Below are 62,904 nucleotides of genomic sequence, written 5' to 3' on the forward strand. Positions count from 1 at the left end.
TGTGTAAAGTATGACTATAACCTTGAAAACTTGTCTGAAAATCTAATCGGCAAGTTGAAAAAAAGAAACCCCTCTGTGGGCCAAAGCCTTTAACACCAAAGTCAGTACAACACAAAAAGATCATTCAAAGCTGTCACCTTTCTCTCTCCCCCATAGCACACCCCACCCCCCAGCCACCCACCTACACAATACTCAAATGGTCTGCTCTGCACAAAACACCCTGGCTTTTCTAGACTTTGTTTTCATTTCCTAAAGTGGAGAGACTTGTGATGTGGATTTCTGTTATGGGCAGTATTGAATAACACTCCTGTGTGTTACTGTGCTGTCACTAGAGGGACCTCACAAGGAGAACAATGTCAACATGTTAACTTTGTATACTACGCCCATCTGTGTAGCTTTCTACCTCTCTTTTTCCTCTCGCCCCTATTCAGCCACAACACCATTGGATGCATTGAATTTGACACACTTTCACTGGTCCTTTTTAAGCATTCTTTAATTGACAGCCCCTCTAATACAGTGGCTTGTGAAAGTATTCACCCCCCTTGGCATTTTTCCTATTTTGTTGCCTTACAACCTGGAATTGAAATTAATTTTGGGGGGGGGTTTGTATAATTTGATTTACACAACATGCCTACCACTCTGAAGATGCTAAATATTTTTTCTTGTGAAACAAGCAAGAAATAAGACAAAAAAACAGAAAACTTGAGCGTGCATAACTATTCACCCCCCCAAAGTCAATACTTTGTAGAGCCACTTTTTGCAGCAATTACAGCTGCAAGTCTCTTGGGGTATGTCTCTTTAAGCTTGGCACATCTAGCCACTGGGATTTTTGCCCATTCTTCAAGGCAAAACTGCTCCAGCTCCTTCAAGTTGGATGGGTTCCGCTGGTGTACAGCAATCTTTAAGTCATACCACAGATTCTCAATTGGAATGAGGTCTGGGCTTTGACTAGGCCATTCAAATCAAATCAAATCAAATCAAATCAAATCGTATTGGCCACATGTGCCGAATACAACAGGTGCAGACATTACAGTGAAATGCTTACTTACAGCCCTTAACCAACAGTGCATTTATTTTTTGATTCCAAGACATTTAAATGTTTCCTCTTAAACCACTCGAGTGTTGCTTTAGCAGTATGCTTAGGGTCATTGTCCTGCTGGAAGGGGAACCTCCGTCCCAGTCTCAAATCTCTGGAAGACTGAAACAGGTTTCCCTCAAGAATTTCCCTGTATTTAGCGCCATCCATCATTCCTTCAATTCTGACCAGTTTCCCAGTCCCTGCTGATGAAAAACATCCCCACAGTATGATTCTGCCACTGTGGGGATGGTGTTCTCGGGGTGATGAGAGTTGTTGGGTTTGCACCAGACATAGCGTTTTCCTTGATGGCCAAAAAGCTCAATTTGAGTCTCATTTGACCAGAGTACCTTCTTCCATATGTTTGGGGAGTCTCCCACATGGCTTTTGGCGAACACCAAACGTGTTTGCTTATTGTTTTCTTTAAGCAATGGCTTTTTTTCTGGCCACTCTTCCATAAAGCCCAGCTCTGTGGAGTGTACAGTTTAAAGTGGTCCTATGGACAGATACTCCAATCTCCGCTGTGAAGCTTTGCAGCTCCTTCAGGGTTATCTTTGGTCTCTTTGTTGCCTCTCTGATGAATGCCCTCCTTGCCTGGTCCGTGTTTTGGTGGGCGGCCCTCTCTTGGCAGGTTTTTGTGGTGCCATATTCTTTTCATTTTTTAATAATGGATTTAATGCTGCTCCGTGGGATGTTCAAAGTTTCAGATGTTTTTATAACCCAACCCTGATCTGTACTTCTCCACAACTTTGTCCCTGACCTGTTTGGAGAGCTCCTTTGTCTTCATGGTGCCGCTTGCTTGGTGGTGCCCTTTGCTTAGTGGTGTTGCAGACTCTGAGGCCTTTCAGAACAGGTGTAGATATACTTTGATCATGTGACAGATCATGTGACACTTAGATTGCACACAGGTGGTCTTTATTTAACTAATTATGTGACTTCTGAAGGTAATTGGTTGCACCAGATCTTATTTAGTGGCTTCATAGCAAAGAGCACTTCACCAATTTGGACTATTTTGTGTATGTCCATTACATGAAATCCAAATAAATATCAATTTACATTACAGGTTGTAATGCAACAAAATAGGAAAAACGCCAAGGGGGATGAATACTTTTGCAAGGCACTTTCTCCGTTTTGTACTTTTCTGACTCCCTCAAAGCTGGAAGGCTCCAGAAACTTTATGAGTTGGCCGGCTACCCCTCATAAATGTACAATTAGCACTGTTTTGATTGTCAGTATCAAGTAAGTGGTCAGGATATAATCACAATTAGGATTTCCTTTTCCACTCGAATAATAACTCCACATTTGTGATTTCTCACTCACATTCTCTGACGGGTGGCTTTTTCCATGTCGGCGGCATCCGAAGGTGATGAATTTGAAGTCCTCTCAAAAATAATAGTGTCTACCTTTAATCGTGGCATGCCACTTAACACATTAGCACAGTCACTTTAATTGGGGAAATAGCTGTGTGAGAAGCACATCAAAGACACAAGCAGAAACTTGAACACATGCAATCATGGACCGGTGGCAGGACAGCTGGACTGTGTGTCAGAGCTATGGATCTTTCACAATCTCTCATAATAGAGGGAGAAGGTTTCAGAGCTGCCAGGCTGCAACACCATGTCCATTCCTCTGGCATGTTTTTTTCTCTGTTATTCTGGAGGAGCAGCAAGGTTGGCATACTCTATGTCATGACTGCTGCTATTTATATACCTGCTGCGGATATACAGTATTAAAGTAACTGTCCAGTGTTTCCAGATTTCTATGAAATGTTACCTATAATTAATTACAATATGAGTGAAATAGTTTTCCTTCCAAAAAATGATAATTAAGTTTGTTAAAAAGCAGCTTTTCTGTGTTGGAATGGTGTCAACAGAATGGTGTGGGCGTATACCGGTCATAAAAAAATGATTGGCCAGCTCACATCATACTCTATGAGGAAATAGCAAGCATTTTTCAAATGGTCTGTTTGAGCTACAAGTTTGAGGTAGGGTTTTTTAAGCGTTTTTATTTCTCTCCACAAATACAAGTATAGGATGAGTCAACAACATTACTTGGGTATGAGTTAACAGAATATTAACTTTAAAAGTGAGATTTTCACTGCACAGTTACTTTAAAAAGTCAGGTCTGCAGCTTTAGCCTGGATATAACTCCCGAGCCACCACGGGAAACAGACCGAGTCAGAGATTTGGAATTCCATGATCTTGGTGGGAGTCACGTTCAGAACCCTGTCCCAAATGACTTTACCTTCAATTCACCAAACCCCCTTGGAATCCTATTGCTTTTCTATGACCATGCAGAACTCATTATTAAATGGCCTTTCACTGGCAGTGGCTGTGGATAATGTGACCTGAAAGGAGGACAGTGTGGAGCATTAGTCTAACCACAGAGAACACCCAAAAACTCACTGATTGCCTTCTCCTCTGCTCTGGCTCAATGTGAGTTAGAAGAAGGAGGAGAACATCAGTGTCCCAGGTTACCTGTACTTGAGAGAGAATGAGAAACAGAGCGTGAAAGAGAGGGAGAAAAAGAGAAGGAGAGAGAGAGAGAGAAAGAGGGGGATGTGAGAGAAACGAGTGTCCACTCCACTGACAGTCAGACATCACGGAGAACCAGTGACCTGATCGAGGAGGTAAAACGACTACACCGTGACAGTTATATTGTTCACGAGAGAGAACAGCGGGCACTCTGTCGAGTGGGGCTGCGTGCAGCCATTGGACCGCTGTAATTAGAAACATTTGGGATCATTTGCAAGGGAACACGAGCCCAAATGGGAACCAGATGGATCAACCAATGGCGGGTTTCACCCGAGATACAGGAACCCTTATTTACGAGGGGAGGTGAAGGGTTCCTGGTCGGGGGGAGAGGAGTTCATCTCCATCCCCCCTATCCAGACTCCCAAAAGAGGATGGCCCTCTGGCTTGTATCGGCTCGGCTCTAGGGGGGGTACACGCCGTTCAGTCTACTCTGGAGGTCAAAGCCAGTCTGAAGGCTGACTGGTGGTGAAGAACATCATACATCATCTTGGAGGCACTGTATTTCTAAACACACCATGTAGATGTTAAACACATTAATGTACCTCCCGGTGGGTTAACTTGGGGGTTCTCCAGTTATGAAAACACACACTCACAACGGCAAGACCACTGATGATGTTCAGAAGAGTTTAATACTGTAGAATTCAGAAACAAGAACAGAATCTAATGTCACTATTTCTTGCCCCATTGACAGGTGGGTTTGTTCTGCTTGTACCTCCACATGGTTGAGTTGCCACTAATTTAGGGTGATGCCATTCAGTAGTCTACACATCATGTAGTGTGGCTCTAAGGCCCCATGTCAGAATCAGTGTGATCCTACAGTAGGTTTATGACTAAACAGAGGTAGGAGTTCATTAGAAGATGAATGTATGAGTGTATCATCAGTCAGATGTAAAGTTCATTTCAGATGCTTTCATGTGCTTTCAGGGGCAGTCATCACTTTGCACTAGATTACATTCTGTAGCTCTGTCTGTGAAGAAAGAGGAAAAGATCAATCACAAACCAAAACTCTGTATTTGATATCAAGTATCACCTAACCATCATGTATAGGCAAAACTACTTCTTAGTGAGAAATATTTGAAATATTTTCTCCAACCAACCTGGGTTTGAGGCAAAGGAGGGATGATTTAGGGACAGCAACTGTGGATAGGGGATTGTTTTCAGCCCTATGCTGCCTCCCAGTGGACAATACCTTTATGGATCAAATAATAAGTTAATTACTTACCTTTTCTTTGATTATGCACTGCATTTGTGGTGCCTTCTGTATGCGATCATCCTACAGGCTATATTATATACGGTTAATATGAATGTTAAATTGTTCAGCAGGATAAGACGGCAACAGTATAGGTCCTGTAGCCCTGTGCAATGTTAAAATCTCGGATCCATTTAACTAGTACGTTTTAACTGCACGTGTGAATTGGTAGTTCCACTACCAGGCAAAGAAAGACTGAGATCACTTTGTAAGAGCTCTGTTCTGTTTGACCTTAAATGGATGTGATGTATTGCCCTAAGTACTTCACCTGATCTCCACTCACAAACACTATCAGGGGGATATACTGAACTGTACAGGACAGAACATTGAGGTGTATTTAAAGCAGGACAGTGGTTAAGTACTGTTTCTTTATCAAGCCTCCCTATGTGACCATAGTGCTTCAACCGTGTATCCTCTCTACCTTTGTATGCGTTACATCCTGTCTGTCTTTCTGTGCCACTGACACAGAACTGAAACCACATCCGCATCAGGCAAAACCATACAGTTCACAAAACCATGGTTAATAAATTCCCCTCACCTTCAATTCAATTGAGCGTGTGTAATAGTGCTCTCCTTATTGTCAGTGGTTCACACTGTAGAACTCCACTGCCCTAGTCCAACCACATTAATTTAATGTGAACACATGAAGTTTTCCAAAAACACATTTCCATGTGATCGCATATGGTCTTATGTGAAGTTAATGTGATAACGTGTGACAACAAGTAAAGCAACATGTGATAACATGAAACTACATAATCTAGGAAAAGAGAAAAGGCCATTGACTTGATCTGAATATACATATTTCATACAGTAGTGCCACTAGACCTTCAACTAACTAACTCCTACTTACCTGAATAACAAGATATTTCCATTATTTAGCATTTTCATCACTTCACATGAGTTGCCCTAAGCAGTGCCTCCTGCTTGACACAGTTAGTTCTTGTCTGCGGGGGGACTCATGCAACACCTCTGACTCATAGAATGCAGTGATGCTGAAAATGCACATTCACAATTATTCAGGTCACATTCTTGACATTATGAGGTATCTTCTTGTGATATGTCTTGCAGTGCTGGTACTGACCATCAACCCACCATCTAGGTGGGTACTGTAGTCCCTCAGGCCAAGGCTCTGCTGCAGTGTAGGGAGGGCCAGGCGTCTCCCCCGTCCTGCTCTTTCTTCTGGACAGATCTCCACTTGTCCTGCTCCTCGAAGATCTCCTGTCTGTCTCTCAGGAAGTATATTCCGGAACTCCCATTGGTGCTCACATACTGTGGTGTTACATCACTCAGGTGCTAAGAATTGTTTCAATGGGAGGCAGAATTCCTTGGAAGAGATAAAAATGGAAGGAAAAGGAAGAAAAAACACAAATACATGGAGTTTGATATTATAGCCTATGAATAAAAAGGCAACTTCTTTAAAGAGGCAATGCAGTCAAAAACGTGATTTTCCTGTGTTTTACAGTATCCAGTGCCTTCGGAAAGTATTCAGACCCCTTGACTTTTTCCACATTTTCTTACGTTACAGCCTTATTCTAAATTTGATTAAATGTTTTTTCCCCCCTCATTAATACACCCAATACCCAATAATGACAAAGCAAAAACAGGTTTTTAGAATTTCTTGACATTTGAAATATACATAATTATTCAGACCCTTTACTCAGTACTTTGTTGAAGCACCTTTGGCAGCGATTACATCATCGAGTCTTCTTGGGTAAGACACTACAAGCTTGGCACACCTGGATTTGGGGAGTTTCTTCCCATTCTTCTCTGCAGATCCTCTCAAGCTCTGTCAGGTTGGATGGGGAGCGTTGCTGCACAGCTATTTCCAGGTCTCTCCAGAGATGTTCGACCGGGTTTAAGTCCGGGCTCCGGCTGGGCCACTCAAGGACATTCAGAGACTTGTCCCGAAGCCACTCCTGCGTTGTCTTGGCTGTGTACTTAGGGTCGTTGTCCTGTTGGAAGGTGAACCTTCACCCCAGTCTGAAGTCCTGAGAGCTCTGGAGCAGGTTTTCATCAAGGATCTCTCTGTACTTTGCTCCGTTCAGCTTTGCCTCGATCCTGACTAGCCTCCCAGTCCCTGCCGGTGAAAAATATCCCCACAGCATGATGCTGCCACCACCATGCTCACCGTAGGGATTGTGCCAGGTTTCCTCCAGAGGTGACGCTTGGCATTCAGGCCAAAGAGTTCAATTTTGGTTTCATCAGACCAGAGAATCTTGTTTGTCATGGTCTGAGAGTCTTTAGGTGCCTTATGGCAAACTCCAAGCAGGCTGTCATGTGCCTTTTACTGGGGAGTGGCTTCCGTCTGGCCACTCTACCATAAAGGCCTGATTGGTGGAGTGCTGCAGAGATAGTTGTCCTTCTGGAAGGTTCTCCCATCTCCACAGAGGAACTCTACAGCTCTGTCAGAGTGACCATCGGGTTCTTTGTCACCTCCCTGACCAAGGCCTTTCTCCCCCGATTGGTCAGCTCTAGGAAGAGTCTGGGTGGTTCCAAACTACTTCCATTGAAGAATGATGGAGGCCACTGTGTTCTTGGGGATCTTCAATGCTGCAGATATTTTTTGGTACCCTTCCCAAGATCTGTGCCTCGACACAATCTTGTCTCGGAGCTCTACGGACAATTCCTTCGACCTCATGGCTTCCAAATCATGTCCAATCAATTGAATTACCACAGGTGGACTCCAATGAAGTTGTAGAAACATCTCAAGGATAATCAATGGAAACAGGATGCACCTGAGCTGAATTTCGAGTCTCATAGCAAAGGGTCTTAATACTTATGTAAATAAGGTATTTCTAAAAACCTGTTTTCGCTTTGTCATTATGGGGTATTGTGGGTAGATTGTTGAGGATTTTTATTTATTTAATCAATTTTAGAATAAGGCTGTAACGTAACAAGATGTGGAAAAAGTCAAGGGGTCTGAATACTTTCTGAAGGTACTGTGTACAGGTAACTGCCAACATAATGGAAACACAAGTAAATTAGGGATACAAAGTATATTGAAAGCAGGTGCTTCCACACAGGTGTGGTTCCTGAGGTAATTAAGCAATTAACATCCCATCATGCTTAGGGTCATGTATACTGAACAGAAATATAAACACAATAGGTCAAGTGTTAGTCCCATTTTTCATGAGCTGAAATAAAAGATCCCAGAAATGTTCCATACACACAAAAAGCTTATTTCTCTCAAATTGTGCGTTCAAATGTGTTTACATCCCTGTTAGTGAGTATTTCTCTTTTGCCAAGATCATCCATCCAACTGACAGGTGTGGCATATCAATAAGCTTATTAAACAGCATGATCATTACACAGGTGCACCTTGTGCTGGGGACAATAAAAGGTAACTCTAAAATGTGCCGTTTTGTCACACAATGCCACAGATGTCTCAAGTTTTGAGGGAGCATTCAATTGGCATGCTGACTACAGGAATGTCCAACAGAGCTGTTGCCAGAGAATTGAATGTTAATTTCTCTACCATAAGCCGCCTCCAACGTCGTTTTTACGAGAATTTGGCAGTACATCCAACCGACCTCACAACCGCAGACCACGTGTAACCACGCCAGCCCAGGAATCCACATCCGGCTTTTCCACCTGCAGGATCGTCTGAGGAGGGGGAGGGCGAGGGTGCTGCGGAGTATTTCTGTCTTTAATAAAGCCCTTTTGTGGGAAAAAACGTATTCTGATTGGCTGGGTCTGAATCCCCAGTGGGTGGACCTGGCTCCCAAGTGGGTGGGCCTATGGCCCTCCAAGGCCCACCCATGGCTGTGCCCCTGCCCAGTCATGTGAAATCCATAGATTAGGGCCTAATTTATTTATTTATATTGACTGATTTCCTTCTATGAACTGTAACTCAGTAAAATCTTTGAAATTGTTGCATGTTTCGTTTATGTTTTTGTTCAGTATTTAAAAATGCTGGGCAGGGCATTATTTTGGCCATTATTTTGGCTACCATGGCACTTTTAGATTCTATGCCAAGGTACATTGAAGCTGTTCTGGCTCGTGGTGGCCCAACGCCCTATTAAGAAACTTTATGTTGGTGTTTCCTTTATTTTGGCAGTTACCTGTATATTTCCACACTATGAGGTTGGACTAATACTGTGAAATTGTGAAAATGATGACAATGCCCATTTAAGGTAAGAGCTGTTTGCAAAGACCGCCTGAAATTTCACCTTGTTTTGCATGGGTGGGGAATTGGAGTTAGATCAATAACAAAGGATTCCTGCTTGAGAAGCAGCTTTTTGTTAAAAATCTGTTTTTGTTTCTTTTTGACCATTTTATTAAAAACAGTCACAGTAAGGTACTAAATTGTTACCCAGAAATGATATGATATTGAGATAAAAACGACTGCATTGGATCTTTAAGTGTGAAAGATGAAAATGTTCTTATAAATGTAAAAATTGTACCATCACATAGTAATGTTATCAATTAAAGCTATTCTGACATTACTTTGTGAAAGGAAAAACTGTTGTGTAAACATTTTAATTGGATTATGTTGTCTGCCCTGTCCAGATGTGTATTTACCTGGAGCAGGACGGCACAAAGACAACCGGACTTCAGGAGGAGAGCCTCTCAGCAGCATGACCACCCTCTACAGGCCATAGAGAGAACAGTCACTCAATGTCATCCACAGCCAGGCAATTACGTAATTATGGGTAAGAAAGACCAGAGATGGACTAAGGAGCTGACCACTGAGAAGGGATCTGTACACTGCGTGCATGTTCTTAGATCTTTACTTATGAATCCCAACCATGTGTTAATGAGGTACACTGAATCTAAGTACTCTTGGATTCACCACAATACAATTGAATGTTAGTTAATAACCAAGTCTACATCTGTTGTATTTGGCGCATGTGGCAAATAAAATTGGATTTTAAGTTAGTGTCTCCCAATTGGCTTGATGTAACATAATTGGTATTTATTCATCAGGGGATAAATGGTCATAATGAAAGACAATGATCACAGATAATGGTGATACAGTGCTATTGAACAAACCAATCACATTGAGTGAAACTAAACCCCTTTCTCTCACACTAAATTGCCACAATATCTCTGTCTTCCTATGCTCAGATTAACACAAACCCACCCACCCCCATATACAGTATTCTAACTCACAGTTGTAGCTACAGTTGTACAGTCGTATTACGTCACACCAGTCTACGTTAATATTTACCTGGTAGGACAATCCCTTCAGCGGTTCTCCATTGACTGCCAGGATGACGTCTCCCTCCTGGATCTGCCCACTCTCCTCCGCTGGCTGGCCAGGGAAAAGCTTCTTGATCCGGACAAGACTACTGCCTGAGTCTCCTTTTGAGGGGTTGAGCTCAGGGACCAGGAAGCTGAAGCCCAAGCCATTCAGGCTCTTCTTCAAGGTCACCTCCAGAGTGTTATCTGTAGGGTGGAGGGGTTAGGGGATTGAAGTGTGTCAGAGTTCATCTTGGAGGCTTGGATGGTGGATCCAGGACTGAGTTTGGGAAACCCTGCTCTAAAGGAGGGATTAGAAATCATGCAACATCACCCATGGACAATGATAACCTTGCTTCGGAGGTCAATCCCTCGAAGCACCAGTGTTCCCCTTATACTAAAGTTCCCTTGTCAATGATATTTCCCTTACTGTCAGACACAAAGCTGTAGTCCTTGGGCCTGACGAAGAAGGGGGTGATGATGGTGGGGCAGCTGTTGTTCCTCATCTGGGTGATGTCCAGGTGAGCACTCTGAGGGGACAGGCTGCGCCCCATGAGACTGCGCCCTGTGTCTGGGCTCAGAGACACCCTGGGCAGGGTCATGTTCTCCCTCTCCAAGACCATGGTCACCACCTAGGACAGGAAAGGGTTAAATGAAGACAAACAATGTGACACGCCAGCCCAACAGGGGCTGATGAACTTTCATGTGCCTTAATTACAAACTTGTATGGGATCCGTAAATATGAATACAAATGTTAAATTATGAGCCTAGTTTAGCCAAGGAGAAAGCACTGAGCTATATAGGGATAAAGACAGGATCCTTCCTGGCTAGCCATGATTGGCTGAGATAATGGTGGGTTTGAACATGCAGACTGTTTGTCATGCATTTAAATGTGAATTCTTAAAGAGATGGGTGATCTATTGCTTAAGAGGGTGTGAACGATGCTGAATGGGTGTAAACAAATTAGACCTCTCTAGCACTCAACAAAATCTTTCAAGGGCATTCTCTCCTACTTATCTCCTAAGTGGGATAACAAGTTTATCAACGTTTAAAGTAGAATAACTTTCCCATGCTTCTTCCAATCACAGTGTATGATATACAATTTTGGAGTCTGATTTTTTGTAATCTGTAAAAAAAAAAGCATTTAGGATTTTTTCTACATAAGGAGGATGAGCGGCTCCTGGGAGGAACAGGAAAGTCGCCCACGGAGGGCTCATACCAGGACAGCCTGCTCCAAGCCAGTGGAGGTTTCCTGCTTCACCACGCCCCACAGCGCCACCTGGAGGAAGGTGCGGTGCCTCGTTGTCCTGCACAGCGGCATGGAGACGGACATGGACCAGATGGCAGTGGTCCAAGGAATGCCCACCCGAACATTGAAGGTGGCCCACTACAGGGCAGAGGAGTTCTGGGAACCCTACCTAGCCTAGTTTCAGCTAGCTGTGTGGCATAATGGTTGGGCTGAAGAGGAAATAACTGTGCAGCTTGGCCTGGTCCTACTTGCCCTGGACCTACAGGCCCTCCTAGACCTCAGCTCTGCCCTAACTAACACCTTGAGGCAGAGGTTTGGCAGTAGAGACTCCATCGAGAGCATGCAAGAGAAGCTAGCAGGTCGCAAGAGAAATTGAGATGAGAGTCTTGGCGCCCTGGCTACAGATATGCATTATTACGCCAGACAAGGGTACCCCCCGTTTGCCACGGCTGATCAGGAGGAACTGGCCCTACATGCCTTCCTCTGGAAGGCTCCAACAGCATGGGCGCCTGGCTGCCCCTGCCACACTGTCTAAGACCCTGGAGCCTATTTATTGCCTTACCTCCATAACTTGCTACATTTGCACACACTGTATATATATGTATTTCTGTTGTATTTTTGACTTTGTTTTGTTTTACCCCATATGTAACTCTGTGTTGTTGTTTTTTATCGCACTGCTTTGCTTTATCTTGGCCAGGTCGCAGTTGTAAATGAGAACTTGTTCTCAACTGGTTTACCTGGTTAAATAAAGGTGAAATAAAATTTAAAAAAATAAAAAAAGAAGCAGAAAGAGTGGAAAACATCTTGGGCCCAGAGAGTTGGGTTATCCCAAGGACAATGTGGGTAGAAACGGAGGTGGAGACCAAGAGTGACTCAGATGAGGTAGTCTGCAAAGCCAAAGTGGAGCACCGGCAGTGGACTCTACTACGGTCCACTTCGAGAGGTCAAAGCCAGTCTGAGATGATCTGTTTCCACTGTGGGCAGAAAGGCCACATTGCTCACCACTGTGAAGCCCCACCTCAGCCCTTGCCCGCCCTTGAGTCGACATAAAACGCCAGGGGGGTGATGAAGTGAGGGGAGCATCATCCCAGTCCCCTGACCCCCTTGTTGAGCCGGAACATCAAGTTGGTTGTTTGGGCCAGACGCAGGGCCTCTACCTTCCATGCAGCATCAGCGGTGAGGCCTGCTAGGTGTTGATTGACACTGTTTCCATTATATCCCTTGTTCCGTATGTTGTTCTTCCAGACACAGTGGCCCCCTCCCCTCCGGGTTGGATCCCTACCTCAGTATGTCTTCACACTGTGACAAGGGAGCTTGTGGACATGAAGGGCCGGTGGACCTTATCGGTGAGAGTCGGCAATGTCTCGTTGGAGCACAAGTTATGGTTGGCCGATATCCAAGATGACTACATCCTAGGGTTGGATTTCCTCAGTCAAGCAGGGGCATGCGTAGATGTTGGATCACGGATACTCCAGATTAAAGACTCTGTGATGGAATTTAGGAGCAGTAGAAGAAGACAACGTCAGTCGCACATGACTCGGCAGACAGTCCCACAAAGATCCTTCCTCTAGATGAGAAGGAGCAGCTGAAGCCCCCCGAAGAGGTGAGTGTGCCCCAGCAGGTGAGCAGTGGCACAGTGGATGTACCTTCGGAAGCTATCCGGCAAGCTGTGCGGGAACTAGGGAAAAGGTGTTCAGAAGAGCTGGAGCCTGAGCAGCAGGACAAGTTGGAAGCACTGCTTGCAAAGTTTGTGGATGTCTTTGCAGCATGAGATGTAGACTGCCGGAGAACCAGTCTGGTCCAGCACTCTATCAACATTGGCGACGCAGCACCTATCCATTTACTTGCCACTGGAGAAGAGAGAGGTAGTGGAGCAGAATATGGGCGCCGAGTGGCGCAGTGTGCCACTAGAGATCCTGGTTCGAATCCAGGCTCTGTCGTAGCCGGCCGCGACCGGGAGACCCATGGGGCGGCGCACAATTGGCCCAGCGTCGTCCAGGGTAGGGGAGGAAATGGCCGGCAGGGATGTAGCTCAGTTGGTAGAGCATGGCGTTTGCAACGCCAGGGTTGTGGGTTCGATACCCACGGGGGCCAGTATGAAAAAAAAATAATAATATTGTATGCACTCACTAACTGTAAGTCGCTCTGGATAAGAGCGTCTGCTAAATGACTTAAATGAAATGAAATGAAATGAAATATCCAAGAGATGGCAGAGACAGGGTTCATTGAGCCATCCAACAGCCCTTGGGTGGCCCCTGTAGTCCTTGTCAAGAAGGATGGCTCATGGCGCTTCTGTGCAAACTACAGGCAGCTGAACTATGTGACCAGGAAGGATTCCTATCCCCTCCCACACATAGATGCACTGGACTACATCACAGGGTGACGGTGGTTCAGTTCCCTTGATCTCCGCAGCGGTTATTTGCAAGTGTAGCTTGCCCTTGAAGCCAGGTCAAAGACCGCTTTCTCGATTGGACAAGGACTGTGGCAGTTCACTGTGATGCCCTTCGGGCTCTGCAATGCTCCGCCAACCTTGAAGTGTCTTATGGAGCAAGTGCTGGCCACAATCCCCCGCAACAAGTGTGTGATCTACCTGGATGACCTCCTTGTGCATGCAGCGGACTTCCAGGGATCTCTGGCGAATTTGTGTGAGGTTCCACTTGCCATCCGGCAGGCAGGACTCGAGCTCCACCCCAAGAAGTGTCACCTATTTCAGCGGGAGGTCAAGTTCCTATGCCAAGTCATCGGGGCAGACAGAGTCGTAACTGACCCAGCCAAGGTGGTGTCGGTTCAGCACTGGTCGACCTCCAAGGACCTCTCTGAGTTGAGAAGCTTAGTTGACCTAGCTTCTTACTACCAGAGGTTCATCAAGGACTTTGCAACAGCAGCCATCCCTTTGCACCGCCATACAAACAAGGACCAGTGGTTCGACTGGAATGAGGACTGTGCGGCTGCATTCGCTGAACTGCGAGAGGCCCTTACCAAGGCTCCAGTCCTGGCATACCCCAACCCCCAGCACCCATTCATCGTGGACACAGATGTGGGCATTGAGGCTGTTCTTTTGTAGGAGGGGCTTGATAGGTAATAAGTGGTGGCCTTATACAGTCGGAGCCTCAACCGTGTCGAGGTTAACTACTGTGTCACCCGGCGAGAGTTGTTGGCTGTGGACAACGCACACCACCATTTCTGACTCGACCTCTACGGGACCCAGTTCCTCCTTCGTACTGACCATGCCTCACTCACCTGGCTCTTCAACTTCTGAGAACCACAGGTCCAGGTGGCTCCTTGGATAGAAGAGTTACAGAAGTGAGACTACCAGATGTAGCACCGGGCTGGTCGTCTCCACACAAACGCTGATGCGTTGTCTCGCTGGCCGTGTGAAGAGGAAGACTGCAAGCACTGCCCACACATAAAGATGGTTTCCTGCCCACAGTGGTGGAAATTCAGGCAGCAGACAGGAGCTCAGCACCCTTGGAGACCTGGAATGACCAAGACCTGAAGAGGGAGCAGGAAGGTGACCCGGTGTTGGCAACTGTTCGGGGCTGGTTGGAGACCGACCAGCGGCCTGCCTGGAACAGAGTCTCACCCCTGTGCCTTGAAGCCAAGGCCTACTATTCACAGTGGGACAACCTTGCCATTCATATGGGTTGCTGTTTCGAAGATGGAGGGAACCAACACGTAACTCTGTGGTGTGGCAGTGGCTGTGCCTCGTTCCATGCGTGTCAGAGCTGTCCATGGGTAGGTGGGGGAGGCCACTTCGGGCATAAAAATACCTTCCACCGCCTCTGGAGGAAACTCTACTGAGCTGGCTGCCGTCAAGACACGGAACAGTATGTGCATGCCTGTGACACCTGTACTGTCCACAAAGGACCAACTGGACGCTCCCATGCCCTGTTGCAGCAATAACAGGTGGGGGCCCCCATGGAGCGGGTTGGTGTGGACATCCTGGGTCCTTTCCCCAAGGCCAACGCGGTCCTCGACCAGGGCACCACAACCACTGCCACCAAGCTGGTGGAGGAGATGTTCTGCCAGTTTGGAGTACCGGAAGAACTCCAAAGCGATCAGGGGAGACATTTTGAAGCTAAGGTATTCAACAAATTATATGAGAAGCTGGGGGTATGCAAGACAAGGACCACCCCCCTGCATCCCCAAAGCGACGGGCTCGTCGAACTGTTTAATCAGACTTTGGCGATACAGCTGGTCACTCTCACCTCCAACCACCAGAAGGACTGGGACCGACATCTGCCATTGGTCTTGTGGGCTTATCAGTCAGCAGTGCAGGAGTCCACTGGCTGCACCCGAACAGCACTGATGTTTGGCAGAGAACTGCACACTCCAGTGGACTTGGAGTACCTCCACCACCTTCAGCAGTGCCCGGACACAGCCCACAACTTTGCATGCAATGACTTGACTGAAGCAGGGGTCAAACAGAAGAGGGCATACGACACCCATTGTTGAGGTCAGCCATTCCAGCCTGGCCAAGAAGTGTGGGTGTACAGCCCTCGGCACAAGCGTGGTCTGAGCCCAAAACTCATGTGCCACTGGGAAGGCCCATGCATGGTTCTGGAACTAATTTCTGACGTGGTGTACCGCATCCAGCTTCGGACTCGTGGACCAGTTGTGGTCCTTCATTAAGATCAGGAAAGAGAGGACAAGGAGGTGGTTACTCCTCTTCCCAGCCCTGGACCATCGGAAAACGCAGCGGTTTCCTCATTCGAGGGGCAAGGTTCAGAATGGGACTCACCCGCGGCCATCAGGGTGCCGTCGCAGAAGGCTTCCATCTCGAGGTTAGGATGGCACCCACCAATGGCAACCAAGACACCGCCGACGAAGAGCCCCGTCCAGGTTTCAGGACTTTGTGTTGGATTTCGGCGTTGTCTGGGAAGCCTGACCCCTAAGGTTGGGGCAATGTAGCGGCGGCAGCATATTAGAGGATCTTGAGGTGTGGCTTGTTGGAGGTGTGGCCTTGGGTTAGCTTTTTTTGGACACCCGTGGGAGAAAGTGTCATGCCAGTTCATGTGTTATGTTGTAAGCTTGTATACTGCCAGTTCTGCAGTCTTAATTAGACAAACATACAGTGGCTTGTGGAAGTATTCACCCCCCTTGGCATTTTTCCTATTTTGTTGCCTTACAACCTGGAGTTAAAATTGATTTTTTGGGAGGTTGTATCATTTGATTTACACAACATGCCTACCACTTTGAAGATGCAAAATATTTTTATGTGTGAAACAAACAAGAAATAAAACAAAAAAAAACAGAAAACTTGAGCGTGCATAACTATTCACCACCCCAAAGTCAATACTTTGTAGAGCCACCTTTTGCAGCAATTACAGCTGAAAGTCTCTTGGGGTATGTCTCTATAAGCTTGGCACATCTAGCCACTGGGATTTTTGCCCATTCTTCAAGGCAAACCTGCTCCAGCTCGTTCAAGTTGGATGGGTTCCGCTGGTGTACAGCAATCTTTCAACAATCAAGTCATACCACAGATTCTCAATTGGATTGAGGTCTGGGCTTTGACTAGGCCATTCCAATACATTTAAATGTTTCCCCTTTAACCACTCAAGTGTTGCTTTAGCAGTATGCTTAGGGTCATTGTCCTGTTGGAAGGTGAACCTTCGTCCCAGTCTCAAATCTCTGGAAGACTGAAACAGGTTTCCCTCAAGAATTTCCCTGTATTTAGAGCCATCCATCATTCCTTCAATTCTGACCAGTTTCCCAGTCCCTGCCGAAGAAAAATATCCCCACAGCATGATGCTGCCACCACCATGCTTCACTGTGGGGATGGTGTTCTCGGGGTGATGAGAGGTGTTGGGTTTGCGACAGACATAGCATTTTCCTTGATGGCTAAAAAGCTCAATTTTAGTCTAATCTGACCAGAGTACCTTCTTCCATATGTTTGGGGAGCATCCCACATGCCTTTTGGCGAACACCAAACCTGTTTGCTTATTTTTTTCTTTAAACAATGGCTTTTTTCTGGCCACTCTTCTGTAAAGCCCAGCTCTGTGGAATGTACGGCTTAAAGTGGTCCTATGGACAGATACTCCAATCTCTGCTGTGGAGCTTTGCAGCTCCTTCAGGGTTATCTTTGGTCTCTTTGTTGCCTCTCTGATTAATGCCCTCCTTGCCTGGTCTGTGAGTTTTGGTGGGTTTTTATGTGGTGCCGTATTCTTTCAATTTTTTAATAATGGATTTAATGGTGCTCCGTGGGATGCTCAAAGTTTCGGATATTTTTTTATGACCCAACCCTGATCTGTACTTCTTCACAACTTTGTCCCTGACCTGTTTGGAGAGCTTCTTGGTCTTCATGGTACCGCTTGCTTGGTGGTGCCCCTTGCTTACTGGTGTTGCAGACACTGGGGCCTTTCAGAACAGGTGTATATATACTGAGATCATGTGACAGATCATGTGACACTTAGATTGCACACAGGTGGACTTTATTTAACTAATTATGTGACTACTGAAGGTAATTGGTTGCACCATATCTTATTTTGGGACTTCATAGCAAAGGGGGTGAATACATATGCATGCACCACTTTTCCGTTATTTATCTTTTATACATTTTTGAAACAAGTTATTTTTTTCATTTCACTTCACCAATTTTGACTATTTTATGTATGTCCATTACATGAAATCCAAATAAAAATCAATTTAAATTACAGGTTGTAATGCAACAAAATAGGAAAAACGCCAAGGGAGATGAATACTTTTGCAAGGCACTGTACAGTATGTGCATGTGATACCAAAGAGCCTACTAGAGTTCCATTGTTAAGACAGTCAACGTTTCGTCACAATATACATACACATTGCATAAGACAAATGGCACATAATCAGCAAAGCTATGATGGTGTTGCCCTGCCCTGGTGTTGCAGCTGAAATATTGATGTTCCTTTACCTCTCCTGTTTTCGCCAGACATTCCACAGCCTGCTGATGTGTGAACCCTTGAAACCTGATGCCATCCACTTCCAGCAGTCTGTCACCTGTTAGATGTGCACAAACAAATGCACGCATACACACACTGCCGATTCATAATCTCACTCTAATCTATACTGAACAAATATATATACGCAACATGCAACAATTTCAAATATTTTACTGAGTTACATTATTCAATTTTACATTTTAGTCATTTAGCAGACGCTCTTATCCAGAGCGACTTACAGGAGCAATTAGGGTTAAGTGCCTTGCTCAAGGGCACATCGACTCAATTGAAATAAATTAATTAGGCCCTAATCTAAGGATTTCACATGACTAGGAATACAGATACAGTGTGGAAAAAAGTATTTAGTCAGCCACCAATTGTGCAAGTTCTCCCACTTAAAAAGATGAGAGAGGCCTGTAATTTTCATCATAGGTACACGTCAACTATGACAGACAAATTGAGATTTTTTTTCTCCAGAAAATCACATTGTAGGATTTTTAATGAATTTATTTGCAAATTATGGTGGAAAATAAGTATTTGGTCACCTACAAACAAGCAAGATTTCTGGCTCTCACAGATCTGTAACTTCTTCTTTAAGAGGCTCCTCTGTCCTCCACTCGTTACCTGTATTAATGGCACCTGTTTGAACTTGTTATCAGTATAAAAGACACCTGTCCACAACCTCAAACAGTCACACTCCAAACTCCACTATGGCCAAGACCAAAGAGCTGTCAAAGGACACCAGAAACAAAATTGTAGACCTGCACCAGGCTGGGAAGACTGAATCTGCAATAGGTAAGCAGCTTGGTTTGAAGAAATCAACTGTGGGAGCAATTATTAGGAAATGGAAGACATACAAGACCACTGATAATCTCCCTCGATCTGGGGCTCCACGCAAGATCTCACCCCCGTGGGGTCAAAATGATCACAAGTACGGTGAGCAAAAATCCCAGAACCACACGGGGGGGACCTAGTGAATGACCTGCATAGAGCTGGGACCAAAGTAACAAAGCCTACCATCAGTAACACACTACGCCGCCAGGGACTCAAATCCTGCAGTGCCAGACGTGTCCCCCTGCTTAAGCCAGTACATGTCCAGGCCCGTCTGAAGTTTGCTAGAGTGCATTTGGATGATCCAGAAGAGGATTGGGAGAATGTCATATGGTCAGATGAAACCAAAATAGAACTTTTTAGTAAAAACTCAACTCGTCGTGTTTGGAGGACAAAGAATGCTGAGTTGCATCCAAAGAACACCATACCTACTGTGAAGCATGGGGGTGGAAACATCATGCTTTGGGGCTGTTTTTTCTGCAAAGGGACCAGGACGACTGATCCGTGTAAAGGAAAGAATGAATGGGGCCATGTATCGTGAGATTTTAAGTGAAAACCTCCTTCCATCAGCAAGGGCATTGAAGATGAAACGTGGCTGGGTCTTTCAGCATGACAATGATCCCAAACACACCGCCCGGGCAACGAAGGAGTGGCTTCGTAAGAAGCATTTCAAGGTCCTGGAGTGGCCTAGCCAGTCTCCAGATCTCAACCCCATAGAAAATCTTTGGAGGGAGTTGAAAGTCTGTGTTGCCCAGCGACAGCCCCAAAACATCACTGCTCTAGAGGAGATCTGCATGGAGGAATGGGCCAAAATACCAGCAACAGTGTGTGAAAACCTTGTGAAGACTTACAGAAAACGTTTGACCTGTGTCATTGCCAACAAAGGGTATATAACAAAGTATTGAGAAACTTTTGTTGTTGACCAAATACTTATTTTCCACCATAATTTGCAAATAAATAAATTAAAAATCCTACAATGTGATTTTCTGGATTTTTTTCTTCTCAATTTGTCTGTCATAGTTGACGTGTACCTATGATGAAAATTACAGGCCTCTCTCATCTTTTTGTGGGAGAACTTGCACAATTGGTGGCTGACTAAATACTTTTTTTCCCCACTGTATGCATCTGTTGGTCAAAGTTACCTTACAAAAAAATGGGCCTCACAATGGGCCTCAGGATCTCGTCACGGTATTTCTGTGCATTCAAATTGTCATAGATAAAATGCAATTGTGTTCATTGTCCGTAGCTTATGTCTGCCCATACCATAACCCCACTGCCACCGTGGGGCACTGTGTTCACAACGTTGACATCAGCAAACCGCTCGCCCACACGACGCCATACACGTGGTCTGCGGTTGTGAGGCCAGTTGGACGTACTGCCAAATTGTCTAAAACGACGTTGGTAGAGAAATTATCTGGCAGCAGCTCTGGCGGACATTCCTGCAGTCAGCATGCCTATGGCACGCTCTCTCAATACTTGAGACATGAGTGGCCTTTTATTGTCCCCAGCACAAGGTGCACCTGTGTAATGATCATGCTGTTAAATCATCTTCTTGATATGCCATTCCTGTCAGGTGGATGGATTATCTTGGCAAAGGAGAAATGCTCACTATCAGGGATGTAAACAAATTTGTGCACAGAATTTGAGCGAAATAAGCTTTTTGTGCGTATGGAAAATGTCTGGGATCTTTTATTTCAGCTCATGAAACATGGGACCAACACTTTACATGTTGCGTTTATATTTTTGTTCAGTGTAAATTAAATTTGTGCTGCAATAATCCAGTGTAATGCTCTTTTAGTGTCATTATTGTTCCAGGTGCTTCACTGTAAAATAATAGAGCTTGTTCAGCATCATACTGTACCTGACTGGATGCGGCCATCTTGCTCAGCAGCCCCACCACAGACTAGGCTTTTGATGAAGACACCGCCATGACGCAGGCCTGTGTTCACACCACCCTGACAAACCAGAAACACAAGGTTATTATCCAACAACATAACAGTCTCGATGGAAATGTAAGTTTATCAATATACACCATCAATAACATTTGCATGTCTGACTAATAGCTGAAGCAGCAATGTAATTGTTTAATTTTATTTTCCTACTGGTACTGACTTTAGTGATAACTACTTTATTGAGGAAAAATGTACTTACTATGACTGAGATGTGTGGTTGTCCCACCTAGCTATCTTAAGATAAATGCCCTAACTGTAAGTCGCTCTGGATAAGAGCGTCTGCTACATGACTGAAATGTAATGTAAAATGTAATTGACATTAATGATAATGTACTATAAAGGGTTAACTCCTCATATTTTTTCATATCAATATAATAAGATCCCCCCACTCAGGCTTCTAAATTAGAGGGATGATTAAAAGGAATAATGTATGTTTATCAGGTTATAAGATCTTACACTCTCTCTGTTTCTCACACGAAGGAGGTAAAGAAATAGAATGTCTGCCAACAGACACACCAGGCGTGTGCTCTCATCCCTGATCCCCCTTCACATCATCAGAATCATGGCCAGGCATAATGAGAATGAGAAGACACACCAAGGATACTGACTATTTGTTGTTCACATAGCACAGATCAACCGTCAATCAGCCTCATTAAATACTCCAGACCACAAGATGGCAGTAGATTTCTTAAGCTATGTTTGGCTTGTGCCTGCGGTAGATAGGTAATGTTAGCTAACTATCAAGCTGCGCTAATGTTGTTGCTAACTAGCTACCATTTGTAGTAAGCCCAGTAACCAGATGGCCACAACTAGATAACTAGCGTACCTAGCAACATTATGATTACATCACAATGCATTATGTAGCTTTACTCTTTTAGTTTGAACAATTCTGATGAAAAGGGGGTGGATTACACTGGGAAAAGTGCCCTCTTTTTTCAGTTTTCTTGTCACTCCTGTCGGCTCCCCCACGTGGAGTTTCGGGCTCTCTGATTGGCTCAAAGTCAAGTGTCTGCCACTGACAAGCAGGGCGGTTCTACAAGTAGAAACTGCAGGTTCGTCGGTACCAGGTCGGTAGGTAGTAAGTACATCTTTTGTTCTAGCAAGAGAAGGAACGACCTCCTAAGTACCTATCTTTTCTCATTGTGTCTGTCTCTCTCTCTCTCTTTCTCTCTCTCTCTCTCTCTCTCTCTCTCTCTCTCTCTCTCTCTCTCTCGCTCTCTCTCTCTCTCTCTCTCTTTCTGCGTGTTTATGTTGTATTAGTATGTGAATGTTGTGTGTGGCCATTAATGGACCATTTATCAGGGCTCATAGTATTCCCATTGAAATAAGGGTTAGTGTACTTTACTGTTAAACAGATACCTACGATACCCTATCCCAACAACATCTAGAATAGCTTGCACCTGCCTTGTGAGTGGTGAGTAACTCACGTAGCCTGTTGAAGTTGACCTGTCACAGGCTGTTAGGTAACAGACAGGGGTTGGGTCTCTCTTTCACTCACACACTCACACACAGCTGGGCTTTACTGTAGGCTACTGTAATGTCCGGTAAGCAGGCAGGCTCCAAGCTGCAGGCCCTCCCTCTCCAAGGTGATTAACCCCAGGGGTCTGAGGGATTACCCAGAGACATAGAGGACAGCTGACTTCCTGTCCAGAGAGGTGTGGTCAACTCATCTGTACACCCCATAGACTTAAATACAGTAGGTCCTTCCCTCTCCCGCCTACCAGGAAATACACCCTTTGCTGATAACTCTGGTGTGAGACCACTGATCTCAGATCAGATGTTGGGGAGGAAATGGGGGCTTGTCTGACCCTCTCTTGGGGTATTGCATGGGAAATGGCCTCTCTGGCCTCAGTCTGAGGTTATATCATGTGTATAACAGTAATCTCTGGCACTGTCCAAGGGAGTTATGTGTGAAACAGCAGGTTTGGTGAGTTAACTCACAGCGATACTGATCCCTAAACCTCCAGCTTTCTTCTTCAGCTCCACAGAGATCTCATCACCCCTGAAGCAGTTCATGGAAGGAGCCCTGGAGCAGCCATCCTGGAAAATTTATAGGGGATAAGAGTTAATGATACAATTAAAATGAATGCTTCAATTCACAAGAATGGCTGTATTGTATTGTAATTGTTCTATTCTTTCATCAGATTTAATGGACATTATGTAGAGTTGATTGCTAATGTTCTTTGTCTTGTTTGTGGACAAAATCAAAACGATTGTCAATCACACAAAAGGCTTCACTTTTCCTGAATCTAAGCACATGCGGTATTCACAGTATTGTCTGTAATTGTCACAATGCTGGGCTTGAACTCCGGTCTCAGATGTGGAGAGCTGGGGGTAATACCCCTTAGCCACAGAGGAGGTGTAGTAGGACCCAAATGAAACACCCAAGGCAATACTCCAGGCAAGTAGATTTAATGTAAAAACAAAGGTTCCTTGCACTTCAAAAATAGTCCAACAAAAGTTCTTCTCAGAAAGAGGTATATTAACAAAACAGGAGGCAAAACAAAATAACTCCCCGAGGGAGAAAAAACAAACTAAAGATAACTTAGAAAACCTTACTTGGAAAGACACGGTGGAACAAAGCAGGAGACACATAGCCAGGACTCAATAACCAAGTGAGAAACAAGGGGAAAACACACAGCTAAAATACACAAGGGGAAACAAGGCACAGGTGACCTGGATCAAGCTAATTAGGACACACAAGGAAGAACTAAGGCAGAGGGGGAACACAGATGACCTCTAGAGGCCCGGAGACAAACAGGAGGCAGGAAGCTGACACACACGAGGAAGAACTAAGGCAGAGGGGAACACAGATGACCTCTAGAGGCCCGGGAGACAAACAGGAGGCAGGAAGCTGACAGGACCCCCTCCTCTAGGAACGACTCCTGACGTTCCTTCCAGAACACCCCGGCCTCAGGGTGCGAAAATCTCGGATCAAACCTGATCCAGGATGTCCCTGGCTGGAACCCAGGAGCGCTCCTCCGGCCCGTAGCCCTCCCAGTCCACCAGATACTGCAGAGAGTTCTGGACCCTCCGGGAGTCCAGTATCCGGCGGACTGTGTAGGCTGGCTGGCCGTCAATCATCCTGGGAGGTGGCGGGGGTCTGCGTGGGGGGGCAAAAGGAGAAGACAAGACAGGTTTAAGGAGTGAAACATGGAAAGTGGGGTTAACTCTAAGGGAGCGAGGCAGAACCAAACGATACGAAACAGGGTTAACCTTTCTAGCTATGCGGAAAGGGCCGATGTATCTCTGGGAAAGCTTCTTGGATTCGACCCGGAGGGGCAGGTTCTTAGTGGCCAACCAAACTCTCTGACCAGCTCGGAAACTAGGGGCCGTCCGGCAGTGTCGATTAGCCTGACTTTGGTATCTCTGGGAGGTCCGAAGGAGGATACACCTGGCCTTCTTCCAGGTCCGCCTACAGCGTTGGACAAAGCGCTGGGCCGAGGGAACACCAACTTGCGCCTCTTCCTCTGGAAATAATGGAGGGTTGTAACCGAACTGGCATTCGAAGGGGGACAATCCGGTGGCTGAAGACTGGAGGGTGTTGTGGGCATATTCAGCCCAAATGATATAGGTGGCCCAAGACGTGGGATTACTGGCCGCCATACACCGCAGGGTGGTCTCCAGATCCTGATTAATCCGTTCCGTTTGGCCATTAGACTCTGGATGGAACCCCGACGATAGGCTGGCTGTGGCCCCAATAAGCCTGCAGAAGGCCCCCCAAAACCGGGACGAGAATTGGGACCTCGGTCAGAGACCACGTCCAGGGGAATGCCAAATATCCGGAAGACATGGTTCATGAGGAGCTCAGCAGTCTCCTTAGCCGAGGGCAGCTTGGGCAGGGGAATAAACCGGGCAGCCTTAGAGAACCGGTCAACGATCACTAGGATGACGGTGTTGCCCTGGGATGGAGGAAGTCCCGTAACAAAGTCCAGAGAAAGGTGTGACCATGGCCTTCGAGGAATAGGTAAGGGATGGAGCAGTCCCTGGGGTCGCTGGCGTGTCGACTTTCCCTGGTTGCACACCGGGCAGGCCTCAACATAGACCTGCACGTCCTTCTTGATGGACGGCCACCAAAACCGCCGTCGGAGGAATTCCAGTGTGCGAGCACTGCCTGGATGGCATGTCAAGGGCGACTCATGACCCCACTGCAAGACGCGGCCCGAACAGAGAGAGGAACGTACAGGCGACCGGCAGGACCACCGCCTGGATCGGGCTCATGGACCAGGGCTTCTCGTACCCCTCTTTCTAGTTCCCACTGAAGAGGTGCGACGATCCTAGACCTCGGAATAATCGATGCCAAGGGCTTCTCTTGTACCTCGGGAGAATAGGCTCGAGACAGGGCATCCGGCTTGACGTTCTTGGTGCCAGGTCGGTAAGACAGGATGAACTGGAAACGATTAAAGAAAAGGGACCATCGTGCTTGCCGAGGGTTCATCCGCTTAGCCTGTTGGAGATATTCCAGGTTCTTGTGGTCTGTGAGAACCTGGAACGGGTGCTGAGCCCCCTCAAGCCAATGGCGCCACTCTTCCAAGGCCAGTTTTACTGCAAGCAACTCTAGATCCCCCCACGTGGTAGTTGCGCTCGGCCTCAGACAGGCGGCGAGACATGAAGGCACAAGGGTGTAATCTCCCATCCTCACCCCTCTGTGACAGGACGGCTCCCACCCCCACCTCTGAGGCGTCCACCTCCACCACGAAAGGTCTTTCTGGGTCAGGAGTCACCAGAATCGGAGCAGACGTGAAGCGGCGCTTGAGATCCTCGAAGGCCCCTGCTGCTTCCGGACCCCAGTGAATCTTGGTCCCTCCTCCCTTGGTAAGCGTCGTCAAGGGGGCTACCACCGAGCTGAAATTCTTGATGAACTTCCGATAGAAGTTAGAAAAGCCAATGAACCGTTGAACCTCCTTGACCGTGGTAGGTGTGGGCCAGCTGTGGACCGCTCGACCTTCTTGGGATCCATCTCTAGGTGCCCAGGAGTGACAATAAACCCGAGAAACTGAGTCTGAGAAACATGAAATTCACACTTCTCAGGTTTAACGTAGAGGTGATTGTCAAGGAGCCTCTGGAGAACCCGGCTAACATGCCCCTCATGCTCCTTCAGTGACCTCGAGAAGATGAGGATATCGTCCAGGTACACGAAGACGAACAGATTAAGCATATCCCGGAGAACATCATTAATCAGGGCTTGGAATACTGCGGGGGCATTGGTGAGCCCGAACGGCATCACCCGATATTCATAGTGCCCGTGGGCGTGTTGAACGCCGTCTTCCATTCGTCACCTTGCCGGATCCGCACGAGATGGTAAGCATTGCGGAGATCCAGTTTAGTAAAAATGGAAGCCCCCTTGAAGCAGCTCAAAAGCAGTGGCCATGAGAGGAAGAGGGTATCGATTCGAACCGTGATCTTGTTGAGTCCCCGGTAATCAATACAAGGCCTAAGACCCCCGTCCTTCTTTTCAACAAAAAGAAGCCCGCCCCAGCCGGGGAAGTAGAGGCATGGATGAGGCCGGCTGCCAAGGACTCCTTAATGTAGGTGTCCATAGCTGCGTGCTCGGGGAGGACAAGGAAAAGATCCGACCTCTAGGAGGGCAGCACCCAGGGAGTAGATCAATGGCACAGTCATACGTGCGATGAGGCGGTAAGGAAGTAGCCCGGGCCTTGCTGAACACAGCCTTGAACCGATGGTAAACACTGGGGACTAGGGAGACGTCAACAGACTCTTGAAACTGGGTACTAGGGGGCTGAGGGACTCTGAAGCATGCATGTGAGTTGGCAAGTGGGACCCCAGCCTAGAATGGTGCCAGTAGACCAGTCGATCTGGGGATTATGTCTGCATAGCCAAGGGTGACCCAGGATTATAGGATACTCGGGAGAGTCAATGAGATAGAAGGTTTCCTCCTGCTGGTGTTGAGAGATGGTAAGTCGCAGGGACTGAGTCGCCTCTGTAACCTTTCCTGGTTCCAGAGGTCTGCCATCTAAGGCTGTAACTGCCTGGGGATGAGGAAGTAGTTGGGTAGGGATCTTAAGTTCCTTAGCCAAGGTTACATCCAGGGAAATCACCTGCGGCACCGGAATCGATCATAGCCTGGACCCGATGCTGGTGGCCCTCCCAGGACAGAGTGGCTGGAATAGCCAGGACAGCGTTAGTAGGAGGAGCTCTAATTCTCCCCATCACAGCCCTCCTGTAGCTGGGCGGGGACTGGCGTTTCCCGAAGCTCGGGGCAAGTGGAGCGAAGTGGCCGGCAACCCCGCAGTAGAGGCACCGACGGCTCCCTCATGCGACGTTCCCTTTCGTTGGGAGAAAGCCTGGAACGGCCTAACTGCATGCTCTCCGGGGAATCCTGGACCAGTTCAGGAGCCGGGGAAGCTCTGAATGACGGAGTCCAAACAGGAGAAACAGAACTGCTCCGAGGAACTTGGGACTGAGACACCTGGCGGCGAGCCGTTCTCCGCTCTCTTAGACGATTGTCCAGGCGGATGGCCAAGGCTATGAGGGACTCGAGATCTCCAGCTGGTTCTCGGGTGGCTAACTCATCTTGAAGGGGCTCAGATAACCCTCCCTGAAAGCAGACCCTCAGCGCTTCATCATTCCATCCGCTCCTTGCTGCTATGGTCCGAAAATCAATGGCGAAATCTGCCGTGCTTCGGGGGCCCTGACGGAGAGACAGTAGGCGCTTGGAAGCCTCCCGCCCACTGACAGGATGATCGAACACCCGCTTGAACTCTTCTACAAATGCAGCGTGGGAGTCACAACAGGCCTCCTGGGACTGCCACACCGCAGAGGCCCAGGCGAGCGCCTTGTCTGAAAGAAGGGTAATGATGTAGGCAATCTTGGAACGGTCTGTGGGAAAACTTGAGGGTTGGAGCTCGAAGGTGAGGGAGCATTGGGTGAGGGAAACCCTGGCAAGAGCTTGGATCCCCAGAAAAGGGCTTGGGAGGTGGTAGTCGGGGCTCCGCCAACCGAGAAGGCCTGTCGTCACTGGGAGGTGACCTGGGGGAAGGGAGAGGACCAAGGAGGCGTTCAAAGAGCTGGTGAAGGGAACTCATCATTTCGGCCAGGAGTTGAGAATGTCTAGCCATCAGCTCCTCTTGTCGGCTGAGAACGGCTTCATGGCGCTGGAAAGAAGCCTCATGTCGAGTGATCACCGCCAACAGGTCCTGGGAACTGAGTGTTTCTGGGTCCATGATTGACTTGGTTATTCTGTCACAATGCTGGGCTTGAACTCCGGTCTCAGATGTGGAGAGCTGGGGGTAATACCCCTTAGCCACAGAGGAGGTGTAGTAGGACCCAAATGAAACACCCAAGGCAATACTCCAGGCAAGTAGATTTAATGTAAAAACAAAGGTTCCTTGCACTTCAAAAATAGTCCAACAAAAGTTCTTCTCAGAAAGAGGTATATTAACAAAACAGGAGGCAAAACAAAATAACTCCCCGAGGGGAGAAAAACTAACTAAAGATAACTTAGAAAACCTTACTTGGAAAGACACGGTGGAACAAAGCAGGAGACACATAGCCAGGACTCAATAACCAAGTGAGAAACAAGGGGAAAACACACAGCTAAAATACACAAGGGGAAACAAGGCACAGGTGACCTGGATCAAGCTAATTAGGACACACGAGGAAGAACTAAGGCAGAGGGGAACACAGATGACCTCTAGAGGCCCGGAGACAAACAGGAGGCAGGAAGCTGACACACACGAGGAAGAACTAAGGCAGAGGGGAACACAGATGACCTCTAGAGGCCCGGAGACAAACAGGAGGCAGGAAGCTGACAGTAATATGGAAAAGATGATGGTCAGTAGCCATTGGTTACCTGAACATTGAGGATGCGTACGTCAGGGAGTTGCAGTCTACTGCCAGTCTTTGGAGTCAACATGACAGACACGATCTCATCCAGGTTGTCCTCCGTAGAGCGCACATCAGTCATCAAAGTGGTCTGGGACTCGTAGTTCTTCAATAGCGGAGATCTCACATTGTTGGGTGTCAAGGAAACTGTAAAAAAAACACAAAAACACAAACAGATGAATTATCAACTAATAACGAAAGTAATGGAAACCTTTGGCCATGGACAGTATGTATCAGAGGAGGCTGGTGGGAGGACCTATAGGAGGACGGGCTAATTGTAATGGCTGGAATGGAACATGTGACGTGTTTGATACCGTTTCATTTACTTCATTCCAGCCGTTACAATGAGCCCGTCCTCATATAGCTCCTCCCACCAGCCTCCTCTGGTGGTATGTACTGTAGTGAAGTTTTACAGAGGACAAACAATTCAAATTCCAGTAGCTTAAGCATTTGGAGGTCTAACTAAAGTGTCTAGCTGAAAAGTCAACTAGTTTCACATCTACTTAAAAAATACAGTTTAGCACTAAAACAGTGGTGTAAATGATCCTGAACAGAGCAGAGACACACAAACACATCCAGTACCTTTGGGCTGGGACACGATGAGTGTGACCTCCATTGGGCTGTTCTGCATAATCTCTGCAGCCTCACTGAAGGTCACGCCCTCCAGACTGGTGTGGTTCAGAGAGATCAGACGCCCACCTGAGGGAGAACATAACCATAACATTTCATATATCAGGTTTCACTTTTATATTTAATGTAAATATGAATAATCTTGTTGTTGGTATCCACTTAGTCCTGGTCCAGAATCAACCGTTAGCCCTTTCCCTTAGCCCCTATCCAATTCATTCAGATTTGTAGACATCATAAAAGCAGGGGATAAGAAAAGGGACTGAGGTTTGTATCTAGACAAGGCCCTAGTCTTAGTTAATTAACCAGCAGTGTGTCAACAGACAAAGCTCACATAAGAGCTTAGAAAGCCTAGAAACCTGGCATGCAAGGCTATTATTCACAAGTTTTGTGTAGCCAGACCAGACGTCATAATCCAGTGTGAGCTTTGTGAGGAGAAGCCTGGAAATAAACCCTGGTCACCTACCTGGTCTGATGCGGCCATCTTTATCCGCTGGTCCTCCCGGCACGATGGATGCTATGAAGATACCCAGGTCGTACTTCCCCACCGTGTCTTCTCCAACTATCACAATACCTGAACAAATAAAAGGATTGCCTTTCAACTTTTCAATGTAGCTCTACTCTAAAACATGTCCTTTAATGGATATATGACTCAATGCTGTTAACGATATACTCACCTACGCCGAGCTTCGGGACTTTCTTTAAGGACACACAAATTACTTCTCTCTCTGGTATGACACTCTTCGTTAGGGTATCTATTGAACACAAAAAAACATCTATTGACAAAAGTACCACAGCTACCTGATATCAAATTACATTAACCACCTCAAAAGAAACCTGTATGCCATCTCTTCGGATGATAATGATAGACTACTATGGCTGTTGCTAGGATGTCTTCCTCACGGTGCAAGGCCTCGGAACGCTTCCAGATTGTCAGCTCTTGATCCTGTCCCTGATTACCCAGTGTTAAGAGGTTTTCATTTTTTTAGGGGCTGATAATCTATCCATACCTCTGGCTGCTGAAGACAAGGAGGGGGCCTCAGACCCACACTTCCCAGACCCACGAGACAGGGCTGGAGACAGGTTCCCAGACAATGGTCTCCCTCTGCTGGAAATGATACAGGGAGAAATGGCTTACAAACATTAGATGAAAGACATATAAAGATACTTAAAAGATGCAAGAAATGAAAGAAAAGGTATGCACAGTATATAGAAGGAAACAATAATTTTATGCTCTCCATCTCTCCTACCCCTGCTCGTGGAGGACACGCTGCTGTTTGACTCGCGCCTCGATTTTGGCGGCAATGTCATCACACAGTTTGGTCATGGAGTCGTCCTGCGGTGTGGTCAGACCGCTGTCTGTCCGTATAGTCTCAGAGACAGAGCACTGGCTCATCTGGCTGTTCATCTGGCTGTTCTGAGCCCGACACACTGCCGCATACTGCACTATGCTCTCCTCTGGAAAGAGAAAGGGCTCTTAAGTTCAAGTCATGGGTGGTCAAAAGTGGCTACAGTGAAATCAAGATATGTGTAAATGTAGATCTAATAACTGTGCAAATTACTCTAATAACTGTACTATAATCACGAGATTTCCCTGTTTGGCCTATCAATGAGCCCACATGGTACAACAGCGGGATATACACTGAGTGTACAAAACATTAGGAACACCTTCCTAATATTGAGTTGCACCCCTCTTTTGCCCTCAGAACAGTAGTCTCAATTCGTCGGGGTACGGACTCTACAAGGTGTCAAAAGCGTTCCACAGGGATGCTGGCCCATGTTGACTCCAACCCTTCCCACAGTTGTGTCAAGTTGGCTGGATGTTGTTTGGGTAGTGGACCATTCTTGATACACACAGGAAACTGTTGCGCATGAAAAACCCAGCAGCGTTGCAGTTCTTGATGCACTCAAACTGTTGTGCCTGGCACCTACTACCATACATACCCCGTTCAAAGGCACTTACATCTTTTGTCTTGCTCATTCCCTTTCTGAATAGCACAAATACATAATCCATGTCTCAATTGTCTCAAGGCTTAAAAATCATTCTTTAACCTGTCTCCTCTCCTTCATCTACACTGATTTAAGTGGATTTAAAAAGTTAATCAAAAATGGATCATAGTTTTTACCTGGATTCACCTGGTCAGTCTATGTCATGGAAAGAGCAGGTATTCCTAATGTTTGTTCACTCAGTGTATAGCTTGCTAGCTGTATGGCTGAAGAGTCTGGCAAAAAGTAATGCTAAGATTCACCAAGAACAGGACACAAACTGTATAAAATCAGAACAAGTTGTCTCTGGGATGGTATTAACATGAATGTAGTAGTAGTGGTGGTTATGGTTGGGGCCAGGAGTTTTTCTTGACTATGTTACCTAACCAGGAAAAGCTTTTGGCCCAAGGCCAGTTATGATGGCATGAAAGGTTCTAACCTGAAGCCAGACTGTGGCTGAGCTGACGAGAGTTCATCTCATTGTGAAACTTGTGCTGGGCAGAACAGAGGTTGCACAGGTACGTGGCCGTCTTGGATCTCTCTGTGACTAAGGTGTGCTTTTTCTTGCTCCCTCTGCTCTCGATGACAAATTTACGGTGCTGTGGTAGGACAGAGAGGAGGGGTTAAGCCATTTACAGACATAACAAGCCAACAAAACAACAACAGCTACAAAATCTTTATATTCAACTACACTGAACAAAAATATAAACGCAACATGTTCCCTCTAAGCTGCGCACTGGCGTGCAGTAGTCCCTATACTGCCTCCCGGAAGAACTATCAGCCCAGGGAGAGAAACATGAGATTGAACTTCACTCAACTTTCTAGAGTTTTGCCTGTTAACACTATCAACGTTTCCCTTTACTGTGGCAATTGTTATCGAATTAATGCAATATTAGCCACTTTCAATGCAACATACCGAAACAAAACCAACTATGCAAGAGATTTTGTTGTATGCAGAATGCATTGGAGTAGGATTCTATTGAGCACAACTCAGTCCTTACTCTACAAAGACCGGCAGCAGAACCAATCAGAGCTGCAGCAGGCCTATATGCAAATAGACCATTGCCATATATGGATCTGTGCCATTTACTTTGAACTGGACTGTGTTTACAGCTGTGGTCATGAGTAGAAGCGCTTATTTTGAGATCAAAGCAAGAGCTGCATGTAGCCACTTGTGCACATTTTGTTCATATCCTTTGCTAGTTAGTGAGTTATTAGCCCAGTTATAGATAATTTGTAGTCAGCAATAGGGGAGTGATTGCTTCCTACAAGACCACAAAACATGTACATTTCTAGACATCTTTGAAATGCGAGTCAGGTAAAGAGCTTTTTTTTCTTAAAGGGGCAGTGTTGTATTTTGAGACAGGCTTGAATAAGCTAAGTAGCCAACAGGCAGAGGGTAGCATCATTTGTCTGATTCACTGTAATAATGGTATGGGAATAATAATACATTTAATTTTGTAAAGTGGTTTGTTGCATCAAACAGCACAAAAACATTTTCAGTCACCTCCTTATCTGAAAGGACAAGTGGATGAACAGGTTAATGTCAAGCCCTGCATGTTTTTTCAAAAGTCTCATGGAATGTAGGCCTACATTGAACACCACACATTGGCTGCTACTGTAGGCTGATAGAACAGCTATTTTCATGTTAAAATGTTATGGGATGCATTTTCTACATTGTTTTTGATGGTAGGCCACTCTGGTAGGCCTACATTATGATCAAATGCCACAGTAGCTTACTTGGCCAATGTTAAAAGTATAATTTAAAGTGGGTACAGCCTCAGCGTTCACAGTAAACGTTCTCTGGAAGTTGCACAGAAATTTCACAAAGTTCATGTTTGTGCTCAGCAGATCTGAAATGTGCTCAGTGCCAAAAATAATTAGAGGGAACATTGGTCCCATGTTTCATGAGCTGAAATAAAAGATCACAGACATTTTCCAAATGCACAAAAAGCTTATTTCTCTCCAATTTTGTGCACAAATGTGACTCGTTTCAGGAAACTAGACATATGTCGCAGGTCACTACTTCACAGGAGAGCCATTCAATTTCTTTTTTTATCAAAATGCGCCTTAATAACAAACTTGTATGCCATTTGTAAATACGAATACAATGTTTTAATTACGAGGCTAGTTGGTTAAGCCACAGAGAAAGACAGCGACCTTCCCACTAGCCATGATTGGCTGAGATAATGAGTGGGCTGGACATGCCGAGAGAGGAGTTCAGGTTGGTCTGCCACATAGCATGCTTCTGTCTATTTGAGCTAATCAGTATGAGTAGGTAATCCTGTCTAACCCGGCTTTTAAAAAAATGTATCGTATAGTGGAGCTGCATAAGTGTTGCTCTCCACTTTCTGGAGGATCGAGTTTTGAAATCAGTGGAATTAAAGTATGATAGCTAAAGAGATGGAGAAAACCCCTGTCTCCAGGATTACATCTTCCAACTAAGGGCAACCATGGCATCCGTGACAGGGAGACGCGTCCATCCATGCATGATGTATACGGGTAAGATAGTCTAGCTAGCTACATTTTCAGATATTACACGTTTCTAATTTTGACAGAAAGTGGTTTCATTTCAAGTTAAAGTGTAGTGTTAGCTAGCTAGCTAATGTTAGCTGTCTGGCTCGCTAGCTAACGTTACGTGTATGATCTTATTATTCGTATCTCAGATTCATGCAGGGTAGTAATGTCATGAGTTGGGATTGTTCATTGTTTAGCTAGCTAGCTAACTGACATGTTGTCCACCCAATCAAAGGATCAGAGAATTAATCTAGTACTGAAAGCATAAGCTACAGCTAGCTAGCAATGAAGTGCATTAATTGGGGGGAGTAGTTGACTCAAAGAGAGAGAAAGACAATAGTTGAACAGTTTTAACAAATTATTTTTTTCTAAAATGAAGGAGAAGCGAGAGAGAGAGAGAGCGAGTGAGAGAAAGAGAGCGAGAGAGCTATATATATAAAAAATCACTTTCACTTACTTAGCTGGTGAATGCAGTTATTTAGCCTACTCAAACACCCGGCTCAAACAGAGAGGGATGCCATGTTACCTAGCTTGCTATGGCTATCCAGAACTTGAACTCTTCCAAGTCAAGGTCAGCTTTTGGTTTTATGAATTTAAATACCACCAAGGCCCGCCGGTGTAATTGCTCAACTGTTTGCTAATTGTACCCTGTACTGCATGATTGTAGCGGGTTTACTAACGCATTAGTTCTAGTACCTATGTTCTTGACTTGACGTTAGCTAATATGGTGACAACTATGCAAGTTGTGTGTAGCGATTAGCGTTTCTAATATGAAGGTTCGGCTTGGAAAGGTTTTTTCGCCTGGTCACAGACAGCTGATGTGTTGTGCACTGAAGTCCACAAGCAAAGGGAAAAAGTGAGAGGAGGAGAGCGTTTAGATGTGACAAGGAATTATATAACAATCTGGCTACTTTGAAAGTGAACTGTGTTTGTGTGTGATCAGGGGTGTAGTCTTTCCGCCGATTCTGTTGAAAAGCATTTGTTAAACGGAGCAAACGGAACCAAACTGGGATAAACATACCTGAATTTGTCCAATATAAATTCTCGTTTGCAAATGTTGTACTAATGATTACACCCTAGATCAGCTAAATGCAGGCAAGATTGTGCAAGGCGGTATTGAATGTGTCACTGTCTGTCACCTTGATTACTCAAATTTCTCTCGACCTGTGCACCTACATTGTCAACTTTCATTCATATGCTACATTGTAGCAACCTCATGATGGGTATAGGTAAAATTCGAGTATCATGTAGTAGCCTAAACCTATCAATGTTACATTTAGCTGGATGAATGGAATATGAATGACAGTCATCCAATATGCGGTAATAAAAAAAAGGCCATGATCCTAAATACAAAATTGCGTACTCCCTCTTCATAAATGGCACCGACCGCCACTGGCTCTGAAACACCCCACTGGGCACACCATGTAATTTCAACGTGGATAATTCGGTAATATTTGGTTGAGACGTTGATCAATGAGATTACAACCTATATTCACCCACTCAAAAATACAGCCAAAAGTTAGTTGAATTTCCAATTTGTTATCATTAAGCTTTCAACCATCTAAGCACAACCAAATTATAATGGAAAAACAATGTCAGAATTTTGGTTTAGTTGTCACCCAAATGTCTATCACTGCGCAAATGTCTATCACTGCGCTTTCAACCATATAAAAGCACAGCAATGTTCACATGGGAATACAATGTCAGATATTTTGTTTATTTATACAACAGATGAATGCATTATCACTGTGCTTCATCTACACTGAACAAAAATACAAACGCAACATGCAAAGTGTTGGTCCCATGTTTCATGAGCTGAAATAAAAGATCCCAGAAATTTTCCACACGCACAAAAAGCTTATTTCTCTCAAATTTTGTGCACAAATGTGTTTACATCCCTGTTAGTGAGCATTTATCCTTTGCCAATATAATCCATCCACCTGACAGGTGTGGTATATCAATAAGCTAAATAGCAGGATCATTACACAGGTGCACCTTGTGCTGGGGACAATAAAAGGCCACACTAAAATGTGCAGTTTTGTCACACAACACAATGCCACAGATGTCTCAAGTTTTGAGGGAGCGTGCAATTGGCATGCTGACTGCAGGAATGTCCACCAGAGTTGTTTCCAAATAAATGAATGTTAATTTCTCTACCACAAGCTGCCTCCAACGTCGTTTTAGAGAATTTGGCAGTACGTCCAACCAGCCTCACAACCGCATAGGCTGGTTGGATATATGGGCAGGCATAAGCTACGGACAACGAACACAATTGCATTTTATTGATGGCAAATTGAATGCACAGAGATACCGTGAGGCCCATTGTTGTGCCATTCATCCGCCACCATCACCTCATGTTTCAGCATGATAATGCACAGCCCCATGTCACAAGGATCTGTACACAATTCCTGGAAGCTGAAAATATCCCAGTTCGTCCATGGCCTGCATACTCACCAGATATGTCACCCATTGAGCATGTTTGGGATGCTCTGGATCGACGTGTATTACATCGTCTTCCAGTTCCTGCTAATATCAGCAACTTCACACAGCCATTGAAGAGGAGTGGGACAACATTCCACAGGCCACAATCAACAGCCTGATCAACTCTATGCAAAGGAGATGTGTTTTCTGATCCACCCTACCTTTTTAAAAAAAAAGTATTTGTGATCAACAGATGCATATCTTTATTCCCAGTAATGTGAAATCCATAGATTAGGGCCTAATTTATTTATTTAAATGTACTGATTTCCTTATGTGAACTGTAGCTCAGTAAAACGATTGAAATTGTTGCATGTTGCGTTTATATTTTTGTTCAGTATATTCAGTATATATTCACTTTCAACATTCCTCAGTTCCCCTTCATTAAAGTGCAACTCCAATGAAAAAACAGAGTTTTGCATTATCATAAAAGGCATGATACTCACAGAGGAGGAAATACTGGCCGTTTCCCGCCAGTGGAATGTCTGACTCGTGGAGCGGGAGCTATCTTTAACTTCATACACTATGACTCCTTTGGCACACACTCCTAGGATCAGCTCTCCGATGACTGGCTTCTTCTCACGACCCACGCGGTAGAACATAACGCCATACTCAGGAAGCTGCTGGGTGGTCTGGGAGGAAGTAAGATGTTAGACCTTAGAACTGCCGACGTGCAAGCTTCCCGCACGGGCTAAGAATACGAGCCAAATGTGTATGTAATATACAGTATTACAATATGTTTGTCTTTAATGCACTGTGCAGGTGCCACAGCCTTTTAGTGTAATGATTCAAATATTAGTATTTTGGAATTAATGAGACCAATATAACCGTTTATATATATGCCATTTAGCAGAAGCTTTTATCCAAAGCGACAGTAATGCGTGCATACATTTTACGTATACAGTGAGGGAAAAAAGTATTTGATCCCCTGCTGATTTTGTACGTTTGCCCACTGACAAAGAAATGATCAGTCTATAATTTTAATGGTAGGTTTATTTGAACAGTGAGAGACAGAATAACAACAACAAAAATCCAGAAAAACGCATGTCAAAAATGTTATAAATTGATTTGCATTTTAATGAGGGAAATAAGTATTTGAGCCCCTCTCAATCAGAAAGATTTCTGGCTCCCAGGTGTCTTTTATACAGCTATCGAGCTGAGATTAGGAGCACACTCTTAAAGGGAGTGCTCCTAATCTCAGCTTGTTACCAGTATAAAAGACACCTGTCCACAGAAGCAATCAATCAATCAGATTCCAAACTCTCCACCATGGCCAAGACCAAAGAGCTCTCCAAGGATGTCAGGGACAAGATTGTAGACCTACACAAGGCTGGAATGGGCTAGAAGACCATCGCCAAGCAGCTTGGTGAGAAGGTGACAACAGTTGGTGCGATTATTCACAAATGGAAGAAACACAAAATAACTGTCAATCTCCCTCGGCTTGGGGCTCCATGCAAGATCTCAACTCGTGGAGTTGCAATGATCATGAGAATGGTGAGGAATCAGCCCAGAACTACCCGGGAGGATCTTGTCAATGATCTCAAGGCAGCTGGGACCATAGTCATCAAGAAAACAATTGGTAACACACTACGCTGTGAAGGACTGAAATCCTGCAGCGCCCGCAATGTCCAACTGCTCAAGAAAGCACATATACATGCCCGTCTGAAGTTTGCCAATGAACATCTGAATGATTCAGAAGAGAACTGGGTGAAAGTGTTGTGGTCAGATGAGACCAAAATTGAGCTCTTTGGCATCAACTCAACTCGCCGTGTGTGGAGGATGAGGAATGCTGCCTATGACCCCAAGAACACCTTCCCCACCGTCAAACATGGAGGTGGAAACATTATGCTTTGGGGTGTTTTTGTGCTAAGGGGACAGGACAACTTCACCGCATCAAAGGGACGATGGACAGGGCCATGTACCGTCAAATCTTGGGTGAGAACCTCCTTCCCTCAGCCAGGGCATTGAAAATGGGTCGTGTATGGGTATTCCAGCATGACAATGATCCAAAACACACGTCCAAGGCAACAAAGGAGTGGCTCAAGAAGAAGCACATTAAGGTCCTGGAGTGGCCTAGCCAGTCTCCAGACCTTAATCCCATAGAAAATCTGTGGAGGGAGCTGAAGGTTCGAGTTGCCAAACGTCAGGCTCGAAACCTTAATGATCTGCAAAGAGGAGTGGGACAAAATCCCTCCTGAGATGTGTGCAAACCTGGTGGCCAACTACAAGAAACGTCTGACCTCTGTGATTGCCAACAAGGGTTTTGCCACCAAGTACTAAGTCATGTTTTGCAGAGGGGTCAAATACTTATTTCCCTCATTAAAATGCAAATCAATTTATAAAATTTTTGACATGCGTTTTTCTGGATTTTTTTGTTGTTATTCTGTCTCACACTGTTCAAATAAACCTACCATAAAAATTATAGACTGATCATTTCTTTGTCAGTGGGCAAACGTACAAAATCAGCAGGGGATGAAATACTTTTTTCCCTCACTGTAGGTGGTCCCAGGAATCGAACCCACTACGCTGGTGATACAAGTGCCATGCTCTACCAACTGAGCTGCAAAGGACCATATACACTGAGTGTACAAAACATTAAGAACTCTCTTTTCATGACATAGACTGACCATGTGAATCCAGGTGAAAGCTATGATCCCTTATTGATGTCACTTGTTAAATCCACTTCAATCAGTGTAGATGAAGGGGAGGACAGGGTAGCCCTTTCCTGCAGTCAATGACCAAAAGCACCCTCTTCGGCCTCATGGGTGGAATGTTATTAATATTTTTTAATTTCATACTTAAAGATTATTTTTAAAAACCTGATGCAAATCCGGTGTTTCTATGTCAAACAGTTTTGTTATATTTGTCACGGTTTCGGCCGAGGCTGCCTCTCTTCCTTGCTCGGGCAGGCTTCGGCGGTCGTCGTCTCCGGAGTACTAGCTGCCACCGTTGTATGTTTCGATGTTCGTTTGGTTTTGTCTTGATGTTGTACACCTGTTATCGTTTAGCGGTCATTATTGTCCTATAAGTTCTCGTTGTGTTTGTCATGTGTTGTGTGTGATTGCACTTGCTGTCGTGTATGTCTGTGCTTCGTTCTCTCCTCTGTGTTGGAGAGGTTCTCGCACGTGTTTGTGCGTTATTGTTTGATTTTATGCCTGTGTGCGTAATCGCTCGTATTCCAAGCTCTTTTGACTCGTTTTGAGTTTTGGTTCACTAAAGTCTATTGGACTAAGTTCCTGCGTCCTGCGCTTGATTCCTGCACCACACCTTCACAGCACACCTTCTGACAGAATCACACACCGAAGATGGAATCAGCAGGAGCCGCAGCAGCACCTGAGTCTCTGGAGGAGCGGGTCCGCGAGCAGAACGACCAGATCCTTCGTATCGGGACCGCCCTTCAGGACGTGATCAACACGCTTCAACGCTGGGAGACCAGAGGGACACCCACACCTCCACCTTCCGTGCCATCACCATCGGCCAGTCAGCCCATACAAGCTCCGGAACCCAGGGGAATTCGGCTCGCTCCCGAGGGCATATGATGGGACCGCTGCCGGGTGTCAGGGCTTCCTTCTACAGGTGGAGCTATACCTGGCCACCGTACACCCGGTGCCCTCGGGACACGAGAGCGTGTCCGCCCTCATCTCCTGTCTCACCGGCAAGGCGTTGGAATGGGCCAACGCCGAGTGGAGGAGAATAGACGCCTCCACTATCACCTACTCAGAGTTCTCCCGCCGCTTCAGGGCTGTGTTTGACCATCCACCTGAGGGGAAAGCGGCGGGGAGCGTCTATTCTACCTCCGGCAGGGAAGTAGGAGCGCCCAGGAGTTCGCTTTAGAATTCTGAACTCTAGCGGCGGATGCAGGGTGGAATGAGCGGGCCCTCATCGATCACTACCGCTGTAGTCTACGAGAGGACGTCCGTCGGGAGCTGGCCTGCAGGGATACCAGCCTCACTTTCGATCAGTTAGTGGACATGTCCATCAGGCTGGACACCCTGCTGGCTACCCGCGGACGTTCCGAGGGGGGTCCGTCCATTCCATCCTCCAGCACCTCCGAGCCGAGCCCTATGGAGCTCGGGGGTGCTGGCGCTAGAGAGAGGAGGGGTCGGAGCACGAGGGGGGCTGTCCCCTGCACCAACTGGAGGACACACCGCGGCTAGGTGCTGGGGAGGGTCTCCTAGGGGAGAAGACGACAGGCTCCGCACTGGGGAGTCCTTCCAGGTGAGTAGGCGCCCCACTTACCCAGAGCTCTCTGTTGCGCACTTCTGTATACCTGTGCGATTTCCACAGGTTGCACCTCATTCCCAGCATAAGGCGCTAGTAGATTCAGGCACGGCTGGGAATTTTGTTGATAGTAAATTTTGTTTAGAATGAGGGATTCCCCTTCTTCCTGTTGACGTCCCATTCCCCGTTCATGCCCTAGATAGCCGTCCGTTGGGATCGGGCTTGATCAGGGAAGTCACAGCACCACTTAGGATGTGTACGCAGGGGGGTCATGAGGAGATTATCCAGCTATATCTGATCGACTCTCCTGCGTATCCGGTGGTGCTGGGAATGCCCTGGTTGAGTATCCATAATCCATCTATTTCGTGGCAGGAGAGGGCTCTGATGGAGTGGTCTGCCCAGTGTGTGGGGCGATGTTTAGGTGTTTCCGTGGGGGCTACCTCGGTGGAGAGTCCAAACCAGGTGCCCGCATTGCACATTCCCCCCGAGTATGAGGATTTGGCTATTGTGTTCAGTAAGTCAAGGGCGACGCAGTTACCTCCTCATTGGCAGGGAGATTGTGCGATAGACCTCCAGGCAGGAGCTGCGCTCCCACGGAGCCATGTGTATCCTCTGTCTCAAGAGGAGAAGAGAGCTATGGAGACTTACATAGACGAATCTCTGAGACAAGGATGCATACGGCCATCCACTTCCCCTGCGTCCTCGAGTTTCTTTTGTGTTAAGAAGAAGGATGGAGGGTTACGCCCTTGCATCGATTACCGTAGTCTCAATCAGATCACGGTGAAGTACAGTTATCCACTTCCTCTGATTGCGACCATGACGGAGTCATTGCACGGGGCGCGTTTTTTCACAAAATTAGATCTCAGGAGCGCTTACAACTTGGTACGCATTAGAGAGGGTGATGAATGGAAGACAGCGTTTAGTACCACCTCGGGTCATTACGAGTATCTTGTCATGCCATACGGGTTGATGAACGCTCCTTCAGTTTTCCAATCATTCGTGGATGAGATCTTCAGGGACATGCAGGGGCAGGGGGTGGTCGTGTACATAGATGACATTCTTGTGTACTCGTCTACCCGAGTCGAGCATGTGGCCCTGGTGCGCCGAGTGTTGAGGGAGGCTGTTGGAGCACGACCTGTATGTCAAGGCAGAGAAATGTCTGTTTTTCCAGGAGTCGATCTCCTTTTTTGGGTTATCAGTTGTCTGCGTCAGGGGTGAAGATGGAAGTTGACCGGGTGTCAGCCATGCGTAATTGGCAGACTCCAACCACTGTTAAAGAGGTGCAGCAGTTTTTGGGGTTTGCAAATTACTACTGGAGGTTTATCCGGGGTTTTGGACAGGTGGCAGCTCCCATAACGTCTCTTTTGAAGGGGGGTCCGGTGCGTTTGCTGTGGTCAGCCGAGGCGGACAGGGCTTTTGGGAGACTGAAGGACCTGTTTACTTCGGCTCCGGTGCTGGCGCATCCGGATCCCGCTTTACCATTTCAGGTAGAGGTGGACGCGTCAGAGGCCGGTATAGGGGCCGTGCTTTCGCAACGGTCCGGCACGCCACCTAAACTCCGCCCCTGTGCCTTTTATTCCAAAAAGCTCAGTCCGGCGGAGCGAAATTATGACGTATGGGACAGGGAGCTGTTAGCCGTGGTACAGGCCCTAAAGGTGTGGAGGCATTGGCTTGAGGGGGCTCAACACCCTTTTCTCATTTTGACTGACCACCGTAACCTGGAGTACATCCGGGCAGCTAGGAGACTGAACCCTCGCCAGGCGCGGTGGAACATGTTTTTGGCCCGGTTCGTATTTAAGATCACGTACATCCCTGGGTCACAGAACGGTAAGGCAGACGCACTGTCTCGGCGGTATGACACGGAGGAGAGGTCCGTGGAGCCCACTCCCATACTGCCGGAGTCTTGTCTGGTGGCACCGGTAGTGTGGGAGGTCGATGCTGAAATCGAGCGGGCGTTGCGCACCGACCCTAGTCCTCCTCAATGCCCGGAGGGTCGGACGTACGTCCCGCTCGAGGTTCGGGATCGATTGATATATTGGGCTCACACGTCACCCTCCTCTGGACATCCTGGTATTGGCCGGACAGTGCACTGCCTTAGTGCTAAGTACTGGTGGCCCACGTTAGCCAGGGATGTGAGGGTTTATGTCTCCTCCTGCTCGGTGTGCGCCCAGTGTAAGGCGCCTAGACATCTGCCTAGGGGTAAGTTACAACCCCTGCCCATTCCACAACGACCATGGTCTCACCTCTCGGTGGACTTCGTCACTGACCTTCCCCCTCGCAGGGGAATACTACTATACTGGTCGTTGTGGACCGGTTCTCTAAGGCCTGTCATTTGCTCCCTATGCCGGGCCTTCCTACTGCCCTACAGACCGCCGAAGCTCTATTCACCCACGTTTTCCGGCACTACGGGGTACCCGAGGATATTGTGTCTGATCGAGGTCCCCAGTTCACCTCCAGAGTCTGGAGAGCATTTATGGAGTGTTTGGGGGTCTCGGTGAGCCTTACCTCGGGTTACCATCCAGAGAGTAATGGGCAGGTGGAACGTGTGAACCAGGATGTGGGTAGGTTTCTTAGATCATACTGCCAGGGCCGGCCGGAGGAGTGGGCACGGTATGTTCCCTGGGCAGAAATGGCCCAGAATTCCCTACGCCACTCCTCAACTAACCTAACCCCTTTCCAATGTGTGTTAGGTTACCAGCCGGTTCTGGCACCATGGCAGCAGAGCCAGATCAAGGCTCCTGCGGTGGATGAGTGGGTGCGGCGCTCAGAGGAGACGTGGAACGCTGCACACGTCCACCTGCAGCGGGCCATCCGTTGTCAGAAGGCGAGCGCCGATCTCCACCGCAGTGAGGGGCCGGTGTACGCACCTGGTGATCGAGTCTGGCTCTCTACCAGAAACCTATCCCTCCGCCTGCCCTGCCGGAAGCTGGGTCGGCGGTTTGTGAGGCCGTTTAAAGTCCTGAGAAGATTGAACGAGGTGTGTTACAGATTACAACTGCCTAGTGACTATCGTATTAACCCCTCGTTCCATGTGTCTCTTCTCAGGCCGGTGGTAGCTGGTCCACTCCAGGAAGATGAGATCAGAGAGACTCCTCCGCCCCCATTGGACATCGAGGGGGCACCGGCGTACACCGTGCGGTCCATCTTGGATTCGAGACGTCGGATGGGAGGTCTCCAATATCTCATGGAGTCGGAGGGGTACGGCCCGGAGGAACGGTGCTGGGTGCCGAGGAGAGACATTTTGGACCCGTCTCTCCTGACAGAATTCCACCGTAGTAACCCGACGCGCCCTGCTCCGCGTCCTCCTGGTCGTCCCCGAGGCCGGGGTCGGCGCGCGGCCCACGGTTTCGGCCGAGGCTGCCTCTCTTCCTTGCTCGGGCAGGCTTCGGCGGTCGTCGTCTCCGGAGTACTAGCTGCCACCGTTGTATGTTTCGATGTTCGTTTAGTTTTGTCTTGATGTTGTACACCTGTTATCGTTTAGCGGTCATTATTGTCCTATAAGTTCTCGTTGTGTTTGTCATGTGTTGTGTGTGATTGCACTTGCTGTCGTGTATGTCTGTGCTTCGTTCTCTCCTCTGTGTTGGAGAGGTTCTCGCACGTGTTTGTGCGTTATTGTTATTTTGTTTGATTTTACGCCTGTGTGCGTAATCGCTCGTATTCCAAGCTCTTTTGACTCGTTTTGAGTTTTGGTTCACTAAAGTCTATTGGACTAAGTTCCTGCGTCCTGCGCTTGATTCCTGCACCACACCTTCACAGCACACCTTCTGACAATATTTCAGTCTTCTGTGATGTATATAAAATGTCATATTGGGATGCAAACTCAAAATTGAATAAGTTTAAACTCTATACCTGACATGGTACAGGTGTCTTCTTTTTTTAAGCCCATAACCACGTGTGTGAGGTGTATACTTTTGTTTCAAAGTAGATGTGTTTAAGATTACCCTGATTTAGCCCAATGCAGGAAAAAGGTTGAAGAAGGATTTTGAAGCCTTGAGACAATTGAGACATTCATTGTGTATGAATACCATTCAAAAGGGGAATGGGCAAGACAAAATATTTAAGTGCCTTTGAACAGGGTATGGTAGTAGGTGCCAGGCGTACTGGTTTGTGTCAAGAACTGCAATGCTGCTGGGTTTTTCACGCTCAACAGTTTCCTGTGTAGCTTAGTTGGTAGAGCATGGCGCTTGCAACGCCAGGGTTGTGGGTTCGATTCCGCCAGGGGGGCCAGTATGAAAATGTATGCACTCACTAACTGTAAGTCGCTCTGGATAAGAGCGTCTGCTAAATGACGTAAATGTAAAATGTATCAAGAATGGTCCACCATCCAAAGGACATCCAGCCGACTTGACACAACTGTGGGAAGCATTCGAGTCAACATTGGCCAGCATCCCTGTGGAACACTTTCGACACCTTGTACAGTCCATGTCCCAACAAATTGAGTCTGTTCTTAGGGCAAAGGGGGAGGGGGGTTGCAACTCAATATTAGGAAGGTGTTCCTAATGTTTGGTATAGTCAGTATATACACTAACAGTCAAAGGTTTGGACACACCTAACCGTTCAAGGGTTTTTCTTTATTTTTACTATTTTTTACATTGTAGAATAATAGTGAAGACATCAAAACTATGAAATAACACATATGAAATCAGGTGGTAACCAAAAAAGTGTTAAACAAATCAAAATATATTTTATATTAGAGATTCTTCAAATAGCCACCATTTGCCTTGATGACAGCTTTGCACACTCTTGGCATTCTCTCAACCAGCTTCATGAGGTAGTCACCTGGAATGCATTTCAATTAACAGGTGTGAGTTCTTAAAAGTACATTTGTGGAATTTCTTTCCTTCTTAATGCGTTTGAGCCAATCAGTTGTGTTGTGACAAGGTAAAGGTAGTATACAGAAGATAGCATACAGTATGAAAATGTATGCACTCACTAACTGTAAGTCGCTCTGGATAAGAGCGTCTGCTAAATGACTAAAATGTAAATGTAATAGCAATATTTGGTAAAAGACCAAGTCCATATTATGGCAAGAACAGCTCAAATAAGCAAAGAAAAACGTCAGTCCATCATTACTTTAAGACATGAAGGTCAGTCAATACGGAACATTTCAAGAACTTTGAAAGTTTCTTCAAGTGCAGTCGCAAAAACCATCAAGCGCTATGATGAAACTGGCTCTCATGAGGACCGCCACAGGAATGGAAGACCCAGAGTTACCTCTGCTGCAGAGAATAAGTTCATTGGAGTTACCAGCCTCAGAAATTGCAGCCCAAATAAATTATTCACAGAGTTAAAGTCACAGACACATCTCAACATCAACTGTTCAGAGGGGACTGTGTGAATCAGGCCTTCATGTTCGATTTGCTGCAAAGAAACCACTACTAAAGGACACCAATAAGCTTAGTGGGACTATCATTTGTTTTTCAACAGGACAATGACCCAACACACATCCAGGCTGTGTAAGGGCTATTTTACCAAGAAGGAGAGTGATGAAGTGCTACATCAGTTAACCTGGCCTCCACAATCCCCAGACCTCAACCCAATTGAGATGGTTTGGGATGAGTCGGACGGCAGAGTGAAGGAAAAGCAGCCAACAAGTGCTCAGCATATGTGGGAACTCCTTCAAGACTGTTGGAAAAGCATTCCAGGTGAAGCTGGTTGAGAGAATGCCAAGAGTGTGCAAAGCTGTCATAAAGGCAAAGGGTGGCTATTTGAATAATCTCAAATATAAAATATATTTTGATTTGTTTAACAATTTTTTGGTTACCACATGATTCCATATGTGTTATTTCATAGTTTTGATGTCTTCGCTATTATTCTACAATGTAGAAAATAGTACAAATAAAGAAAAACCCTTGAATGAGTATGTGTCCAAACTTTTGACTGGTACTGTATATGTACTATATATACACACAACATGACCAAAAGTATGTGGACACCTGCTCGTCGAACATCTCATTCCAAAATCATGGGCATTAATATGGAGTTGGTCCCCCCTTTGCTGCTATAACAGCCTCCACTCTTCTGGGAATGTGTGTTGGAACATTGCTGAGGGGATTTGCTTCCATTCAGCCACAAGAGCATGATTGAGGCCGGGCAATGATGCTCGGCGATTAGGCCTGGCTCGCAGTCGGCGTTCCAATTCATCCCAAAGGTGTTCGATGAGGTTGAGGTCAGGGCTCTGTACAGGCCAGTCAAGTTCTTCCACACCGATCTCGACAAACCATTTCTGTATGGACCTCGCTTTGTGCACGGGGGCATTGTCATGCTGAAACAGGAAAGGGCCTTCCCCAAACTGTTGCCACAAAGTTGGAAGCACATAATCATCTAGAATGTCATTGTATGCTGTAGGATTAAGATTTCCCTTCGCTGGAACTAAGGGGCCTATCCCGAACCATGAATAACAGCCCCAGACTATTATTCCTCCTCCACCAAACTTTACAGTTGGCACTATGCATTGGGGCAGGTAACGTTCTCCTGGCATCCGCCAAACCCAGATTCGTCTGTTGGACTGCCAGTTGGTGAAGTGTGATTCATCCCTCCAGAAAACGCGTTTCCACTGCTCCAGAGTCCAATGGCGGTGAGCTTTACACCACTCCAGCCATCGCTGGTGATCTTAGGCTTGTGGGCGGCTGCTCGGCCATGGAAACCCATTTCATGAAGTTCCAGACAATCAGTTCTTGTGCTGATGTTGCTTCCAGAGGCAGTTTGGAACTCGGTTATGAGTGTTGCAACCGAGGACAGACAACTTTTATGTGCTACGCGCTTCAGCACTCAGCGGTCCTGTTCTGTGAGCTTGTGTGGCCTACCACTTTGTGGCTAAGCCATTGTTGCTCCTAGACAGTTCCACTTCACAATAACAGCACTTACAGTTGACTCGGGCAGCTCTAGCAGGGCAGACATTTTACAAACTGACTTGTTGGAAAGGTGGCATCCTATGACGGTGCCACCTTGAAAGTCACTGAGCTCTTACGTAAGGCCATTCTACTGCAAAGGTTTGTCTATGGAGATTGCATGGCTGTGTGCTCGATTTTATACACATGTCAGCAACGGGTGTGGCTGAAATAGAAGAATCCACTAATTTGAAGGGGTGTCCACGTTCTTTTGTATATATAGTGTATGTATACAGTGCATTTGGAAAGTATTCAGACCCCTTGACTTTTTCTACATTTTGCTATGTTACAGCCTTATTCTAAAATGTATTTAAAAAAATGTTCCACCTCATCAATCTACACACAATACCCCATAATGACAAAGCAAAAACAGGTTTTTTGAATTGTTTGCAAATGTATTAAAAGAAAATGGAAATATCACATTTACATAAGTATTCAGACCCTTTACTCAGTACTTTGTTGAAGCACCTTAGGCAGCAATTACAGCCTCGAGTCTTCTTGGGTATGACGCTACAAGCTTGGCACACCTGTATTTGGGGAGTTTCTCCCATTCTTCTCTGCAGATCCTTTCAAGCTCTGTCAGGTTGGATGGGGAGTGTCGCTGCACAGCTATTATCAGGTCTCTCCTGAGATGTTCGATCAGGTTCAAGTTCGGGCTCTGGCTGGGCCACTCGAGGACATTCAGAGACTTGTCCCGAAGCCACTCCTGCGTTGTCTTGGCTGTGTGCTTAGGATCATTGTCCTGTTGGAAGGTGAACCTTCGCCCCAGTCTGAGGTCCTGAGCACTGTGGAGCAGGTTTTCATCAAGGATCTCTCTGTACTTTGCTACGTTCATCTTTCCCTCGATCCTGACTAGTCTCCCAGTCCCTGCCGCTGAAAAACATCTCCACAGCATGATGCTGCCACCACCATGCTTCACCGTAGGGATGGTGCCAGGTTTCCTCCAGGCGTGATGTTTGACATTCAAGCCAAAGAGTTCAATCTTGGTTTCATCAAATAAAAATGTGGAAAAGGTCAAGGGGTCTGAATACTTTCCGAATGCACTGTATATATGTTATATAACAGCATAACTCTATGGAGTGTTTTCATTGGCTCATGTTACCTTGAGGAACTCAAGCTCGGACTCGTCGGTACTCATCGTGGAGTTATTGGCATGTAACCTTAGCAATTCCTCCTTTAGGTAAGGCAAGGCTCTTTTCTCCATGACGCTCTTGGCAACGTACTGGTCTGGGCGATAGTAGTTCCTCCCATAAACCTTTGGAAAATATCAGACTAAGTCAGTCATCACTCAACTATAACATTTCCAGAGCTAATATTACAAAATATTTACCATGGATGGGCATTTGAAATTATTTTACTATTCAAATAATATAATGACATCGTATGATAGTCAATATTTTTTATAAATAATACATGTTTTTTTTGGTTATTGACTCTCGACCAATCAGAATGACGCAAATACACATGGCAGAGGTAAACAGCGAACATTCTGCACATATTTAACCCCTTTTTTAAATTGGCACAAAACTACCTCCATACTTCCATTCATTTGTATGGGTTACTTTCAGATGAGTTCCGTGATACTTGAGGAGGTCATAGAGCAAAACGGAGAACACCATCGTGTTTGTGAGAGTCTTCCCTTTCCATAATGGGGTCATATTAGTTTGTAGCCCAAACGGTTCGGACAGTACAGACAAACGTTGGCACATTGGCAGTACCGACTTCAGACGAGTCCCGTGACACTTGTGCGGGTCGTAGAGCAAAACTGAGAACACCATTGTGTTCGTGAGAGAAACACTCAGACGCTACAGACGTTTTCCTGAGAAGACAGCTTTTCGGGATATGTCCTGGTCTGACAAACAGCCCTGTAGCCTGGCACCTTCCACCGCAGATGCTGAAGGCTGACATAGGTGGATGCGGTGGATTGAGACGCAGCCCATGCTGCAGATATCTCTAGCTTAAACTGACAGATTTTGATGGGGATTTTTTTATTATGTTAATTAATTTGACACACGGGTGCGTCAATAGATGTAAGGATTAAAATAGGGCTAAAAAAAATGCCTCCAAAAATGAAAACTCATTCAAAGTAATTCAATACTAACATCCGTTTAGATATCCGGATATTCGATAAACAGTGCCCAATTCTGCCCATCCGTAGTATTTACAAGGTCATATCTATTTAAGTATGCAGTAAAACCCACCTAGACCTTGACAATCAGGTGAGTGTACAGCATATCAAAGATACCATTATATACAATACCTCAGGCATGCAGTCTCCATACTCTGCTTGGAGAGCCAAGGCACCCAGATATAGGCCTGTCTCTTCATGGCAGGCCAACCTGTCCTCCAGTATATCTTTCCTCAGCTGTAGGTAGTACTGGTGACGAGTCAGTTTGTGCCTGCCAAAAACGCCAGTCACACACAACAATATGCTTACATAGAGAAAGCAGTGGACAATCTGCAATATTGCCTGACCTCTATGAATTCCATAGGTCGACCTTGAATACAATACACTGTAAGCATGAGAGGATGTGTGGTACTTACAAAAGGAGAGAGATGTCGTGGACAAAGAATTTCACCCTGAAGAAAAGGACAAACGTGGAGGTAGGCACTTTCTTCCAACTGTCGGGGGCAACCTTGGATATCTTTGTGTCATTGTCCAGAAAGAAGAACTCATTATCTAAAACCGAGATAAAAAGAAGAGTGACATGTTTAACACATGAACCATGTAAAGACAACCTTTAGCTTTTTCATTACTGTAGTTATAGTACAGCCATACATGACCCAACAAAACACCTCATTGAACTATTTCCAGTAAACTACATACAATATTTGTGCATTACCATCAATGTAAGCAAGGCCAAAGTAGAAGTGTTCCACCAGGTTGGAGTGGGCAACGATCATATCAAAGACATCCCCTCCTCCTGACTTGACGTCACACTTGACCAGGATGCTCTGTCCGTTTGGCATGACCACACTCAGCTCCCTCATAGTGGAGGGAGACTTCCCTTTCTTTGACTGGATTAAGAGACAGAAAGATAGTGATTACTATAAAGACAGACCAGTGACAGTTGGGGTGATATTAAAAGGCATTTGATGATGGAGCTCTTGATGATGAAAAGTCATAATTACCACAATAGATCCGGGCAGCTCCAAGACAACCAGAGGCTCGTCTAACTTTCTAATGAACTCAGGACCCATATCCTGCAGAAATAAAGAGGGAAACATTAAGAACTACAAAAATGTAAACCCAACATTTCACATGATTCACTATGATATCATACCTTGGCTTTCTTTTCATTAAGACTGACAGTGGACTCGTTTAGATATGTGTAAAGTACTGGTCTGACGCTGCCACGGCGAAAGCCATCCAGGTAAGGGCTACAGGGGCTACGTGACTGATAGCTGCAGGAACTCTCTCTGTGACGTGACCCCTGGGGAATTCTGGGAGATAAAAAGACAGATTACAGGGATTCAATTATTTAATTGATTGCCATAGACTGTTGGGTGAACTATCCCTTAAAAAAAAAAAAATATTTGTAAAGCTGATAATATGTGTATGTGCTTTTGTTGTTTGAAAGGCGACAGCTCTTACCCTCTGCTGAGCTCGGCTTGGAATGTTGGGGTGCTTCTGTTTCTCAGTGCCCAGGTAGAGTTGTGGTATGAGGCACTTCCTGAGAGACTGTGAAGCCTCTCTCTGACCATCTGACTCCGGTCAGTAAGTTGAGGACCATTCTCAGCCATGGACACATGATCAACCTAGAAAACACAATAGAATGACAGCTACTGAATTAGAAAAGTTGCACTGACTATCCTTAAAAATAACCATGTCTCAAATCAATATGATCCCAATTGAAACCCAGCTGTACATTGTAGCCAATATAGAGTTCCAGCCAGCCAACAGTCCGTAGTGTCACAATATGGAATAGAGGCCAATGTATTTCTAGGAACTATGACCTTATAATGTCAGTGTGCTGGACAGCACATGGAGTGTAAGGTGATAGTGATAGCTATACTGACTACAGGTGCATTGCCTAAACCAAAGGGAATGTGGGTGAACTCACAGAGTCCCTGAACACATCTTCTACTAGCTGTCTGATGAGCATCTCTGGTGGGGGCAGTTGAGCAGCCTTGATGTGCTGTTCACAGGTCTCCAGCACAGTCACGAGATCTGCTCGTCTCTGGACCGTGTCCTCACACATACTCAGCAAGAGGTTGTTTAGGTTGTCACTCAGCTGAATGGGCTGGTTTTGAGGTAGTTGATAATCAACGGACCAGAAGAGGGTCATTCCTAGGGAATATACAATCATCTGAAGAAAACAAAGAGAAAAACAAAGAGAAAAACAAGGGTACAGTAAACATGTCGTCCTCCACGAGTGATGCATGTCCCCCCCCGCAGATTGGTCATTCGGTGCCAGAGGAGTAGCGTTTTAAGTGTTTTTCACAAAATTATAAATGGCGGAAAATCCATCACGGTGGACCTCTTGGGTCCCTGAGGCAAATTTGTTCCTTGTGAGTATAGAAAGCTATGTACCGAATTTCATGACTTTAGGTCAAACGGGTTGAGGGGCGTGACCTTTCAAAGTTTGCATTTTCAATTGCTTGTTATCTGGCCAATCAGTGTAATTTTGTAAATGCCGTCTCTATGGTAAGACATATCATTCACCCAAGTTTCGTCAAAATCGGGCTAGTGCTGTCTGAGATATTGTGCGTGACGAACATTCAAACATACGGACAGAGACGGATCCACAGGACAATGAGTAAAATCTTTCATGAGGAAACCAAAAGTCAAGAACCAGAACAGTGGTGAGATGTCAAGCCAATGACCATAGGAGTTGGCCATATAGCACAGACAGATATGAAATCAGACTAGTAGTGAGATACGATGACATTGAGATCAGGGTTTATTGATCACCTTCTCCGAGGCCGTCCTGTTGGAGGCAGCGTGCCCCTCTTGTACCTCTGGAGCAGTGAAGGAGCCCAGGTCCTCTGACCGGGCACAGCTCTTAAAAGCAAGGTTCCCAGTGACTGACAGCAGCATTGAGCCAGGGCTCAGTACACTGCACATGTTACCAGGACCTGACGAGAGGACAAAAGACAAAAACCATACTATTAACTTGCATGTTTGTATGGCTATAGGGATGATACACTCCAAAAAACAAAGTTTGTCAGACGTTAGAAGTAGAGCATGATATGATATGGTGATGCCTATCCTTCCCATTAATCTCAGATTTGAGGCCTATTTCTTCCAATGTGTAAAGATGCATATAAAAACAGAAGTCATGGGATATGAACTCAGCTCAACATAATAGCACTTTTGAGGTCTGGCAAATCTTTTGATGGGGCGTGAACAATCCCTTTAAGGTCAAAAGATCCTGCCAGTGTGTATTATCATGGATCAGGAAAGGGATATAAATATGGCCAGGTACCTTTGTGGGAGATGTCCATTAAGGCCTCGGCAGTGCCCAGTAGCAGACACCATACCTCATCCTCCTCCAGAGGTGACCCCCGGGCCTCTAGCACCTCCGCCAGGGTCACGAACGTGCCCATCCTGGGGGACACAGCCATGGGTAGATACAGTCATACATTATCTAAAGGTGGGAATCCTTTTTGTAATTTCTGCCTCAAACGCTGTAATAGCGAAATATGAGCGTAACATGTTTCATCATAGTCTCTGTGACAAAATAAGCGGAGCTGTTATTTGGATTACAATGACACTTGATTGTTTCCATAATCATTTCTAAATTTGAAAAGTGTCCACACAACCATATTATCTAATTGCATAAATCATTATCTCAAAGTGATCCTTTTCTCTGACAAGATAAAGATATTAGGAGAACAACAGTAAATTTGGCCCATTAGACAAGTAGCTATTGATGATTATCTACAATGAGTGAGGTGATTGCTTGGACTAATGGACTCATGCAAAGCACTACATACGCCCCCTCCCCTTCTCTACCCATCTGTTAATTTCCCCTCTCCCTCTCTCACACATGAACACCAGGCTTTCACACATTCACAGTGAGCTGTCAGTTTGCCCTATAATAGGCTTTCGCAGAGCCTGGAGGATTTGCTCTAATATGGCTGCTCTCTCTGTGCCTTTCATTTTTCTCCCTCTCGTCACCAAGGTGACTGTGAAGCATTACAATGAGAAGAGGTTCTGTGACATATCAAATTACACTGAACAAAAATATAAACGCAACATGCAACAATTTCAAAGAATTGACTGAGTTACAGTTCATATAAGGAAATCAGTCAATTAAAATAAATTCATTAGGCCCTAATCTATGGATTTCACATGACTGGGAGTACAGATAGGCATCTGTTAGTCACAGATACCTTAAAAACAAAGGTAGGGGCAGAAAACCAGTCAGTATTTGCCTCATGCAGCGTGACACATCTCCTTCACATAGAGTTGATCAGGCTGTTGAGGGGTGCTCTCATCTTATCTACCAGCATAGACAGGGCTCTAACTCCTCTAGCTCCACATGGAGCCGTGCATTATCATGCAGACACATGAGGTGATGGCTGCGGATGAATGGCACGACAATGGGCCTCAGGATCTCGTCACGGTATCTCTGTGGATTCAAATTGCCATCGATAAAATGCAATTGTGTTTGTTGTCCGTAGCTTATGCCTACCCATACCATAACCCCACCGCCACCATGGGGCACTCTGTTCACAACCTGAACATCAGCAAACCGCTCGTCCACATCACGCCATACTGCGGCTGTGAGGTCTGCGGCTGTGAGGTTGGTTGTACGTACTGCCAAATTCTCTAAAACAACGTTGGAAGCAGCTTATGGTAGAGAAATGAACAATCAATTATCTGGCAACAGCTCTGATGGACATTCCTGCAGTCAGCATGCCAATTGCACACTCCCTCAAAACTTGAGACATCTGAGGCATTGTGTTGTGTTACAAATATGCACATTTTAGAGTGGCCTTTTATTGTCCCCAGCACAAGATGCACCTGTGTAATGATCATGTTGTTTAATCAGCTTCTTGATATGCCACACCTGTCAGGTGGATGGATTATCTTGGCAAAGGAGAAATGCTCACTAACAGGGATGTAAACAAATTTGTGCACAGAATTTGAGAGAAATACGCTTTTTGTGCGTATGGAACATTTCTGGTAACTTTTATTTCAGCTAATGAAACATGGGACCAACACTTTACATGTTGAGTTTATATTTTTGTTCAGTATAAACCTAATGTTAGGGGGATACTGGTTCACTTTTCTTTCAATCAAAACTCAACGTTGTGAAGTTATACACTGATTGTGTGATTAATGTAGCTACATGAATGTAGCTATATGTGATTCCTGAAAATCTAAATCAAAGGATATACAGTACTATGATAAAATAAACGTCAATGCTTTAATTGACAGTGTAGCATCTCTGGTTCCTGCAGGTGGAGACATGTCTACAAAATATGTAGGAAGTAAGTTGTGGTGACGTCATCATTACAGTTATACCATAAGTTGTATAGCCTTGTTGGTGTTGTGAGTCAGGGATAACAATAATATAATATGCCATTTTTTAGCAGACGCTTTTATCCAAAGCGACTTACAGTCATGCGTGCATACATTTTTGTGTATGGGTGGTCCCGGGGATCGAACCCACTACCTTGGCGTTACAAGCGCCGTGCTCTACCAGCTGAGCTACCACAAAATAGGTAGATGGATATTCATACTAAAAGACTGTGCTGAAGCCTAAAGCTCTCTGTACAGTGCCTTCAGAAAGTATTCATACCCCTTGACCTATTCCACATTTTGTTGTATTACAGCCTAAATTCAAAATGCATTAAATAAAAACATTTACCCATCTACACACAATACCCCATAATGACAAAGTGAAAACATTTTTAGAAATGTTTGCAAATTTATTGAAAATGAAATAAAAACATTTCAATTTACATAAGTATTCACACCCCTGAATCAATACTTTGTAGAAGCACCGTTGGCAGTGATGACAGCTGTGAGTCTTTCTGGGTAAGACTGTAAGATCTTTTCACACCTGGATTGTGCAACATTTTATTTTATTTATTTATTTTACCTTTATTTAACTAGGCAAGTCAGTTAAGAACAAATTATTATTTACAATGATGGCCTACACCGGCCAAACCCGGACGACGCTGGGCCAATTGTGCACCGCCCTATGGGACTCCCAATCACGGCCGGTTGTGATACAGCCTGGAGTCGAACCAGGGGGTCTGTAGTGACGCCTCAAGCACTGAGATGCAGTGCCTTAGACCGCTTTTCAAAATACTTCAAGCTCTGTCCAATTGGTGTTGATCATTGATAGACAACCATTTTCAGGTCTTGCCATAGATTTTCAAGTAGATTTAAGTCAAAACTGTAACTCGGCCACTCAGGAACATTCACTGTCTTCTTGGTAAGCAACTCCAGTGTAGATTTGGCCTTATGTTCTAGGTTGTTGTCCTGCTGAAAGATTAAATCATCTCCCAGTGTCTGGTGGAAATAGGGCTGTGACGGTCATGAAATTTCGTCAGCCGGTGATTGTCAAGCAAATAACTCTCGGTCTCACGGTAATTGACCGTTAATTAACATAAACACATTTAGCATCTCCTGGCTTTCACACATAGCCTACAAGCCACTGATACAGACCTTTGGAACATCTACATTACAAGTCTAATAAATCCATGTAATATTGCCTACACCTTCACAAAAAATCCATTATTTATTTTAGACAGGTCTAAAGAAGCATGATATGAAGAAAATGTAGTCTATTTCAGAAGAACAGAATAGCATACTCTGAGTTGTCCTTATGTTAGGTGCTGATCTGGCTATGCCGAATGGCTGTGGGCTACACTAGTTCATTTAGTAGACAGATTTGCTTAGAATTCCGTGGCATTATTTTATAGTATGAAGAATACAATTGAACAAAGCTAAATAAAATAGAAAGGATATTTTCTCCAAACGATTTGAGGGAGTGCGCATATTCGGCTATTCTGTGTTGAGCGGTTAACAAATAAAAAGTTATTCCTATATGCTTAATTTTGTCACACAAGCCTTTGCTTTGGCTCCCCCTCCTGTCCAGCTCAGGCGTTCGACCTCGCTGGCCTTCTACCTGCTGCCGAACCTACTGCTGGCAAACGCCCTTCACTCATCAACCCTGGACTTGTCTCGTCATTATTACACACACCTGGTTCCAATCCACACTCTATCACTGTATATATACTCCCTCTGCCATTTGTCGTTGTCGGTCATTGTATATGTTACCTGTTTTCCTGAGAGGAATCGCCCCTACTATTTCCTGAGTACTTTATATTTTGCACTTTGGGTTCGCCCTGTGCCTTTTTGTTTATGAAGATATATTTTGAGCACAACAGCATTTGGGTTTCGTCCCGCTTTGATCTATGGTGCTTAAATCAATTCAGTAGTTCTAAACCTGTGACTGCCTCCTGCCTACTCCTCTCTTAACCTATCACAGAATGACCGACTCAAGAAAACAGGAAGCAGCTTCACCCAACTCTTCCATGCCATCTTCGACCACCCAACAGAGGGCCGAGTGGGAGGTGAGTGTCTCCTCTGTCTACGCCAGGGGTCCAGGACAGCGTCGGAGTATGCTCTGGATTTCCGGACGGTGGCTGCGTCCTCTGGCTGTTTTCCACAGCGGGCTACAGGTGGACGTCCAGACCGAGTTGGCCTGTCGCAATGAGGACCTCACGCTGGACCAGCTCATCGCCATGGCCATCTGCCTGGATAATCTCCTGCGTGCCCGTCGTCGCCCATCCCAGGGGTTCGGGTCTCTCCCAGGAACCTCCAGCAAGACTGAGCCCATGGAGGTGGGCACGACGGTTTCCCCTGGCTAAAGTTCATAACCCCAGTATGTTGTGGACAGAGAGGAGGTTGTTGGGTTGGTCGCAGGATTGTCAGGGGAGGTGTCTCTCTGTGTCAATCTGTGCCACCTCCGTGGAAAGTCCGGACCAGGTCACCCACGTCCCTATCCCGGAGGAATACCAGGACCTAAAGGTGGCCTTTTCGAAGACTCGTGCCACGTGCCGGCCCCCTCATCGCCCATTGGATTGCACAATCGACCTACTGCCTGGTTCTACCCTCCCGCGGGGGCACATCTACCCTCTCTCGCATGCGGAGACCGAAGCCATGGAGGCCTATGTCTAGGAGGCGCTAGCCCAAGGATTCATCCATCCGTCCACCTCTCCGGCCTCCTCCAGCTTTTTCTTTGTGAAGAAGAAGGACGGAGGTCTCCGCCCCTGTATCGATTACCAGACACTGAATAAGGCTACTGTTAAATTCAGTTATCCCCTGCCTCTCATACCCACTGTGATCGAACAGATGCACGGTGCTAAGTATTTAACTAAATTGGATTTACGCAGTGCCTACAACCTGGTGCGCATCAGAGAGGGGGATGAATGGAAGACCGCCTTCAGCACCGGGCACTACGAATACAGGGTAATGCCCTACGGCCTGACAAATGCACCCTCAGTGTTTCAATCATTCATTAACGAGGTGTTTAGAGACATGTTGGGTCGCTGTGTAGTGGTGTACATAGACGACATCTTGGTGTACTCCACTACACGCGAGCAACATGTCTCTCATGTCAGGTCCATTTTGGAGAGGCTGATAGGGCATCACCTGTACGCCAAGGCGGAGAAGTGCCTTTACTTTCAGCAGGCGGTCTCCTTCCTGGGCTATGGGATATCCACCGCAGGAGTGGAGATGGAAGAGCAGAGGGTCAATGCAGTATGGTCATGGTCTGTTCCATCCAACATCAAGGCGGTGCAGCGCTTCCTTGGTTTTGCCAACTTTTTCAGGTGCTTCATTAGGGTTTCAGCACAGTGGTGGCCCCTCTCACCTCCCTCCTGAAGGGAGGTCCTCGATTCCCACAGGGGGCCAGTATGAAATTTTTTTAATAATGTATGCACTCACTAACTGTAAGTCGCTCTGGATAAGAGCGGCTGCTAAATGACTAAAATGTAAATGTATCTCTCCTTAGGCCGGTGGCAGCTGGTCCCTTGGCTAGTGCAAGACCCCACAACGCACCTCCCCCTCCCTTGGACATCGAGGGGGCCCCGGCGTACTCCGTCTGCAGTCTGTTGGACTCACGCCGTCGTGGGGGGCTTCTCCAGTACCTGGTCGACTGGGAGGGGTACTGTCCCGGCGCGGAAAGTCCTGGATCGTTCTCTCATTCGGGACTTCCACAGGCGTCGTCCCAACCAACCCGTACTGCGTCTCCGGGGTCGTCCCCAAGGTCAGCGGTGCTCCGCTGCTGGAGCAGCGCCGCGGGCGGTACTGTCACACCAGCTTTCGCTTTGGCTCCCTCTCTTGTCCAGCTCAGGCGTTCGGCGTCGCCGGCCTTCTAGCTGCTGCCGAACGCCCTTCACTCATCAATCCCGGACTTGTCTCATCATTATTACACACACCTGGTTCCAATCCCCACTCTATTACTGTATATATATACTCCCTCTGCCATTTGTCTTTGTCGGTCATTGTATATGTTACTTGTTTTCCTGAGAGGAATCTATTTCCTGAGTACTTTATATTTTGCACGTTGGGTTTGCCCTTTGCCTTTTTGTTTATGAAGATATATTTTGAGCACAACAGCGTTTGGGTTTCGTCCCGCTTTGATCCTTAAATAAATTCAGTAGTTCTAAACCTGTGACTGCCTCCTGCCTACTCCTCTCATTTACATTTTAGCAGACACTCTTATCCAGAGCGACTTACAGTTAGTGAGTGCATACATTTTTCATACTGGCCCCCCGTGGGAATCGAACCCACAACCCTGGCATTACAAGCACCATGCTCTACCAACTGAGCTACACGAGGCCTCTCTACACCTGTTACAAATTTAGAGTTATTAGTGTAACTTCAGTTGTTCTACAAACGTTGGGCTATATGTTTTGATTTTTAGTACATTGTAAGGCTGAATGATGCGACTCTAATGATGATTTGAAAAAAGTCGCTTGAAAGGCATGAGCTCTGTTTTTTTTGGGGGGGGGGGGTCGCAGGCTGTACACACTACATCAGTCACTCATTCACAATTTGACAAGCACTTGATAATGCCTAGAATTTCATGGCGGCATCCCCTCTGTGTGGCTGTAATGCACCCTAAAAAAATCCATGCCTTTGTGCCCTTCTCCCTGAATGCTGCACACTCCGAATCACCTCTCACTCACATGGCTCTCCATCACATGATCGGGTCTTTCTCACAGGCTACAGGTGAAGACAGACACATCGGGGATACAACTGCGCATGTCCTTATCCAATTCCAAGGTGCATATCGAGGATATTGGAAGAATTGTCCACATTTACTTTTCGTCAGCCAGTAATGTGTTGTATTGGATTTGTCCCAAATATAGCACTTTGTATTCAGGACAAAAAGTTAATTGCTTTGCCACATTTTTTGCAGTATTACTTTAGTGCCTTGTTGCAAACAGGATGCATGTTTTGGAATATTTTTCACTCTGTCAATTAGGTTAGTATTGTGGAGTAACTACAATGTTGTTTATCCATCCTCAGTTTCCTCCTATCACAGCCATTAAACTCTGTAACTGTTTTAAAGTCATCATTGGCCTCATGGTGAAATCCCTGAACGGTTTCCTTCCTCTCCGGCAACTGAGTTAGGAAGGATGCCTGTATTTTTGTAGTGACTGGGTGTATTGATACACCATCCAAAGTGTAATTAATAACTTCAATGCCCATCTACCAACAGGTGCCCTTCTTTGCGAAGCATTGGAAAACCTCTATGGTCTTTGTGGTTGAATCTGTGTTTGAAATTCATTGCTCGACTGAGGGACCTTACAGATAATTGTATGTATGGGGTACAGAGATGAGGTAGCCACTAACAAATCATGTTAAACACTATTATTGCGCACAGAGTGAGTTCATGCAAATTATTATGTGACTTGTTAAGCACTCCTGAACTTATTTAGGCTTGACATAACAAAGGGGTTGAATACTTATTGACTCAAGACATTTCAGATTTTCATTATAATTTTTTTGAAAAACATAATTCCACTTTGACATTATGGGATGTTGTGTGTAGGCGAGTGACAAAACAAACTCAATTTAATCAATTTTAAATTCATGCTGTAACAAAACACAATGTGGAAAAAGTCAAGGGGTGTGAATACTTTCTGAAGGCACTCTACCACCATTTCATCCAAGTCATCAGAGAATTCACAGCCAATATCATGCTGTGGAAGGTTTAAAGAAAATATTGTATGTTTACCACACTTTGTGTTACACAGAAAAATGAGATTTGAATTAATCATGAATTCCATCACTATGTGAAGTATGTAGTTTGGAGAAAAGTGTTTTTGCATACAAAAAACACATATGCTACAAAATAGAATAGCAGTACAAAAACATGGAACATAAGGTTTATAGAACATTTAATTGGATGCCAAATAAGGATTAGAACAAAACAATCCAATATCTAAAGAGCACATATGCTGCATTTGTTTCATTTTGTTAGGCCCTTTAACCTATCCACAAATGTGTCCCTTTCAGGTGGCCTACAGTATTCTGGTATGAATAGATTATCAGTGTGATACCTAGAAGTTTCCATGGTCAATAGCATTATTGATTGATCTGGGAAAACACAGGCTGTCCAAGGACACCAAGTTTAGTGGGAGATCTAATTGCTACAAAGCCATTGCATCCGCTTTACATGACTTCCTATTGTTTTTCAACCCACCTACAGCTGGACAGATTTAACTAGCCAAGAATAAGCATTTTCCATCTTGGTTCATGATGACATTGCTTTCAATGTCTCCCGAGTGGCGCAGCGGTCTAAGGCACTCTCAGTGCTTGAGGCGTCACTACAGATCCCCTGGTTCGATTCCAGGCTGTATCACAACCGGCCATGATGAAAAAATGTTGGTGGAGATGTGAATCCAACATATTAATTTGTAGACAAACTGGAATTAAGTCATTTTTGCAATTTGGACATAAAGGCATGATAACTGGCTATATTCATGCTGTCATTGCATTTAAAACATATTTACTAACTCTTATCCTAGCAAAATATCAAAATCTATTGCCCAATAATTAAATGGATGGGCTAAAATGACACAGTAACATATCTGTTTCCCTGAAGATAACATCTCTTTAGGTTGAGATCATGCCTACCAGGCTATCGTCTAGAAGCTGTTGTAATTCAACTGTAAACTAACTAATGGAAAGCTAGGCCCACAATTACCTCCCAATGACATGTAGGCATTCGCTCATTGGTTGTGGTCTTTTACGCATTCATAGAATATCACATTTGGGTAGAATAGATGTAGGTCTATATTTTTGAGGAATTCTATCCAATTAAACCCAAAACTTTACCTTAGTTCATTCGATATCTGAAGAAGTCCCTCTTAATTTCTTCAGAATACCTGCAGCTCGAATGTAATCCTCTCAAGCATCAAATGGCATTCCACCTGTGGCTGTGCTCTCCATCGGCAAATTATTCTAGCCTATCAGCCGATTTTTCATTTATCCATCCATAATTCCATCACAGGACAGCGTGAAAATAACACATTTTCTCCATAGCATATAATGTTCTGTACTCAAACGTAATGACATGTTCATACTGTGTTTCTGTTAATTTGGACTATTTTTAGACTCCAGCTATAAGAACTCAATTGGATTATGCAGGAGCGGTTTGACAAGTGGCAAGGCAGTGCGCAACCAATTGGTGTGGCCAAGCGCTCTGAGCAGCATAGACTGTAGCTAATGGTCGTGTTCCCCTGCTCAGACATTGCATGCATCAACCAATGGTTGCGTGCCACAACATCAAATGTGTCATTGACTGACAGATTGCTATAACATATGATGTGGTTAGCTGATACGTTACCTGATAAATACCTTTCCAGCCGTTGTAAGATCTGGCAGGAGTCAGCAACGCCTAGGCAGAGGAACCGCACCCAAACTGTCAGTTGAACAGTGAGTTGAAAGGTGAGACAAGTATTGTTCCGCTCAGTTCTACTAACCCAAATTATGTTAATAATAGGCCTATTTATTTTTTTATGAGAACTTCGAAAATCATGTGTGATTGTTGTTTGCTAAAGACACCAACGCTCTCTCTCTCTCTCTCTCTCTCTCTCTCTCTCTCTCTCTCTCTCTCTCTCTCTCTCTCTCTCTCTCTCTCTCTCAATTCAAATTGCCAAAGCAAGTGAACTAGATAATAAACAAAAGTGAAATAAACAACACAAAATTAACAGTAAACATTACACTCACAAAAGTTTCAAAAGAATAAAGACATTTCAAATGTCATATTATGCCTATATACAGTGTTATAATGATGTGCAAATTGTTAAAGTACAAAAAGGAAAATAAATACAAAATTAAAAAATATATAGGTTGTATTTACAATGG

At 45.6% G+C, this 62,904-nt stretch overlaps 1 protein-coding gene and 1 non-coding gene across 2 annotated transcripts; both read right to left on the minus strand.

Moving 5' to 3' along the window:
- Positions 1-3,920: 3,920 nt before the first annotated feature.
- On the minus strand, positions 3,921-53,102 carry LOC121547069 (FERM and PDZ domain-containing protein 2-like). The gene is made up of 27 exons (XM_041858165.2): positions 52,982-53,102; positions 52,468-52,631; positions 51,617-51,862; positions 51,148-51,311; positions 50,837-50,996; positions 50,685-50,756; positions 50,396-50,570; positions 50,097-50,232; positions 49,813-49,951; positions 48,655-48,807; positions 36,888-37,073; positions 31,886-32,045; positions 30,711-30,918; positions 30,471-30,568; positions 30,138-30,215; positions 29,927-30,034; positions 29,416-29,532; positions 28,802-28,980; positions 22,930-23,028; positions 20,898-20,991; positions 18,178-18,263; positions 10,470-10,671; positions 10,029-10,246; positions 9,380-9,446; positions 5,940-6,182; positions 4,707-5,850; positions 3,921-4,576 (listed from the first exon to the last, which is right to left on the minus strand). The coding sequence occupies exons 1-25, from the start codon at positions 53,100-53,102 to the stop codon at positions 6,145-6,147; spliced, it is 3,468 nt and encodes a 1,155-aa protein (XP_041714099.2). The 3' UTR covers positions 3,921-4,576; positions 4,707-5,850; positions 5,940-6,144.
- Positions 53,103-59,290: 6,188 nt separating this feature from the next.
- On the minus strand, positions 59,291-59,366 carry trnat-ugu. The gene has a single exon. It is a non-coding gene; the product is annotated as a tRNA-Thr (tRNA).
- Positions 59,367-62,904: the final 3,538 nt, after the last annotated feature.

Source organism: Coregonus clupeaformis, chromosome 31, assembly GCF_020615455.1.
Source record: "Coregonus clupeaformis isolate EN_2021a chromosome 31, ASM2061545v1, whole genome shotgun sequence".
NCBI classification, from domain to species: Eukaryota; Metazoa; Chordata; class Actinopteri; order Salmoniformes; family Salmonidae; genus Coregonus; species Coregonus clupeaformis.

Coding starts and splice junctions, on each gene's coding strand:
- LOC121547069 (XM_041858165.2), bottom strand. CDS start 53,102: ATGGGCACGTTCGTGACCCTGGCGGAGGTGCTAGAGGCCCGGGGGTCA. Junction 51,863..52,467: donor ACAGGACGGCCTCGGAGAAG/GTGATCAATAAA, acceptor TGTTTTCTTCAG/ATGATTGTATATTCCCTAGG. Junction 23,029..28,801: donor TACGCATCCTCAATGTTCAG/GTAACCAATGGC, acceptor TAAATTTTCCAG/GATGGCTGCTCCAGGGCTCC.